General features: G+C 34.3%; 3 protein-coding genes across 3 annotated transcripts; 1 reads left to right on the forward strand and 2 right to left on the reverse strand.

Moving 5' to 3' along the window:
• Positions 1-17,174: 17,174 nt before the first annotated feature.
• Positions 17,175-17,642, reverse strand: LOC111366717 (arginine decarboxylase-like). Its single transcript, XM_022987420.1, has one exon. The coding sequence runs from the start codon at positions 17,640-17,642 to the stop codon at positions 17,175-17,177; it is 468 nt and encodes a 155-aa protein (XP_022843188.1).
• Positions 17,643-29,807: 12,165 nt separating this feature from the next.
• LOC111366719 (uncharacterized mitochondrial protein AtMg00810-like) lies at positions 29,808-30,272 on the forward strand. The gene is made up of 2 exons (XM_022987421.1): positions 29,808-29,933; positions 29,982-30,272. Exons 1-2 carry the CDS (start codon positions 29,808-29,810, stop codon positions 30,270-30,272), a joined length of 417 nt encoding a protein of 138 aa, XP_022843189.1.
• Positions 30,273-34,309: 4,037 nt separating this feature from the next.
• On the reverse strand, positions 34,310-34,810 carry LOC111366720. The gene has a single exon (XM_022987422.1). The coding sequence runs from the start codon at positions 34,808-34,810 to the stop codon at positions 34,310-34,312; it is 501 nt and encodes a 166-aa protein (XP_022843190.1).
• Positions 34,811-72,089: the final 37,279 nt, after the last annotated feature.

A 72,089-nucleotide genomic window follows, 5' to 3' on the forward strand; every position in this document is an offset into this window, starting at 1 on the left:
CCCAATCAACCTGTAAGCAATCAAAACCCAAAATTAATACTCACATAATCAATGTAACCAATAAAATTGGAATCATAGACCTTACCTCGTGTTTCGGACCCAAAGTACATACCATACCTACTTCATATACTTACCAGGGCTAAGGTTAAAAATTATCCAAGTAGGAACAAGTAATCACTGTAATCAGTCAAGAGCATATAAACATACAATGAAAATATAATATAGGATAACACAGATCTTTTCAAACATGTTCACACAGAGCAATAGACTAACACCAAGTTAATCAATCTAATGGCCAAATGCTTATGTAACAAATGCATAAATTGACCCCATGAAAAGATCTTACCATACTTATCTTATCCCATTCTATGTTGCTCACACATCAAGAACATATATCTCCTTCCATCGCCCACCATGAACACTAAATTGATTACTAAACTTATGTCAATTTGGTAAATCATAATAGATCCTAAGTCCACAGAATAATCCTCTATCACCACTCCACTGCTCCCAATCTAAGTGGATAAATAGTCTCCACCTAACATAAGCGATAGAAGTGTCTCTTTGACACTTTACCTGATCAAAGTTTTCACAAATAAAAGATTCCAACATTTAATTACATCTCCACTCGTGATCCACAAATCACACTCCTCATCTTCTGTACAAACAACCAATGCACGTCTTGGCATCTATAATCTACCTTACCAAAAGACACTGCTAACGCACCCAACCTACTATTCCTGCAATCACATTATACCAAATAATCAAATTGCTCTCAAATTCATGCAAATATATATATCAAACACATTGAGATGCAAAATATAACCATGCAACGGATTTAAGCAATCACACACATGTAGAAGGAATTACACATAGATGCACATGTAGTAACTAGGTTTATCTCAATAAATCTCGTTAGGGTCATCACTCGATCCAAAAGCAACATTCTCCTCACCTTTCGTCTTACTCTTATGCTTATCCTTCTTACTGGGACAGTCCCTCACAAAGTATATAGACTTACCACAGCTGTAAACAGCTTACCAACAAGCTCGTCCCAACCCTTACCCTTCTATCTCCATCACCACCTGAGTCACTACTCAAATCAGTATTGTTTCAAGCTATACCCAAACTTTTTTGCTTAAACTTCATTCTACTCCTCATTATATGTACCTTACCACTCCTCCTATTGTTTCTTTAAGCCTTAATCTCAATTTCTTTATTTATAAGAGAATCAATGATAATCTTAGGTGTTAGGGTGTCCATATCATACTTAATCTCATTCTTAACCTCCCTAAACAAGTTGGGCATACAATTCAACAAAATAATAGCACTATATGTTTTAGATACGTTTTCATCACAATTAACAATGTCTTAAACAAGTTTGTTTAAAATATCCAATTTATCGTCAAGATCCTTTGAATGATCCATTTTAAAACTGAAAAAATCTTTCAAACAAGTACAACTTATTAGAAGTAAACTTAAGCAGATGTAAGTCCAACTTTTTTTAAACTTCTTTAGTAGAATCAAAATTTCCAACTTTTCTCAAAATAGTATATGACGGATGTAAAATAGTTGAAGTGTAAGCAAATTCGTCATTTTTTTTTTCTTTTTGTGCTTTTGTCAAATTAGCTTAAAAAAATTACCATCTTCAGCTTTTGAAACTTTTTGTTGAATTAAAATTCCCTCAACCTTTTATTGCCAAATTGAAAAAATTCCCTTTCTATTGAAAATTTCAACTTCGAAATGTGAATTCATTTTGAAAATATAGGACAACCAAAGTGCACAAATATGTCACACAAAGTGATCTTAAAGCTGCAATATATACCATTCTCTATTCTTAGGGTTTCATTAGATTCTAGATCTCAGCATTAAGGGAGTGACCAAATGGGTCAAGTCCAGTGTTCTAATAGAATAATCAATATAACACAAATGTATGTCAACAAAAATTTAATTTTTCACATAATGCAGTCTCACACAGTGAAATTAAAACACAAAAGCAATTATAAATTTGCAATTAAATCCGACAATTTAAATATGGCGCATAAATCTTAATTTTCTAGCACAAGGAATGATTAACACACACAGTAATCCTAATCCTAATGCCACCCACATGATGATTCGCTAATACTGAAATTTAAATGAAATAAGTCAATATACCATAACAGACCAATCTGTAGTCCATAAATAATGAGATGAAAATTTTACTACTTTACAACCAACACTATTCGCTAATCTCCAATAACCACGCCAACCAATTGAGAAAAAAGAATCCTAAGTGCACAAGGGGCAAAATTGTCCAGAATCTCAATTTTTGCCTAAAATAGAAATCAAACACCACAAGGTCCATCTCATCATGTGGAACAATCTATTGGAAGATAACGTCATTGGAATCACCTCTACGCGTTCTTACATGCATTTAGTGGAGTTCCACGCCCTATCTGACCACTTCATGCGCCGATCATGGAGCTGTGCCTCCACCTAAACGTGATTGCCAGCGGTTTTCATTTCACCAACCAGTCATTGGATTGGCTCGAAACACAGAAATATGTTTTGTAGCCTTGAAGAAACTGGACAAATCTGGTTTCTATTTCGATTCTACAAATTTTCTAGTATGTTGTTAGTCAAAATTTTGAGCCACCTTGAAGCTCTAACCAATTGTTGCAAAAGCTCGCTCCAATATCTTCAAAATTGTTATTTTTTAGCCCAGTCTCATATTATCTTTCTCCAGTTCAAATGGCACTAACTCACAATCAATCCATTTACCACGGTTAGTTCTCAATCTCACCCATACAAGATAAATAATGGTGTTGATTTGCAAGCCATGAAGACACGAGAAAAAAATGAATAAGGCACAAAGATGAGACCAAAACGAAGGAAGAAGTCATCGATTTTTCACTCTTCATTGCACATGTTTTTCTTCAACAATAAGCCGGCATTTTTTTCTCTCTTTACTCTCAAATCACACACTAAAAAATGGCTAGGGCAATACACCATATATAGTGATATAGGTTACGCTTTAGTTGAACCAAGAAAGGGGATAAATGGGCCAAGATCCAAGAGCTGTCCAATAGGTAAATATATGAGTCGTAAATAGCATTAATTTCTTAAGCTACTTCCAATGGTCCTTGTTGTTTTCGAGTTGAGCCACTATACTTGGATATAGGTAATCAATTCACCATTGGTCGAGGTATGTGAAAATACATTCTGACGTTTTATATCATTGTCCGAGATTTATTGAGTAGTCAAAATCCAGCATCGTTGAAAGATAATGAGAAATAGGTAAAGGAGAGAACTCAACAAATTGCAGAACCAATAGGTTTTAATACTTAATTGTTGTACTCAAACGGTGTAGGATGTTTTATAGTGCTTAAAGAGATTCACCAGCAAATGATTTGTAGAATAAACAAGTATTTAAAAAAATTAAGTACGTGTGTTTTCTTCCAAGACTTGATGAACATTAAAAACATTGAATATGTATAAAAATGGGAGAAAGAAACACTTAAGTGGAGTTTAAGAATTGATATATTATGGTTATAATTGAAAACACTTATTATAGTTTTCCTAAAACAGTACACAGATTAGTGCATAACTTTTTTGAAAAGTTGTTAATTTTCATGAAAGCTACCAGGATATCAAAATTGAAAACTAGACTAATGACTAGTTCTTGTAACCATGCATACGCATTGTTTAAGAAATACATGGCACAAAGAACATGGGTTTAAAGTTGCCCACCCTCCAATTTCTTCCCATTTTGATATCATATTGATTTTTCTTTTTCAATGGTAATTAATTTTTCAATTCTCCCTTCCAATATAATTTTTGAACAAAATATAACAATCCTCCAGTTGTTCAAAATTATATGGATCACAAATATAAATTATCAACATTTACACATAAGGTTTAGACATCTTTCAATTTGAATCTTACTTTAGTGTAATTCCCACAAAGTATAATCAAAATTTCAGGTAGCATAATAGCTTTGAAACAATTATTACTTGTGATGAAATCGATAAAAATATATGCATAAGTGTCATGTGTTTCATAGTTCCTCAAACTCGCTTAGAGCTAATATGAACTTATGTTTATCCTATTCGTTGAGCTTTTAAGAGAGAAACTCTAATTCTCTATTGAGTTGCCTCAAAATTTATTTAGATGAAGTTATTTTGTTGCTTTGTTACTTTTAGAGTTACTTGTACTTTGTATTGAATTTCATTAAGAGCTTAAAGCTCAACCCTCCTTTAAGTATAACCAACATTATTACATTTTAGGATAGAGTTCTCGCGAATATAATAATGCTGAAAATATTCACTTATTGAATTACTTATTTTTACCCTTTCAGCCCATAGTTATTATTTTGAAATGACAAATAAGATTACCTTCATTGGTGGATCTTTTAATTTAGGAGTTTTAACCCCATCCTACTCAATGTAGATATTACTAAATCTTTATTAAGAGGTTTAGTAAAATGATCTACTAAATTCTCATTTAAATTAATGTAATTTAGGGAAAGTATTCCATCTCTGATCAATTTTCTTATGTAGTCATGTTTTAGACTTGTATATCTAAACTTTCCATTGTATACCTCATTGTATGCTTTTATTAATGTGCCGTGACTAACACACAAAATAAATATGGAAAAATATATTCATTATTCCCAAAGAAATCTCATATATATCTTTTCTTAAGCAACATAACCCCTATGTAGGTGTCGGTTAATCCCACTAATTTAGATTCCACGGTTGAATGTGTTATACATGTTTGTTTCTTAAACTTTCAAGAAATTACACCATTTCTAAGAATAGAAACCCAACTCGAAGTAGATTTATTTTTATCAGTGCTAGATATCCAACTAACATCAATAAATCCTTTTAATACAGTAAAATATTTAGAATATTGTAGATCTATATTTTTGGTTTCCTTTAAATAACAAATAACTCTCCCGATGACCTCCAATGTTCCTTCTTTGGATTACTAGTAAACCTACAAAGTTTACTAATTGCGAATGTTATATCCGATCTTATGTATTAAGCTACATAATAAGGCTGTCTATAGCCCTTGCATACTCTAGTTGAACAATTGCACTTCCAACATTTTTTTTATAAGTTTAGAGTTTGTATCAAGAGGGGTACTAAACTCTTTTGTGTTCAAGTGATTACACTTATTAATTACAATCTCTATATAATGTAATTGACTTAAAATTAGCCCTCACTAGTTTTTGTAACTTTAGTACCTAATATGGTGTGAACTTGTCCAAAATCCTTTATCTTCAATGTGAAAAATAGAAACTTGTTGTTTCTTTTATTTCATTTATGTAATTACTCAAACTCTACACATCGTCAACATAAAAGGCAAACAAACACAACAAATTCATCATACACTTTGAAATATAAACACTTAACTACACTATTATGTATGAAACCAAACTTTTCATGCCATTTCTTTGGTGCTTGTTTTAAACAATATAATGATTTTACTAACTTGCACATTTTATGTTCATTACTAGAGCGACCAAAGCCTTTCGGTTGTTCTATATCAATCTCCTCTTCCATATCCCTAGTTAGGTTTTTATATCCATTTGATTTGATGAACATTCAAGTTATATATGGAAGCTAATGTAAATAATATTCTAATTGATGTATTCTAGGTACCGATGCATATTTATCAAAATAACCAATTCTTTCTTTTTGTCAATAATCTTTAGCTACTAATCTTACTTTAACGGTATTAAGAGTACCATCTACATTGTATTTCTCCTAAACACCCATTTACATCAATATGTTTAAATTCAAGTGGCAAATCGACAAGTTCCTACATATTGTTTGACATAAGTGAATCCATTTTGTCTTTTGTGGCATCTTTACAAAATATAATATCATAAGAAGCCATATTTTCTTTACAAGTCTTAGAATCGGTCTCTACTTGTGGAATAAAAGGCACTGTCCTAATAAAATTTTTATTATTTTTCTCTACCATGTAAAGTGAAATGAGTTCAGAATCTATCTCATTCTGTCCGAAGGTTTTTTTTATTTCCGAGTTCTTTTGCTTCTTTTAAACTCAATAGATTTATCAACATCTTTAGAAGATGTTTCCTCTTGTTTTCCACTTTACACTAGGAATCTTTTCTTGAGTTTCCTTAAGTCATTATCCAAAGATAATAAATTCTCAAAGAACTCAACATCATTTGATTCGATTATTACATTTGGTCTCCAAATTTAACAATACATAGGATTTGCTATTACTAGCATATCAAACAAAGGCAATTTTGATGCCTCTTGGTCCCAATTTGGTCTTTTCCAAGTCTATGTTCTTATAATAATCGAGACACTCTCACACTTTAGAATATTCAATGTTTTGGTATTCTTCCTTTCCACAATTCGTAAGAAGAAATTTTTTTGAATTTTAAAGGAATTCTATTTAAGAATCTATACGCATATAACAAAACTTAACCCCACAAGTTAAATAGCAACTTAACATATGTTAATATGGCATTTATCATTTCAAAAAACTTCCTATTTTTTTTCTTTCCCTCGAAATGTTATGCCCCTCACATAGGCACTGAGGCATCTTCACGTGCCGAAACGTGTAAGGAGGAGGTGCTCCTAAAATACGATATCGTCTGAGGTGTCTTCAAGTGCCACGACATTGCTTCCAAAATGTGAGGGCCGAGCCGCATTGACTGAGGCACTATGTCTAAGGTGCTATGTCGCGGAGAAAAGGAAAAGCACCTTTCCTTCGCAAATTTCAGAGATCTTCTGGCCAAGATCTGCTCTGTATCTTTAGAAATGATTGATGTGATGTCTCTGCCGTGTGTCAACTTAGAATCAGTAGAATTAATTGCCCACCCTTCTAGGAAGCGATTGGTGGAGGCCTACGAGCGACGCCTCGCACTGTTGGATGATTTCACATGTCACGCATCTAGCGGTGCTCTTTGCCTATAAATACCACACGTTTGACCAAGAATAAAGTAACCATTCCACAACAAAGCAATTATATTTCTTCCTTCCCCTATTTAGCTGGCACATTCCAATACCGTCACTACCACCGTCGATTGACTTGATCAACGGAGTATATGTGGCTGCCATCGTCACCACGGGGATCGGACATATATGCCTGACCATTTGTTGTTGTACACAGGGAGGAACACGTGGAATAGCTCTCAATTGGCCACATTGGAGGTTCAATTCATGGGGTCAACATGAACCATTTTTGTCGAATATTTTGGGTACAGAACGTTGATGTATTATATCTCGTTGTTCATAAAATGAATTAAAAATTACTTGAAAAGTATTTACCACCTCTATCACTTCTTAATTTATTTATTTTTAATTTTCCGTTTAAGTGATTTTCAACTTCATTTTTTTAAAGTTCTAAACATATCAAATGATTCGTGTTTATGTTTCATCAAATAAATATAAGTATATCTTGAATAATCATCTATGAAGGTGATAAAATACATATTTCTCCCATGTATAACGTGTCATTTAATTCACATATTTTCAAATGAACAATTTCTAAATATGTGAAGTCCTATTCACACAATGATAAAGTTTCTTAGTCATTTTCGATTCCACAAAATTTCTATATTTATGTGTATATTTTATATTGTAAGATTTATATTGTAAGATATCATATCATAGTTTAACATAAGAAAGAAAAATTTGATCACAAGAACTTAATGTTAGGCCTATTACTTTAGTACAAATATACCTAAACTGAATTGAGAACGTTGGAGTGCGAGTGAATGCTAAGTTCCTATTCATGTTGGAAACATGTAATACATTTATAAGGGTAATTGTTTTTCCAAAAGTGAAGACAATATCAACATTTCATTTACCAACCACTTTGAAGTAGCCTTCATTACCCATTTGCATCTCTTGCTCACCATTCGATTCGTGACAAGTCTTGAAAAATGACTTATCATATGATACATGAATGTTGTTGCACACGTATCATACTTCCAATCAGGAATATTTTATTTGATAGCATTGATTTCACTCACAGTAGACGCAATGTTATCTTCAACAAATGATTTTATTTTGCTCTCATTCTTGTTTTGTTTTCGATGCCAACAATTTTTCACATAAATTTCGGGTTTTCTTCCCAAAAAAAAATCTCTCTTGGACTTTTTGTGATCCTTATTAAAAGAATTCCTTTCGTGTATGTTAACCTATGGTTGATTGTAACCTTAAGCTTTTGATTTATATCAAACAAGTTAATTTCGTTTACTCATAAATTGAATTCAAGTGATTATAGTTTTTCAAAGCATACAATGAAAAATTGATCAATGATGATTGAAAGATCAAAAGCTATTATCATAATCGGACTTCTAAAGGAGGTCAAGATTGAAGTCACACACTCAAGAGCTTAAGAGCCAAACTTTGAAGCAGATCAATGACTAGATTTCTTAGATAAAGTTCAAAGATATTGGTACTTTGATATTTAGCAACGAACATTTAGGCTCCAAATCCTTCTCTATATTAAAAATAATTTTATGCATTAAAAGTTATTTGTGATATAACTTTTGATCAAATATAAAAATGACTTTTAAAATGGTATTTTAACGGGAAAAATATCTTTTATCTTGAAACGATAGTTAAAAATATTTTGCAAAAGTCAAACACTTTTCAAAACCTTCAAATTGGATCAAATAGGGCCAAAACTTAAAAATACCGAAATTGTCAAACAGTTGACCAGCTAGAAGAAGCGATCAATCAAAATTTTTCAACGGTCCAAAATTTGACCGTTTTGACCTCTATATTTTACTATACAAAACGCTATATTTATCATCCAAACAAGACACTATCGACCGGACATGTCATCCGAACATACAATTTTGACGTTTTGAACTATATAAATACCTCCATTTCTTCATTCATTACTGCAATCTTGGAGAGCATTAAAAGTGAAAAATTACTAAGTATATCTCTTGAGCTTACATCTCATTTATTCTATCAAACAATTACTTAGAAAATCTTTAATTTATTCAACTTTTTTAAAATCATCTTTTTATCAAACTTTTTTTTATCTAATACTTGAGCTTCATTTATTGCTATTCAACTGAAGTGTTGAATTCATCCTTTTTTTTTTTTACTTTCCATTCACTCGGATTTCTGGCTTTGGTTTTTTCATAAAAGTGCAGCCGTAGTATTCAGAAAATAGAGATCTTTTTTAGTGTTTTTCCAAGAAATCTCTAGCCTACCCAACGCGTTTCGAACTATTTAAAATCAAAATATCTTAATTTTCGATTCCATTGGACTCCTATTTCTCTTTTAGTACTTAATTTATTTATATTATTTATTAAGAGAGAAGTTTCAAATTGTAAAATCATTTCTTATCAAATTTGTGGATCTTATTGAAGTCCTATAAAGCTCAATATTAGATAAAGAACAGAGCTGCTTGTTTGTAAGCCATCGAAAGTATTGTAAGGATTTGGATTTTACCATAAGTTAATCAAATATAGTGAATTGGTCTTGCTCGTAACTGAGAGCTTGGTAACGTATGATATAGATCATCATTTTGGATCAAATCTGTACATTTATATAATTTGCATTCTCTCTTCTATTTTATTTATTGCTTTTGTATTTGTGCATTTTGTTTGATTGATTTATTCATTCCCAACTTACTTGAATTTGAATCAATTTTTCGAAAACATTTTGAAAACCAATTCACTCCTCTCTTGGGCTATCAATTTGATTTGTTGGACAATTCATTCTTTTTCATGTCATTGGCTTTTAACATGACTTCACAAGAGTTTTCATTCTTATCTCTTGCCCTCAATTCTTCTTCATTTTGGAGATGTTTTTGAATTTGGAGTAAAGAAAATGAAACGATGAGGGTTCAATTTATATATTCAATGCATCTATCTTAATAGTTACACCTTTCTACAAAAATCCATTTTGACCATTAAATCATACATTTTTTATTGGAACATGGCCTGATGGTCTATATCGCACACTTTATAAAGGTAATGACTCTTCACTATGCACCAATAACATATGAAGAGTCATACCTAATCATCACAACTATTGGAGACTTATTCCAATTCGTATATTAATCATTAAATAACCCGATAATTCCAACAATCGCAAAATGAACAAAATAAGTGACTCACCACAAGCAAAAATAAGAAAAATTCTATCTGCGAGATAATGAATCAATATAGGTAACTTTTCCTTTGAACCTCCCTTAGTAAGAAAATTCATCAGACTTGCTTCGGTAATAAGTGAAACAACATTTCAAACTATCAACCATTATCACAAGTTTAAACAATAGAGCAAACACATTATTTCTTATATTAGACCTGATTCTTTATTATATTCATGAATTTGACCCTAAACTCTCTTGAGTTCTAAGTACTCTGGAGAATTCGCCTAAGTAAAATTTTTCATATTTTATGTTCATTGAGATAGTTAATGATTCATTTAGTGTAAATTGAGTTCTTTGACTTCAATTGGTCAACATTCAAAGTAATTACCAAGCAAGTTAAACTAACAAATTATCTATATTCCCTTTTGTGTTTGAGACTTAGTTTGCACTTTCCTTATCCTCAACAATATTTGTAGACATCACTTATTTACGTTATAGAAATAGGGAGAAGTTAAACTCCTAAGTGCTTCTTGTCAAGTCATTCATAGTTAGTTTAACTATTAAATCCAGTGTTCTAAGACGTGACAAAAACTCCACACTTAAGACCTATGTGCTAATTTTTTGGTCAAGGGAAGCATTGAACGCTTTAAGGCGTTATTTTTTAATTAAATTTTTGAACAATTTTTAAAAAGCTCGTTTGTCCTACCCTACATAAAGATTTCAACTTTTAGGCCAATTGGATTGAAAGACCCAAAAATAAATAATTATAAAATTTTCAACTTTTAGGCCAATAGATTGAAAGATCTAAAAAGTTGCTCACTTATTAGTCCACTAATTTATAGAGGGCATCTCCAACGATTTTGTTACAAACTTTCGATGTGGGATAAAAATTCCTTCATTTTGGCTACAGTGCATTATATCTTTGATTTGGTTGTAATGTATTGTACCTTCAATTTTGACAAATTTAAAATAATATTAATGTAAGAAAATGCTTTTTTAACGCCTAAGACTCGCCTAGGTGCGCATCATTCGAAGTTTGACCTTCACATATCGTCACGCATGACTTTTTTGGAACACTGATTAAAACTAGTTCGTAAGATCTATAGTAGTTAGGTTAGGTTTTTTAAGATATCTCTTTAAGTTTTAAACTCATTTCCCTCGATGTACAATCTATTCGCTCTCTAGATAATCCTTTTTATAAATTAATTGCTAGGTTTTCTCTTGATTTATTGGCCTTTGTGTGAACTTCGATCAAATATCCAAATTCAATCCGATAGTCAAATTATAAATATAAATAAACTAATTCGTTCCACTCGTCGAGTAGATCTTCTTGATATATTTGAATCTAAAAATCAATTTCGGATGAATAAGAAATTGCGGTCTAAATTTGGAAGAAAATAGAAAAACTGTCCTGGAAATTTGCCTAATATCATCGCTCGCCTAACATTTGAGCGAGTCTGGTGAAAAGTTTCTGTTGAAAATATGTCACTGATTTTTTGAGTGACAGGCTAGACACAAGCTAAGAACAGCAAGGATGCTTCCCTTCGTGAAGGTTGATAAGTTCGGAATGTGACACTTCACTCACAACCTCATCTTCTATAAATAGGACTCTTTGGACGACCATTATGCATCCCATATCATTTTGCATTGAGCATTATATAAAAAATACTTGCAAAAACTCTCCAAAAATCTTTCTAAAAATTATTTTCTTGCAGAGTGAAGAATTTCATTTGAGTTTGTTGTTGCTTGTAGTTTAAAGTGCTTCTACCACAAGTCTAATTCGTTGTATCTTGGGAGACAAATGCAATTATTTATTAGCACCGTTGTGGGCAATTTTGTCTTTAAAAAAAGTATTAATCATTTGCCTCGGATTTCTTTTCCTTACTTTCTTTTTATTCTTCTTCTTTTTTTTCGTTTCTAATCTTCATAGAGTTTAATTATACTCCTGCGACTTAAACTTAATCATTTTTTTTTTTGTGTTGATAAACAACCATTTCCCTACACATCTCAACAAAAATTTTAAGACAAATTTTTTGTGGTTGTTTGTTGAAAAAAAAAATTAGAAAAATTAAAAAATTAAAAAACCCACTCTTCATCTTTGGAATAAACCCATCACATGCTTTTCCTTTCATTCGTTCTATGTGTTGAACTTCTATTTATGTAACATAAATGAATACTCTTAAGACTACTTAGAGTCAAGCAACAAATAATATGAACCATGTGGTTCTGTCTCTGGCTATCTCAATATCAAACTCTCATATCTCACATGGGGAAAATCGAAAAAGTTTAGAGGTGTGGATTTCAAAAGATGGCAACAAAACATGTTGTTTGATCTTACTACTTTGAATTTAACAAAATTCTTAAAAGATAACTTTCCTATTGTAGAAAAAAAGAAGAAAATAATCATGAGTCAATTATTGAATTGGATACATGGAAGCACTCAGGTTTCCTTCGAAAGGATTACATCCTAAATGGATTGGACAATACATTTTATGAAGTGTATAGTTCGAAGGACTCCGCCAAGGATCTATGGGATTTATTAGAGAAGAAGTACAAAGCTGAGGATGCCGAAACAAAAAAGTTTATTGTCGACAAGTTTTTGGAGTACAAAATGGTAGACCCCCAAACTGTAAGAAGTCAAGTGCAGAACTTCAAGTTCCACTTCATGACATACACAAAGAAAAGATAGAATTGAGTGAATCCTTCCAACTTGCAGCCATCATTGAGAAATTCCTCCTTTATGGAGAGATTTTAAGAACTATCTTAAGCACAAATACAAGGAGATGAACTTGGAGGAATTGATAGTTCATTTGAGAATTGAGGAAGCCAATAGAAAAATCGAAAGAAAGTCAATTGTTCAACTTGGAGCAAACTTTGTTGAAAATGGCCTGAAGGGCACCAAGAAGAGACAACTCCAAGAGTACAAAAAAATATAAAGGCAACTCTTACGATTGTGGAAAAGTCGGACATCGTTCAAATGAGTGTCGAAAGTCGAAAAAGACTACACAAGCATATATTGTTGAAAGAGACACCCTCTCTAAAGGAATTCAAAGATGAGTCTATCTACTGTTATTTCTATATGCAATATGGTTAGTAATTCAAAGGATTTGTGGGTCGATAATGGTGCTACCGATTATATTTGTGCAGATAAAGCCATGTTCTCAAACTATTATGAATCAAAAGGACAACAATTGTTCATGAGGAACTCTACGAGTTCGAGCGTTGAAGAACTTGGAAAGATCACATTGAAAATGACATCCAGGAAAGAACTAATCCTCAATAATGTCCATGTACTAGACATTTGCAAGAACTGGTTTCGGAGTCTTTACTTAGCAAGAATGACTTTAAATTTGTATATGTATCGGACAAATTTGTACGTACCAAAAGCAATATGTATATTGGTAAAGGTTATCTTTGTGAAGGAATGTTCATGAACATCCCAACAATTTTACGAAAAAGCATTATAAATAAAAATTCTAATTATGTTTATATGCTTGAATTGTCTTGTTTATGGCATAGTCGATTAGAACACATCAATTACAAATCTATGTTCAAACTTATGAATGAAAGTTTAGTTTCGATGCTTAAGATTGATCTTAATCATAAGTGTGAAGTATATGTTGAAACAAAGTTGACCAAAACACCTTTTCACTCAAGTCAAAGAGTGATTAAAGTATTATTTTCATGAGGACCAAATATCCAATTCGATTTTTAATTAACATATAACTATCTAAATGCAATGCTAAGAAACTAGTACGAAGCATTTATGAACTCGATTAACAACAATCAATAGGACTTCGAATCTCTCTTTATATTATGTTTTAACAACCATCGAAGATATTGACAACATGTTTAAACTTGATGATTAATGTACTTATTGCGTTTAGTAATCTTTCTCGATTAATACTAAATATATTCTCACATGTGAACCTACAGTATGTCTATGAAAATTGTGAACGCGTGACAATGCATTTAATCACTATATAATAAAATCATGCAAGATATATGGTATGGGTATATATCTCTATCACATATCGAACCCTACAAAGATTATTATCATGTGCATAATCCTTATTCTTTCTATCAAACATAATAAAGATCATTAATCTGTTCAACTAATGATCAATTAATTGAAGCATTAAACATGTAACATACTATTCAAGCTAAATAAGAATTAATAGTTAGAGTCTCGAAATTAAAATTAAAACATTATCCTAGTGACTAGGAATTTAGTCAAGCATCATAAAGTTACAAAAACAAATGCTTGCATATTTAGCCATGTCTCTTATTTTAATTGTAGAAAAAAAAAGGAAAATGTCTTGAACTCATGAGTTTCTTCAACTCTTAAATAATATCCGTGTACGAAGAAGCCAAAATCTAAATTATAATCTTCAATTTTGGTAGATGATTGTGTGTTCTTGTATCAAGCTTCTTGATTTCTCTCTAACGAATGGTCCTCCAAGGTAAGGTTTTATTCCATGTAGAAGTTGAGTCAAATTAGGAAACGAAATTTTTGTTGTCAGACACTACCATGCAATCGTACAGTGTCAAGTTTTCACTTGCTAGAATTCATGTACCTTGTGATAGCATGTAAGGACCCTTGCGGTCATAATGCCTTACTTTTCATTCTTGGTTAATTTTGGTTTCTGAATTCCTTCTTCGGCTCAACTTGATTCATCTTCTATTTTCTCCATAAGTTCAACTTTCAGTTCTTCTCACTTTAACAAATGTTATCCACTATTACCCATTCTTGGTCTGTCTCAAGTTTTGGAGATTTACAATTTAGTCCCCAAACTTTTACAATTGTTCTTCTTTTGTACTCTTCAACTGACTTTCACTTCTTTTTTAATCTACAATCCAATATCAAAACTTTTACATAACAATCAATATTTAACTAAAATTAAGTGGAAATTCAATTGAAGTGACTCCCAAACATCCACTTTTAAAAGCTTGGATAAGTGTTCAAAATACTCTTATCAATAACAAAAATTATTGGTTTGAGAATTTTAAAATTTCGGGAGTTTTATAGATTGTCTTTCCTGATTCTAACTTAGTATATACTTAAACTCATTAATTTAATTCTAACAATTAATTATATATAAAATGTTGAGGAACATATATTGAACAACACCAGTACTTAAAAAATAAATGAAAATCTTATATATCATAGAGTTTAGTAATCTCCGACGTTTGATTTCATTTGCAGACATCCCATAAATACATGACTCGGTCCAACACCCTAACTTAAAGTATAGGTATGGAATTTTCGACCACTAACATAATTTTTTGGGTGTCTTGTTGATCAGTTATACAGCTTTTCCACATTATGAAATTTGTGGGACAGTGTTTTTAGGTTGATTGATGGTAGTTACATATAAACAATAGGGCCAAGGGGAACCTTAAAAGGCACTAGGGCCTAGGGGAATCTTAAAAGGCAAAAGCTTTTATATAAAAGTCTCGTCGAGGGTAGTTGAATGGCTTATTATAATTAAAAAACTAGATTATGATTGGAGAATTTGAACCTTAAATGCAAGTTCTCGATTATTTCTGACTTTTGAATTATTTTCATATTTTTTTTTGCGAGTCAAGTGCCCGAGTTTCGTCCGACTAATTTTGAGGAGTAGTTCCTCCCGGTTCGGTTCACCGCCCGAGTAATTTTGAATGCGGTTACAATTAATGCACACTTAGACCGGACATTCGGGATGCAGTTTTCACGTGCAGACAGGACTCTTGGAGGGATGACTAAGCACATCATAACTTTGCCTTTACAAGACATCTGCCTTCCAACATAACTATTGCCTTCCAGCTGCCGCATGGATTCGAACTTCCGATACTCCGTAGAGAACTCTTCTTTTTTACCACTAAACCATGCTCGGGGGGCTAATTACTTTCATTTTAGATATGGAATAGACAGGTGTAATTAACTATCATGGGTCCATTGAGAGCTGGGATATTTTTTGAGTACGAGAGAGACAGAGTCAACCTGTATTATGTTTCAATATCTTATTGACTCATCCAATTGCTTTTCAAATATAGAATTTCTTCTTTAAAGGCATTTCTGTCACAAAATCTCCACTATGACAAGTATAACTTGGCCTTTAAGTGTGAAAGCATGATATTATTATAAAATTTTACAAAATGAGAGCAAGAGTGCAAGACTAAAACTATCCAAGATCAAAGATGATATATGTGATGGATTTTTCATCACAATTTTGTCTAAAATTTTAAAACTTATAAACTAGAAAATTATAATATAATATAGTAATTGAGGTGCAATAATTGTGGGATGTCGTTAATGAAATTGAATAAGATTACGGAGATCGTCGAAGATTACGCCTTGACGTCTATTTTATCATTATAATTGTATTATATATAGATAGATTATTTTTACCATATTTATATTATAGGATAATATTAATTAATATTGTAATAGATTGCTACCATATTTAATGGTGATTTTGCTCCAATATAATGAGAGAACCTCTCACATTTAGAGGTATCGAGTCTTACTGAGTATATTTGACATGGTATTAGAGCGTGTTTAATTTTATTTAGGTTAAACTTACAAACTTCTGTTCTCCGGCAAGCGGCATTGTGCCGCTCCTCCAGTCAAATTTTCTTGTTTTTGTTTTACATTTTTAGACCTTCCATGTCATGTGAGAGGTATGGAGTCTTATTGAGTATATTTGACATGATAGCAGAGCGTGTTTAATTTTATTTAGGTTAAACTTACAAACTTCTGTTCTCCGGCGAGCGGCATTGTGCCACTCCTCCAGTCAAATTTTCTTGTTTTTGTTTTACTTTTTTAGACCTTCCATGTTGATGTATTATTGAGCATCACCAAGCATGCAAATATATAGCTTGGACTGAGGGATATGAAACCCTTGTCCTTAGGATCATACTTTTTTTTTATCAACCCAATATAGAGCTCAATTGTCTAGTCAAGTTTTAGTTGGAGTTATTTTGGAGAAGATTTTGTGTTCTTTTGACTGACCAATTCGAGTAATACCCAATTTCAGGTGACGTGATTAATGGCGATGTTGGGTTCGGCTATCGAAGGTTCAAGTTACAGATTTAGGAGTTTGGCATTATCGACGCCAGATTGTGGTCGAAATGGCACTGCTTTTGGAAATAGCTTGGAACACCAAAACAGAGTGGTGAGACACAATGGCACGGTCGCTTTCACTGCAAATCACGGGATGCTTCACAGCAGTACGTTCACACACGAATTTTACAGCTCGAGCAACAACATAAGCATAATCTTCAACACTGTAACCAACAAAAATTTCAGAGTTCCGGGATTTTGAGCCGTCATAATCAATTCCAAGACCACTGCCATTGTCAATGACTTTCATACAAGTACCGAGGTAGATTAATTCACAGTAGATTGGGGATGCTTCACGTACTCCTTCAGATGTTGTTGAACTCGTCGTGGATCTGCACTCGCTGAGAATGGAACGGTGGAGATGGAGGCTAGCATCATGGATGGTTCTGGCAAGAGATGTGGCGTCGTTTTTTGTATCACCACCGTGAAGAACCCTATTTCCCTTGCCCATCTCATCATGGAAAAATCTCCCTATTCTTATCTTGCATTCTCTAGAGCCGAAGAATATGCTAAACAACAGGATTGTGGTGTAGAAGAGAGGTTTCGATGGAGAACAGAGGCATTGATGCAGATCTGTTTAAGGACTTGGGCTAATTCTAGTGGGCTTCTATTATCTTGGGTTAGCTTTGCAATTAAATCTTTTGGGCTGTATGTTATTTAAGGGTGTTTATTTGAAGTGGGCTTATTTTTTTATTTTTTTGTTGTGTGGGCTGATTTTGGAGTGGGTTGAATTTAGGTGGGAATTTGGTTGGCTTGGATCTGATTCTATTGGGACTTCACGTGGATTGTGTCTATTGATTTTAAGCTTAGTGGGTTTACATATAAATTATAGATTGTTGGGCGTCATAGTTTTATAGGGCCTACTATCATTTGGGGTTATTGGGTTGTAAACTGTGGAAGCATGGGAACATAAGGAGCTGATGTCTGCTAGTTTTGAATTGTGTGGAAAATTCTCTAATATGTATCTCATGGTTTTTGCAAAGGCGCTGCTAAACAACAAGGATTTTCATTTTTTGGTTGAAGAGACAGAGACATGGGAGTGCAGACTATTGAGTTCTTTAGTTGCTCGGATAATGAGCTAAAGCTTTGGATTCTCGGTGGAGGATTATCTTTGAAGTTTTTAGTATTGGCTATTTTGTGGAATTTCTTTGAACTACAGTACCTTGGCTAGCAATATATTGCTGAAATTTTGGCCAGTGTATTGGCGTTAGAACTTTTGTTGGAACACAAATTTTGTGTTCAATCTAGTTTTCCCAACAAATAGAGCTCATTGTGTATCGGCACACTTCATGAATTTCTTTTGGAAATTTTTCTTAGGGTATGAGCTTTCTGAAGTGGTTTTGGAGTAGTTTTTAATTGTTTCTACACAATTTGTTATTCTTGGTTTCTAGTCGTTACTAATTTTCGTAGATGGTTGCTCTGATTTGGGTTTCTTCTTTGTGAGCACAAGTATTGTCGTTGTCGTCAGTTCATGATTGCAAAATGATACTTTTACCAACATCAATTTGAGGGTGATGTCAATAAGATTGAATAAGATTATAGAGATTGTCGAAGATTACGACTTGAAGTCTATTTTATCATTATAATTATATTATATATAGATAGATTATTTTTACCATATTTAAATTATAAGTTACTATTATTTAATATTGTGATAGATTGCTAAAATATTTAGTGGTGACTTTGATCCTTTATAATGAGAGAATCTCACTTTGAGAGGCATCGAGTCTTATTGTCTGACATCTCCTATGTTCATACATTTATCTTTTGCTATTCAATAAATTATGCCACCTTGCGTGGATTTAATTTTTAAGAAAAATAAAAGCTAAGCCCTACTGATACGATTTCGGCACAATATTGGTGATTCTTCTATGAAAACAATATTTTGAAACTTTTTGAATATATTTATTTTATGTCTTGTAAAGTAACTATGAGTTTTTGTCTCTTTCAAGAAAATAGTGGTGGTGTTTCAAAGAAGGAAATAATTTTATCTTTTTATTTACTTAAAAAATGATAATAATTTTTTTAGACCAATATAGAGATTTCTAAGTATTGTAATTCCTTAACATTTTTTTAAGATTACTAAGGTTGAATGTGAATTTCAAATGTTGATGAAATCTTGAAATATAGAATTTACGATTGATTTGGTCGAAGTTGGGGTTGTTTTATATATATATATATATATATATATATATATATATATATATATAACTAAAATTTTCAATTTAAGTCTCTCTATTGCTTATTTATAAAATTTGTTCGTGTATAAGATCTTCAATGAACTATAAATTTACTTGCACATTGGTGGTGGATAATCTACTTTTGTGGTTGTTGGATAAGTAAAGCTACTATTTTTTACCACAAAAGGATAAGTTTGCAATTTCTTAATTGTTAAGTTAAGCACATGCATGCATGCATAGAATGGAGGTTGGCAAATTCAAGTTTTTTTCTCCTGCAAGTGGTAGTCGAAATGCTTGAAAAATTCCAGCCACTTGACAGGCCGAATGTGTAGAGAATTCCAACAAATGAAGGTGTTAGAACTTTGACTCTTTGAAGCAATTAAAGGTGGTAAAACTTCCAGCAATATCCAGCCCATTTACAGCCAAGTTTAGCCATTATTCTTGACAATTGAAGGTGGTGGAAATCCTACAAATGACAAGCAAAGTTGTAGATAATTTTCTTGAATTTTTCAAGCAATTATGGCGGCCAAAAATCTCTATAAATATGGGCAAGAGTTTGAGAGAAAAGTATGCCGTATGTAGAAGAAAAATTGAGAGAAATTAAAAGTAGAGAGTAGAGAGAAAATTGTGGGTGGAAAGATAAAATTATAGAGAGAAAATTCATTATTTTTCTCCTAAGTATTTCCTACTTGTATTTTCCTATTACAAAAGAGACTAATTGTTGTTATCTCCTTGTATTTAGAGAGTGTGTTATAATTCTCCGACTATAGTGAAATCCTCCTATACTTGCTCGTGGACGTAACCTAAATGGGGTAAACCACGTAAATACTTGTATCCATTTTTAGCTTCGTTTTCTTAATTCCATTTTTTGTCAGCCAAACTCGACCCACGTTTTTCCTAATAGTGGTATCAGAGCTAGGTTCTATGCAGGGTCTTTGTTCACTACTTACTATTTTTAATTATAGTATTCGTGAGCAAAATGGCGACAAAGTATGAGATTGAAAAGTTCAATGGGAACAATTTCTCATTAGAAAAAATGAGAACAAAAGCAGTTTTGCGAAAAGATAACTGCTTGTCAAGTGTGTGTTGCTAATCTGCATCTAGCACCAGCTGATGGAGTATTGTCAAGTGTGGTGGAGAAAAAGATAGCGAAAGAAATATGGGATACGCTGACAAAGTTGTACGAGACCAAATCATTACACAACAAAATCTTCTTGAAGAGAAAGCTTTACACCTTTCGGATGATGGAGTCAACTACGGTGACCAACCACATCAACACCTTCAACACTCTATTTTCACAAATTACATCAATGGAGCATAATATGGAGGCAGGTGAGCGTGCTGAGATCTTACTTCAAAGTCTACCAGATTCGTATGATGAACTCATCATCAACTTAACCAACACCCTTAAAACTCTAGTCTTTGATGATGTTGCAGCTGCTATTCTTGAAGAAGAAAGTCGACGCAAGAATAAGGAGGGCAAATTGACAATTTCACATCAGACGGAAGCTTTAACGATAATGAAAGGGAGATCAACGGAACGTGGCTCCAGTGGGAGTCAAATCAGAATAGATCAAAATCCAGGAGTAAGAAAAATGTCCAGTGTCATTATTGTGGCAAGAATGGGCACTTAAAAAGAGATTGTTGGAGTCTCAAGAAGAATGAAGAAGCCAAAAGAAAAGGTCCTGAGATGTCAAAAGCTCAGGGTTGTGTAGCAAGCACCTCAGATGACAGGGAAATTTTATACAGTGAGGCAACAACAATTGTTGAAGGCAAGTAATTTTTTAATGTCTGGCTTATGGACTCAGGAGCTATATGGCACATGACAACAAGGAGGGAAAGGTTCTATCAATATGAACCTATCCTAGGAAGATCCATGCTTATGGAAAATGATCATGCCTTGGAAATCCCTGGTATTGGTACAGTCAAATTGAAAATATATGATGGTATAGTTCACATTATCCAGGAAGTACGACACGTAAAAGGCCCGAAGAAAAATCTATTATCTCTAGGACAACTGGACAGCATTGGATGCAAACCCATATACAAGATGATATCACGAAAATTATCAAAAGTGCACTTGTGGTGATAAAAGTGAAAAAGATAGCTGCAAATTTGTACATGCTTAAAGGAGAGACACTACAAGAAGGAGAAGCATATGTCACATCTACATGTTCAGTAGAATAATTAACGATGATGTAAGCTTGGCCACGTGTCAGAACGTGGTTTGAAAATTCTCTCAGAACAAAAGCTTCTTCCAGTGCTAAAAAATGTTTCATTACCCTTTTGTGAGCAATGTGTTACTAGTGAGCAGCACAAATTGAAATTCAGCAGTTCCACTGCTAGAAGTAAATTTATCTTGGAGCTGGTCCATTCTGATATTTGGCAAGCACCAGTTATATCCCTAGGAGGTACAAGATACTTTGTATCTTTTATTGATGATTACTCCAAGAGATGTTGAGTGTATCCAATAAGAGCAAGGCAGACGTGTTCACAATCTTCAAAATGTTCAAAACGCGTGCGGAGGTTGAATCTGAAAAGAAGATCAAGTGTCTGAGGACTAACAATAGAGGAGAATATACTAGTGATGAATTTGATAACTTTTGTCAACAAGAAGGTATCAAGAGATAGTTCATGATGGCATACACTCCCCAGCACAATGGAATGGCAGAGCGGATGAACAGAACATTGTTAAAAAGAATAAGGGCAATGTTGAAAACTGCGGGGCTAGCCAAGTCGTTCTGGGTAGAAGCAATCAAAATTGCTTGTTATGTGATCAATTAGTCGCCATCAACCGCAATTGATCTGAAAATGCCTATAGAAATGTAGACTGTAAACCACCTGATTATTCTCGTTTACATATATTTGGAAGTCCTGTGTACGCTATGTACAGCAGCAAGAAACGTCAAAACTGGATCTAGAATCCAGAAAATGTATTTTCTTAGGATATACTGATGGAGTCAAGGGGTACTGCCTGTGAGATCCCACTATCCACAAGGTGATAATCAGCAGAGATGTGATATTTTACAGAAGGCAAGGTACATGAAAAAGAAAATGATAGCACTTCAAAAGAAAAATAAAAAACTACTACAGTCGAAGTTGGAGAAGAACGAGAAGTTATAGATTCTTTTGAAACAAAACTAGAGCACGAAGAATAAGAACAGGCTGAATCTAGTGCTCTGATACTCGACGATCAACACAGGAAAAAAGAGAGCCGGCTTGGCACTCAGATTACATTATAGAGGGCAATGTTGCGTACTACTTACTGACAGAAGATGGAGAGCCATTAACTTTCCATGAGGCTATAAATGGCCAAGAAATTTCTCTGTGGACAGCAGCAATGCAAGAAGAAATTGAAGATTTTCATAAGAACCAGGCATGGGATCTTGTTCCACTACCACAAGAAAGGAGGGCCATTGGGAATAAATGGGTTTACAAGATCAAGCGAGATGGTAATGAACAAGTGGAGCAGTATCGTGTGAGACTGGTGGTGAAGGGATATGCTCAGAAATAAGGCATTAACTTTAATGAAATATTTTCTCCTGTGGTTTGACTCACAACAGTTCGAGCAGTCTTCGTAATGTGTGCTACATTTGACTACACCTGGAGCAATTAGATGTGAAAACTACATTTCTTCATGGAAAACTTGAAGAAGAGATTTATATGCTCCAATCAGAAGGTTTTGAAGAAAAATGAAAAGAGAACTTGGTTTGTAGGTTGAACAAATCTCAATATAGTCTGAAACAGGCACCGAGATGTTGGTATAAGAGATTTGATTCCTTCATCATGAGCCTTGGATACAACAGACTCAATTCAGATTCATGTGCATACTACATGATATTTGGAGATAATGATTTCATTACTCTGCTATGTTGACGACATGTTGGTAGCAGACCTTAACAAAGATCGTATTGAAGACTTGAAGGCACGGTTGGTTAGGGAGTTTGAAATGAAGGACTTGGGACCGGCAAACAAGATTCTAGGGACGCAAATTTACCGAGATAGAAATAATAGAAAGATTTGGCTTAGTCAGAAGAATTACTTCAAAAAATCTTGCATCGCTTCAATATGCAAGATTGTAAGCCAATTTCTACCCTTCTTACTACTACTTTCAAGTTATCCTCAAGTATGAGTCCTAGCAATGAAGCAGAGATGATGGATATCTCTCGAGTATCGTATGCATCAGCAGTTGTTAGCTTGATGTTTGCTATGATCTGTACAAGACCAGACATTGCACAAGCAGTGGGAGTGGTCGGTTGATACATGACAAATCTTGGTAAAGAGCATTGAAGTACTGTAAAGAAGATCTTGAGATATGTCAAAGGTACCTCAAATGCTACATTATGTTATAGATGATCAAATTTTATTGTCAGAGGCTATGTTGATTCAGATTATGCAAGTGATCTTGATAAAAGCAAGTCCACCACAAGATATATATTTACTCTTGCTGGAGCATTTGTAAGCTGGGATTCGAAACTGCAGTTTGTAGTGGCTACTTCTACAATGGAGGCAGAATACGTAGCTGCTACACAAGCTAGCAAAGAGGCAATCTGGTTGCAAATGTTAATGGAAGAGCTCGAACATAAACAAGAGAAGATTGATCTATTTTGTGATAGTCAGAATGCTTTGCACTTGGTAAAGAATCCAGCATTTCATCAGAAAACAAAATCTATTCGAGTTCAATATCACTTTGTTCTAGAAAAGGATGAGGAAGGGAGTGTATATATACAGAAGATCCATACAATAGACAACCTAGCTGATATGTTAACAAAGCTGATCAATATTGACAAGGTTATATGGTGTCGATCCTCCATCGGCCTAGCAGAAATGTAGCATGGAAATGACAAGTATGGGAAGAATTGAAGTGGTCAACAAAAGTGACTTTAGGAGGGAGATGATATGTTAAAAAAGCTGATCAATATTGACAAGTTTATATGGTGTCGATCCTCCATCGGCCTAGCAAAAATGTAAGTAGCATGGAAATGACAAGTATGGGAAGGATTGAAGTGGTCAACAAAAGTGACTTTAGGAGAGAGAAATGTTGGATAAGTAAAGCCACTATTTTTTACCACAAAAGGTTAAGTTTACAATTTCTTAATTGTTAAGCTAAGTATATGCATGCATGCATGCAAAGGAACTTGGCAAATTCAAGTTTTCTTTCTCCAACAAATGGCAACCGAAATGCTTGAAAAATTCCAACCACTTGACAGGCCAAATGTGTAGAGAATTCCAGCAAATGAAGGTGGTAGAACTTTAACTCTTTGAAGCAATTAAAGGTGGTAAAACTTCCAGCAATATCGAGCCCATTTACAGCCAAGTTTAGCAATTATTCTTGACAATTGAAGGCGGTGGAAATCCTACAAATGACGAGCCAAGTTGCAAATAATTTTCTTGAATTTTCAAGCAATTATGGTGACCAAAAATTTCTATAAATATGGGCAAGAGTTATAGAGAAAAGTATGCCGTATGGAAAAGAAAATTTGAGAGGAATTAAAAGTAGAGTAGAGAGAAAATTGTTAGTGGAAAGATAAAATTATAGAGAAAAAATTGTGAGTTTTTCTCTTAAGTATTTTCTACTTGTTTTCTCTTATTACAAGAGAGATTAATTGTTGTTATTGTGTTGTAATTCTCCTACTATAATGAAATCTTCATATACTTGCATGTAGACATAGTCTAAATTAGATGTACCACGTAAATACTTGTGTTCATTTTAGCTGCATTTTCTCAATTCCATTATTTGTTAGCCAAACTCAACCCATGTTTTTCCTAATAGTGGGTAAAAAGGTTTCCATTGTATTGACTTTTATAATGGCTTAATAGCACAAAACATCACTACGTTTGATTTGCAGTGTGCAAAATGTCCCCACATTTCAATTTTTTACATTTTCACCCCAATTTTCACGTTTCATTGTGAAAAATGTCATTTTTACCAATTTTTAATGTAAAATGACCAATATACCCTCCTATTTAAATAAAACAAAAATAAAAGAAAATTAAAGATCAAATTGCAACTATAGGCCCAAATTTTTCAAAAGGCTCAATAGCACAAAATATCCTTACTTTTTTCCCACACCCCATCCCACCCCATGCCAACCCAACCCAACCCAACCCAATTCACTCATTATTTTGAAGATTCAAGGAACTGTCGGCCTCCATCTCATCAACTTCCACCTAACCGCCACCTAAAATACTAGAGCTCATACTACAAATAGCTGTCATCAACACCCAAACACTTTCTTATAAACAAATTGAACAAACAACAAATTTATAAGGTCAAAATCAACAAAAAATGTAACTATCGCATGAGCAACATGTTGCCTTTTTCCGTCAATTTCGACACAGGTAATGCTTCTCACCATCGCAGACCACCCATTTCAACTTCACCACATCATGCCACACTGCTACAATAATAGGTTTCCATCAATTTCATCTATTATTCCCCAGAATATGTGGCCATTTATTGCCCAATAAGAAATTGAAAGATGTTGCTATAGATTTTGATTTTGTGCACCTGTTCAAGTTTTAAGTCTATGAAGAGAGGTGCTCCAATGAATATAGTTGATTTATAAGTTGGGAATGCAATGGGTCTTGTCGGAACAGAAAAAGAAAAGAAGAGAAAAAAGAATTTTTTTTTCCAAAATTTTTTATTTGGACTCATTTATACTTTTTAAAAAGTTTAGGAGTAAGATTGCAATTTGTTCTTTATTTTTCGTTTCTTCTCTTTTTGGTTTTATTTAAATAAGAGGGTATATTGGTCATTTACATTAAAAATTGGTGAAAATGATGTTCCGCAACGAAACGTTAAAATAAGTGTGAAATGCAAAAATTTGAAACATATGGACGTTTTGCACACTACAAGCCAAACATAAGGAAGCTTTGTGCTATAAAACCTTTAATAATTTCTTTATGACTTTGGTAGAGGGTCTAGAGGTGTAATTGGTCTAGCCTTCAGTCTGTTCACATTTAAAATCAAACGACAAAATCAGACATCATAGGCCTACAAATATAGATAAATCACACCTTTGGTCTTGAACCATTTTTCGAATCTTGAACAAAATTTACAAGCACCAAAATATCCATTTATGCTGCACCAAAATCAAGTCAAGGAAGAATCTATTTTGCAAATCTATAAACATAATTTTTCACTACACATGCCAACGAGTTGGTCAAGTTTTTTTCTTCTTGATCTTGCTATTAAATTAAAAATTTGTCGGAGTCATCTAGTGGGATTAAGCTCTTGTTTGACAACCTTTAAAGCAAACGCTTTTTTTCTTAAACTAAATTTTTAAAATAAAATATTCGGTACATAAATCTAAATTTTTTCCTACTTTTGTTTATATATTCCTCAAAAAATCACTATTCAAAACCTTGCTTTCTCCAAAATACTCATTTTAATGATTGTTAAACAGAGGCTAATATTGCGACACCAGAGGCTAATATTGCGACACTAATGAAAGGTTGAGGAAATATTTGCTCCTATTCATAGGCTGGTGACTAACATGCAACTAACACAATAGATTGGGGCTGCTAACTTACAACTTTCACAATAGGTTGGAAAGGAAGGTAGAAATTTTTGAATTTTTCCACAAGTATATATAGGACGCAAGTCACTCATATTTTATTAGAATTAATTGTAGGCATTGTATGTAATTGCACTGTAGCTTAGTTTTATTTCAATTCATTAGTTGGCCAGCTGTGTTTTTTTCCTTTCATTTTTGGCGCCAAGCTCCATTGCTATTTATGTATCTCTGAACATTCATTCAATTGATTGAATGATCAATAGAGTTTCAATTCATTTTCTCTCTATAAATCGAAGATGGTATCAGAGCAAAATCATTTCCACGCTCTTCTCTCCTCATCACAGATTTAATCTGTTGCTGGATCTCCTCTTCATATTTCTTTTTTTACTTTCACAAATTCAATTAATCTGTTGTTCGATCTAATCTCCACATAGAGTTATTACAGTCCGGAAATTGGTTTGATTCAAGGTCATCAATGAACAAATCAAGTCCTTACTTCTTACTTCATTCAATGAGTAATTTCCAGATCTCCAGATCTGCACCGAATGAAGATAAAATGCATAATTCACAACAACCTGGGATTGGAAATTTAATTTAGAGCTTGAATCCTGCTCAATATCAACAATTGATGTCGACATTGTCCACTCATCTGGCATCAAACTCACACACAGCAGCTTCTGATTATCAGGACAACAAAATTACATTATATAATGCAGGTATATGCCATTTCATATCTGTTAATCCAGTCTTGTATTCCAAAGAAATTTGGATAGTGGATTCGGGAGCCACTAAGCATGTGTGTTCTATTGCTGCTTCATTCATGAACATGAGGATTATTGATGGTTCAAATGTGACTTTAACCAATCGCACACAAATTCCAGTTAGATTGTGTGGGAATATCAGGCTGAGTCCAAATATTGTGCTGCATGATGTGTTATTTGTACCACAAGTTTCATTAAGTTTCTCTCATGATAACTTCATTATTCAAGATGCCAAAACCAAGATGATGATTGGTAGGGGTGGTCAAATGCAAAATTTGTATGTTCTAGATACCAGAATTCCGAATTCCGTTTCTAATGCATTTGTTAATACTGTGTCTATCCATGTATGGCACAACAGACTTGGGCATCTTTCATTCAAAAGGCTAGACTGGTTGAAGGAACAATTATTGTGTGATGTTAAAAAATTTAAGAGGCATATGCCTTGTTATGTTTGTCTACTTGCTAAACAGCGGAAATTGCCTTTTGAATTGAATAATAGACCGTTAAATGATCCCTTTGATCTCATACATTGTGATGTATGGGGACCTTACCATGTTACTTCACACTCGGGATACAATTATTTCTTGATATTGGTGGATGATTGTTCAAGGTTTACATAGGTCTATTTGTTAAATCACAAATCAGATGCCAAGATTGTTATTCCCAGATTTTTCAACATGATTGATACCCAATTCAATGCCAAAATAAAGACATTCAGATTTGACAATGCTTGTAAATTAACCTTTATAGATTATTTTACTAAAAAGGAAGTAATGCATCAGTTTAGTTATGTGGAAAAACCACAACAAAACTCCGTCGTTGAGCGCAAACATCAGCATTTGTTAAATGTGGCTAGGTCTCTGTACTTCTAATCACGAATCCCCATCAGTTTCTAGTTTAAATGTGTTTTGATAGCCACATTCTTGATAAATAGAACTCCATCTTCTGTGTTGAAGCACAAAATGCCATATGAAGTTCTATATGGAAGACCTACAGATTATTCCTCACTTAGAGTTTTTGGATGTCCAGCTTTTGCATCTACTCTAACTACACAAAGAAACAAATTCTAGCCACGAGCTAGGCTATGTGTGTTCTTGGGATATCCATCTGAAGTTAAAGGTTACAAACTCTATGATGTTGAGTCAAAACATTTCTTTGTATCACGTGATGTTGCGTTTCACGAAAAAATCTTTCCTTTTCATACAGTTATGGCAAATGATCAACTGATAGATCCGTTCCCTGACTTAGTCTTACCAAATCATTTTTTACATCTTCATCAAGATTCACATGCATCCTCAACTCAGTATAACTTACCTCATATTTCTTCCTCTGAAAGTCATAATTTGCATCAAGAGTTATTCCCTACATCACCATCCCTTGATACAATGTCTGCACCTGACAGTCCTGATAAAAATGGCACTCCACATACTGACATTAGTCACACATGTCAACCTACTACTATCACTAATTTGAGACGTTCACAAAGAGCTGCTAGACCCCTACAATGCCTTAGAGATTTTCATTACAACTCTTTTCTCAACAAGATAACTCCCATCTTCATTCACTCCATCATGTTAGCCAATTTATTTTCTATAATCATTTATCCCAAAACCACCGGCAATTTGTATTGAACGTGTCCTCTCAATTTGAGCCTCAATTTTTTCACCAGGCGGTTAAATATCCACAATGGCGTGAAGCCATGAAAGCTGAATTGGAGGCTATGGAAGCCAATCACACTTGGTCAGTAGTTCCTTTACCAGTTGGTAAACATATTGTTGGATGAGGGTGGATCTTCAAGGTAAAACATAATTTTGATGGGTCTATTGAAAGGCACAAAGCACGTCTTATAGCTAAAGGTCATACACAACAAGAGGGCCTTAAGTACTTTGACACTTTTTCCCCACTAGCAAAGATTGTCACTGTTAAAGTATTGTTAGCTCTTACAGCCTCTCAACGGTGGCACTTGTTCCAAATGGATGTAAATAACGCCTTCTTGAATAGTGATAAGTTCGATGAAGTTTACATGGATCTCCCGCCTGGTTATGAGGTTCCCAATGCTGTCAAACAAGTGAAGAAATTGGTTTGCAAGTTGCAAAAGTCAATTTATGGCCTCAAGCAAACGTTAAGGTAGTAGAATTCTAAATTCACCCAAGCAATGGTCCATTGTGGTTTCAATCAATCAAAGGCCGATTATTCCCTATTCACTAAAGGTTCTGGGAATGAATTTGTGGCATTGCTTGTGTATATAGATGACATTGTCATCACTGGACCAAACATTCAAGTTATTGATTCTTTAAAGAAGTTCTTAAACTCTCAGTTCAAACTTTAGGATTTAGGGAAGTTGAAGTACTTCTTGGGCATAGAAGTGGCTCGTTCTAACTCTAAGATTGTCATATCACAAAGACATTACGCCCTACAGTTGCTTGCGGATTCAGGTTACCTGGACTGCAAATTAACAAATACTCCTATGGATCCAAAGGTTACCTTAAATATTCATGATGGAGACCTTCTGCCAGATGCATCTTCTTATCACAGGTTGATTGGAAAATTGATTTACCTGACAATATCACGACCAGATATTACTTTTGCTATCTACAAGCTGAGCCAATTTTTGTCATAGCCTCCACTACCTCATCTCAAGGTAGCTCACCATCTTCTTCGGTATTTAAAGGGTAGTCAAGGTCAGGGACTATTCTTTCTGTTCAAGAAATATTTTCTTTCGATTTAAATCACCGCAAGTGTATGGTTCGTTAACAAGTAATAAAATGGATCAATTGAGTCCAAATATTGTCCCATAGAGATTGACTAGTTTAATTTTACTTAACTTGGCCTTAACTGAAACCGATTTGTCAAACGTGAATTGTAGTGCCTTAAATTAACCTTACTTGGACTAAATATGCAAATATGTATGATTTGAATGAATTAAAATGCAAAGTGAATGTGTTAATTGCAAGTTGGTGTACTAAATCAATGAATATAAAAGCGCACTAGGACCACGAATCCCCAAGCAATGCTCAATTTAACCTTAATTTCACACTTTGACAACATGATGACATTGTAAGAATCAATACTCCTAAATCTATCCAACACTCTCTCTCGAGATGAATTGAATCTATTCTCATACACCACCAACCTATATCTCTATGACGGATACAAATATATGAGAATGCATGTAATTTTATGAGTACTTAGAGATTCACCAAAGCATAGGGGTCTAGTCCTATCCTCTATCGGACTCTATGATGATTTATACCTTGTCGAATTTATTCCTCTTCTTTCGAATAGATGAAACAAACCACCAAAACTCACACAATTACGGGCCCATAATCATGAAAGCAATTAAATGAATATAAATCATTCAAAACAATTAATACGTGCTTTAATGTCAAAATACAGAACAAAGAATTAAATATCAAATTACAAAGTTCATCGATCTCCTAGTATAGATTTTTCTAGCCTAACATGATGGGAAGAAGAACATAATAACAAGAATCTAGAAAAGACATCACTCTATCGCCCTTTAATTTGAAATCTTGAATCTTGGAATGAATCCTCTCATTCTTGCCTTTTTCTTGCTCTTCAAATCCTCCCAAAATAATGTATAATGCATGTTGTCTGTTTTTGGACATCCCTAGAACTTTAAAAGACTCTCAAGATTTATTTCCATAAGAGTTTTAATCAAAAAAATCAGAAAATTTTTGTCCGCTATTGGCCTGGGCTATCACTCAGGCCAACATTTTCTTCTCAGTAATAAGAAAAACATATGGGGTGATCGCCCAGTTTTTATAGCTGAGTTGTCATCCATGCAAAATTTCTTCCATATGTTGTATTTTAGCCCCCGAAGTCAATTTTTGATTTTTTCAAGCCCTTTCTCTTGTAATTTCAACTCTTTGACTTTCATTTGCTTCCAATTGAACTCGCAACATCTTTAATCTTCATTTTGTGATCCTAACAACTATTGAAATATTTGAATTTAGTCCTCATACTTTTGATTTTCTTCCTTTTTGGCTCTTTTTCTTTTCTTTTCTCTTGAAGTCCACCACATTTATCAATATAGTCCTACAAAACATAATTATATAGAATTAAGTCATAATTCAAACTCTTTGACCATAATTAAGTCATGTTTGTGAACTAAGTGTGTAAAAACACACTTATCAAACCCTCAAACTTGAACTATTGTTTGTCTTCAAACAAGATAGTGACTCAATACTAAACAAACATGTCTTAATAACCTGTCGTGTCTCGAGATTGGACTAAGTATTTGACTTAAATAAATTTTGATTAGTGTAAGAATGAAATCAACAGTTACCTGTTGATTGCATACCCGACGTGCATGTATGAAATCATGCTAACATAATTAGTTCATGATGGAGTTAGTCCTGACCCAAAGTGGTCAAATATGTCCTTACTTCGCTCGAGAGGTACACAAAACCCCAAACTATTTCTTTTCACTCAGTTAACCCGGGGTTGTGTTTTGAAGTTAGGATTTTAGGCAACTGCAGTCCTTACCCTCTCTTAATTTGGATAGATCTCACTATCACAAGTTCACATGTCAACAAATGAAGGCTCTCCTAGATTTGTTTGCTTCAACACCTAAGATTAAACTAAGTTATTAGGCTCGCATCAAAGGTATATTTTCTTCAACCAAATGTCCAAGGACCTCTTGATGTTATCGTGTCTTTTCTCACTTATTTTCTGATAATTTTTTTTTGTCATCTTCTCATTTGCTTTCTGTATAACTCCTATAGCGAGCTTTAAATCGATGACTCCCAAACCAATTGGCTTTAGGATATCAAGTTTTAAACCCTTGCCGGCTTATTCACTCGATTTATAAAGGCTCGATCAGATGACTTTTTATTCACCTCTTCTCCTATTGCTTTCTATATGACTCATGTAACAAGCTTTAAGCTGATAACTCCTAAACCAGTTGGTTTTGGGGCACCAGATTTTGAAATATGCTTATAAGCTTACTTACTCGAATCATAAAGGCATGGACAAAAGTGTCCTATTTTCACAAGTTAGATTTATGCCCTTTATTATTTTTCTAGACATTTGGCTTCCAAGACCAACCCCCAATTTAAAATTTTCATCTAATTTTTATTTCACTGGTCTAGGCAATCCACACAATAAAATTCATGCACGGAGCCCCCACTTATCTCGATGTTTTCCTATGATTGCTCAACCATCTCCAAACCGTCTTAAGGTGGTTTATTATTTGATTTAGTAGAGGGTTATAACTCTTCTCCTACTTTATGTTCAAAACCCCAATCACTAGCCTGACATGTGAGCATGAGTGGCGTGCATAAATAATGTTAAGTATTACATCAATAAGTATTGGCTAATTTATTCAGCACCATATCCACAGTTTATAATTTATACCAGTCCAATATTCACATCATAGCCGACAAGACAATCAAGCCCACACAAGCATGCAAAAAATGAAAATACAGCAAACTAAATAAAATACAAAGAATTATCTTTTTAACACTCATCAAGCACATAATATGCACTCATGAAATATAGATATTGATGACCATAGGCAAAATGATGAAAAGATGTTCTTGTCCAAGATTATGTCACCCACCCTCAAACTTAGATAATACATTGTCCTCAATGTGAAGATGAAATAAAAGTGTAAGCAGACATAATTGAAGGAAAATAATAAACTAAAAGCACAAGATGGGATACGAGTACTCCCCTGATCTATATGGAGATGGTGAATGAAAACTAGGACCCGCTGTGTTTTTCCTTTCCATGTGACATTCTTTTTGGTGGCATCCTGTAAAAGTGCAAAGTATGCGTATTAGTTCACATGTTGTAAACAGATGCAATTAAGGCAAGAAATAACCTACGTAGTGCACAAATTTTCCAAAATTGCTTCAAGGTGCATGTGTACATTGTTGGTGTACATAATGCATAATTTATGTCTCAACATAGGGTTTATATCACAAAAATGTGAATCACCAATGAAACTTCACTCAAAACATGTACTTTGTTCAGTTTGACACATGACTGACTAAAATAGGACTTCAACCTCATGACTCGTGCTCAGTGCATTGGGACTTGTGTAGACCATGCCTAGACTCCATGTGATAGGGATGTATGATTGATGATCGAAAACTACTAATAATGCTAAAAATGAAAAGTTCCTAAACTATAGCAAAACGAAGTAAATGAAATGATAGAAACGTTATGTTGCCTCCCAACCAGCGCTATTTTATAGTCAATAGCTCGACTTTTGGCATAGGTGTGTTATAGCACTTTAAATATGGCTTGGAAAGTCCTACGTAGTTTGTTCAATATGGTCTTGTTCCGCATTGCAGTTATCCTCCACACTTCAAAACTGTCCTTTTCCAAGTGGTGTGACTCTCCCTCATCATCCATTTGAGACTCCACGGTGCATATCTCGATCTCCTTTGAGTCAGTGAGAGTGGATTGAGGGTACATCATATCAACCTATTGAATGTCTAGCGGTTTCTTCAACTGGTAATTGTAGAGGATTTCTATGTCAATCACATCAATCTGGAAACAGGTGTTTGGCTTCGTGGGATATTTCATTGATTTGAAAACATTAAAAGAGGTCTGCTCCTCTCCCAGTCTCAGAGTTAATTGTCCTTGTTGCACATCTATGAGAGCTCTTACAATTGCCAAAAATTGTCACCCCAATATGATAGGCACGTCCTTGTCTTCTTCCATGTCCAGAATTAAGAAATCTGCTGGGAATATAAGTTTATCCACTTTGATTAATACATCTTCAATAATCCATCGTGGATGTATAAGTGATTGATCAGCCAGCTGTAGAGTTACTGTAGTTGCTTTAAGTTCTCCCAATCCTAGTTTCCTGAAAATAGAGAGTGGCATCAAGTTAATACTCGCACTAAGATCACACAATGCTTTATTAAAATATAAATCACCAATTGTGCAAGGGACAGTAAAACTCCATGGATCTTTCAATTTTGGTGGGAGCTTTTTCTGGATCCTGGCACTGCTCTCTTCAGTTAACATCACTGTTTCATGTTCCTTTAGCTTGCGTTTATTTGTTAAGATGTCCTTCAGGAACTTGGCATAGCTGGGCATTTGGAGTAGTATATCGGTGAATGGGATGTTGATGTGGAGCTTTTTAAAGGTTTCAAGGAACTTCTTATATTGTTGCTCCATCTTATGCTTCCTTAACCTCTAGAGAAATGGAATGGGTAACTCATAGGGGTTAACTGAAATGGTGGCCTTACCCCGTGATGTCTTTGAACTCTCCTTTGGTGTGGATTCATGTGTCTGCTCGTTTTACTGTACAATCTCAGAGTGTTGTTTCATTGTTTACACTCGACCTCTTAACGTGTCTTTCAGGTAGTTGCATCCCATTTCGAGTTGTGATCGCTTGAACATGCTCTCTGGGATTCAACTCAGTATTGCTTGGTAAAGTATTTGGTGCCCTTTTTGTCATAGCAAGTATCATCTGCTCCATCTACGTCTCCAAGTTCTTAATTGCAGTACCCTGATTTTGGAGAGTAGTTTCAGTTTTCCTTATGAACTGGTTATTTGCTTCCATATATTTCTCAGTCTTTTCCATGAACTTTGCAAATATTTCATCCAATTGAAGTGTCTTCTCCTATTGAAATTGCCTCTGGGATCTATTCTGATTCTGGGTACCCCATGAGATATTTGTATGTTCTTTCCAACTGAGATCGTAAGTGTCTGAATTTTGATAGTTCTGTTGATGTTGACCCCATTGTGAGTACTTTATTTGTTCCATTTCTTGTGACAGAATTGGGCATTCTGTTGTACTATGATTCGCTCCACATTCTTCACAATTTGGTTTTCACACATACGTTGCATTCGCTGACTGTGATATGTTTTCTACCTTATGAAATAGTAAGTCAATCTTTGCTGATAAGGCAGAATATGCATCTACCTCATAAACACGCAGAGGCTCTTTTTGAATCACTTGCTCAGAGGACCACATGGCTGAAATGGTAGCCATTCTCTCAAACAATTCCAATGCTCCGTTGATTGTTCGTGTGGAAATTAAGCCGTCTGATGATGAGTCCACCATGCTTTTGAAGTACGGGAGTAACCCTATATAGAATAATCGAATTTGGGTCTTTTTGTTGAACCCATGTTGAGGGCACCTCTAGAGCATATTCTTGAATCTGTTCCAGGCTTCATCAAATGATTCGGATTCTCCCTAGCTAAAAATGGATATTTCGTGTCTCATTTTAGCTATTTTGGCTGGTGAGAAGTACTTCGTGCAGAATTTTTGAGCCAGGTCGTTCCAAGTAGTGATGCTTACAATAGGAAATGAATCCAACCAGTCAAGTGCCTTATCCCGTAGTGTATGTGGAAACAACCTTAGCCTAATAGCATTATCCGAAATTCCTTGATACCTGAAGTGTTGTCACATATCCAAGAATCGAGATATGTGTGTATGTGGATTTTCTTTGGCTTTGCCATAAAATTGGTGTCCATTCTGGAACAGTTGTATCACATTAGTCTTCAATTGAATATAAGGCTGCCCAAACGATGGATACACTATGCTAGACTAGCTTTGAATTTCTTGAGGAATCAAGAAATCTCCCAAAATCTCATTTCCTTCATTAGTTGGGATAACATCGTTGTTAGGTTCATTAGCCATTTGCAACTGTGCTTCTCTAGTATCTCTTTTTAGTCGATGAAAAGTTCGCTCAATTTCAAGATCAGTTGGAATAATTCTCCTCCAATCGATCTTAGGATGCAATTCGACAAGAAAACCAGTAGTAGCACTCAGATTCAAACAATCTGAAAAACTATAATAAAAATAAAAATAAAAATAAAATAACCTAAACGAAAATTAATAAAAATAGAAATTTCAAGTTCGAGTTAGTGTCTAGAAAAATAAAATCAAACTAATGCTCAATCCCTAGTAACGACGCTAAAAACTTGTTCACGAAATATTTTCTTTCGATTTAAATCATCACAAGTATACAGTTCGTTAATAAGTAATAAAGTAGATCAATTGAGTCCGACTATCGGCCCACAGAGATTGATTAGTTTAATTTTACCTAACTTGGCCTTAATCGAAACTGATTTGTCAAACGTGAATTGTAGTGACTTAAATTAACCTTACTTGGACTAAATATGTAAATATGTATGATTTGAATGAACTAAAATGCAAAGTGAATGTGTTGATTGCAAGTTGGTGTACTCAATCAATGAATATAAAAGCGCATTAGGATCACGAATCCCCAAGCAATGCTCAATTTAACCTTAATTTCATACTTTGACAACACGATGGCATTTTGAAGAATCAATACTCCTAAATCTATCCAATACTCTCTCTCGAGATGAATTGAACATATTCTCATTCATCACTAGCCTATATCTCTATGATGGATGCAAATATATGAGAATGCATGTAGTTTTGTGAGTACTTAGAGATTCACGCAAAGCATAGGGGTGTATTTCTATCCACTATCGGACCCTACGATAATTTATACCTTGTCGAATTTATTCCTCTTCTTTCAAATAGATGAAACAAATCATCAAAACTCACACAATTACGGGCCCATAATCATGGAAGCAATTAAATGCATATAAATCATTCAAAACAATCAATACGTATTTTAGTGTCAAAATACGAAACAAAGAATTAAATATCACATTACAAGGTTCACCGATCTCCTAGTATAAATTTTTCTAGCCGAACATGATGGGAAGAAGAACTTAACAACAAGAATCAAGAAAAGACATCACACAATCGTCCTTTGATTTGAAATCTTGAATCTTGGAATGAATCCTCTCGTTCTTACCTTCTTCTTGCTCTTCAAATCCTCCCAAAAGTAATGTATAATAGGTGATATCTATTTTTGGATGTCCCTAGGGCTTTAAAAGACTCCCAAGATTTGTTTCCAAAAGAGTTTCAATCAGAAAAGGAAACAAGAAAATTTTCGCCGCGATTGGCCTGGGCTGTCGCTTAGGCCAACATTTTCTTCTCGGTAATAAGAAAAACATATGGAGTGATTGCCCCATTTTTATAACTGGGCTATCGCCCGGGCAAAATTTCTTCCATAAATTGCATTTTAGCCCTCGAAGTCGATTTTTTATTATTTCAAGCCATTTTTCTTGTAATTTCAATTCTTTGACTTTCATTTGCATCAAATTGAATCCACAACATCTTTTATCTTCATTTTGTGATCCGAATCAACTATTGAAATGTTGCAATTTAGTCCTCATACTTTAAATTTTCTTCCTTTTTGGCTCCTTTTCGTTTCTTTTCTCTTGAATTCCACCACATTCATCAATATAGTCATACAAAACATAATTACATAGAACTAAGTCATAATTAAAATTTTTTGATCATAATTAAGTCATGTTTGTGAACTAAATAAGTGTGTAAAAACACACTTATCTCTTTTCCTTCATCATTTGACCCACATTCACTTCTCAAGCTTTGGGCCTTTTCAGATGCAGACTAGGGAGCTTGTCTTGATGCAAGAAAATTAGCTACTAGTTTTTTGCATTTTCCTTGGAGACCCTTTAATATATTGGAAAGCTAAGCGACAGTCCACTGTTTCTTGATCTTCAACTGAATCAGAATATAGGGCTCTAGCTACCACCATTAGTGAAGTCATCTGGATTAGCCAATTGCTCAAGGATTTTCAGACGCTATCTCCCCAGGTGCCTTATTTTGTGATAACCAAACTGCCATTCAAATAGCCACAAATCCAGTTTTTCATGAACGAACGAAACACATCGAAATCGATTACCACTTCATTCAGGATAAAGTTGCAGCTACAATTATTAAGCTCCTTCCAATCTGATCTCAACATCAACTAGCTGACGCATTTACTAAGCCACTTTCTGCATCTGTCCTTCTCCCTTTAACGTCCAAGATGTCTGTAAAGAATATTTATCATACATCTTGAGGGGGAGTATTAGAATTAATTGTAGCTATTGTATGTAATTGCACTCAGCTTAGTTTCTTTTCACTTCGTTAGTTGGCCAGCTGTGTTTTCTTTCTTTCATTTTTGGCACCAAGCTCCAATGTTATTTATGTATCTCTGTACATTCATTTTCAATTGATTGAACGATCAATAGAGTTTCAATTAATTTTCTCTCTATAAATCTAATATATTTTCTACATTGAATCATAAATTTCACTAAAGAAATTGTCTTCTATATCCACCATCTACAGTCAAGCCAAGGATGACGGTATGTACACACACACACATAGTTGACATGCAAGAAATGGAAATCTAAAAAAGCCCAAGGACCTTCTTATATGTATATTTGCTCTCTCAATATTGTTCCTTATCAGAAAAAGGTAGTCATTGAGATCCCTCCAAATGGCCAAAACTCTATTGGTCAAGGAGGCATCATTTAGAATAAAGGCCAAGAAGATCACGATGAGCATCTCGGGTAAGTTAAATCTTTATATGACTAATATAAACCGTTTCTTTGGTATTGTGTACTGTACATCAGTATGTCTAGGATACGAAACAAGATTTTAGTTCTTTATTTTCCTTTCTTCAATACTTTCTAGAATAATGCTATCTATTTATGACTACTAGTGAATGTGATGCATTTTCACTCACAAATTGGATTGTATGGCAAACAATTTCACTGATATTAGGATCTATTAAGACTTAAAGTTGCATATTAAAAGGTCAAACTTGGTAAGAGAGGTAACCCAAGTCTTTATATGTTGGTCTATATGTCATCAATTTTTGATGTGTAATTTATTCCTTAACATATATCCGCACGAAGGTGGTTTGTTTGAGCAAACCAATCTGAAAATTCATGTACTCTTTTATGGGTCTTTATCAAATCAAATTGCTCCTTGGGGTTTAATAACCTTTGATATCATATTAGAATTTAGGGTTCTATCTTAAAATGTCGACTTTGGTTAGAAGAGTGGCTCAAGTTTTTAAATGTTGGCCTATATTTCTACAATTATTCGATGTGGATAAGGATCTTGAAGCTGCAAAAAACATTTTATATTTATCATTCTTCTCATCTTCGATGGACATTGGATTTACCATTAAAATCTTCCCTACTCTCATGAACGTTATTTGTAGAAGTTGAGTCGGTGGCAATGGAGGGAAGCGGGAACATTCTAACAGTGATTGGTAAAGAAATCGACTCGGTGAGTCTTGTCCAATGCCTATGGAAGAAGGTGTGTTTTGCTAAGGTAGTGAGCGTACCAAACTGAGAGGTGTTAGGTAATTTGTTGTCAAACGACCCCCCGGGCTATAATGTAACCCCATATTTATTTATTATAAATTGGCTTTGGCTATATGATTGATTTATATGTCGACACTTTTATCGAAACAACCCAACCCACATCTCTGTGGACCGTTAGAAGCAACCTATTTTTAATAGTGTTGCTCATGGTTCGTCCCACTTCCTTGGAGGGCTATGGTTTTAATTTGGAGCCCATTACTTTGATTTGAGCCTTGTTTGGTCCACTAAATAAACCTAACCTAACTTACTATTTTGGTCACTCATTTGGCTTATATTCTCGGCTTCTCTTCACCTCCACTATGAAGAAATCTCTATCTCTCTCTGTGACTTTGATTCTCGGTTTTTTCTCTTCATATAACCTTTATGGTTTCTTGTGGCAACCTATTGTTCTTCATCTTGGCCAACTCTTTGTGAGTATATTGTAACAACCAGAGGTGGGAACAAAGGCGGTGGTTTTGGGTGTTGTCTCAACCGGCGGTGTTGTCGATATATGGTGGAAACTGAGCCCAGTTTACCTTGGTAATTGCTGGAATTTGACCCTACAACTGGTATTAGAACAGCCGGTCATCTCGTCCGGCCAAAAATCCACCAAAATGGCGGCGGGTCTCACGATTTCTCAAAGGGACCGAATCTGCAATTGTCAATTCTGACCAAACGTGACCTCTATTGGACGAACGGAGGCCGGACCCATAACCAGCAGGTGGAGGCACCTCCGGTGGTGAGGCGCGTGGGACAGCGACCGGCGGCGGGCGAGGGCGCGTGGAGGACTTCATGCGTAGTTTTTTTGTGCCATTTCACTCATTTTGATTTCTAGAACGTATTAATGTGTTTAGTTTAGTGTTTCAGGTTATGCAGAAAAGATTGGATGATTTTACCCCTACCTTCAATCTGCATTTGTTGCTTATCAGAATTGCTATATTTGCTTAATCTTTAAGGCGAATAGTGGTGGCCCTAAAGCAGCAAATTCGCATCTCTCCATGTTACGGACTCAGACAGGTTTGCTCTGGTAAATTGATTGAAACCTTTATATTTCTGCATTAGCAGATCATCATGTGAGGTGATCATTAGGTTTGGGAGTTGCCAATGCTTGGCAGCCATTGTTTGTGCAAGAATTAGGGTTACGTGATCTTAATTATTTTGATTGAGTATTTATTTTTGGGTTAAAATTAGTTTGTAATTCTTAGTGATCGAATTACTGTGAAACTAGTTATCTACTAAACGTATCATTTTGCATTGTTACTTCTGCTGCTTACTTATTTCGTTGGAAATATCGTGACCTTACCCGTTCGAACATTCCTTTGATCTAAGACCACGAGACTTACAAAACTCTGGGAATCTAGAATGGTGTATACTGTCTGTGACCCTATGACTAGTTTGTGTAGTTTGATTGTGGTTTGTACATTCTTTGACTGTTGTGTAAAGATGATGACTCACAACTTTGATTTGGGAGTTTTTAATGGAAAGGGTGACTTTGCTATTTGGCAACAAAAAATGAAGGACATTTTAGTCCAACAAAAAGTTTCAAAGCCATTGAAGGCAATTTTTCAACTGATTTTTCATAAGAACAAAGAGAAGAAGCCGATGAGCTTGCTTATACCTCAATCATTTTACACTTGTCTGACGTCATTTTAAGAAATGTGGGTAAACTAAAAACCATTAAAGAACTTTGGAAAAAATTAGAAAACTTATATTGCTCAAGTCTGCATCGAATAAACTTTACTTGCTCGAACGTTTTTTTAGTTATAAAATGGATCCTTCAAAAGATCTTGATGACAATTTAGATGTATTTAACAAATTGGTGCAAGATATAGTTAATTGTGATGATACTATGTTCAAAACTTATAAGGCTATAATTTTGCTCAATGCAATTCCTGATTCCTATAAGGAAGTTAAGAACGCCATTAAGTATGGTAGAGACACGTTGACACCTAAAATTGTCATAGATTCCCTTAGAAGTAAAGAAATGGAAATTAGGGCTGAAAAATACGATAAGAGGAACGGTAAGGTACATATGATGCGGGGTAGAACTCAATTTAGGCAAAATAGTCATGATGGATATCAAACTAGTGGCGACTCAAGTGGTAATGGATGGAAAAAGAAGAGCAACTGTAGGTCTAGATCAAAATCTAGGACTAAGGTGAGAAAATGCTATGGTTGTGGAAACACAAGGCATTTTATAAAGGATTTCCATAAGGAGAAGGGTAAGCTAAAAGTTAAGGAGAGAGATGAGGTCAATGTGTTAGCATCTACTTCCAACATAAATGGTGGTGAGGTCTATATGATTACAAGTCCCGTTGCATATACTGCTGAATTAAATCTAACTACTAATTCCCACATGCATGAGTGGATACTTGACTCTGGTGCATCTTTTCATGTGACGTCTAAAAAGAATTGGTTTTATAAGTTGCATAAATCTAATGTTGGGTATGTTATGTTGTGTGATAACTTCGCCTATACTATTGCTGGAATTGGTGACATAAATGTAAAATTTGACACAGGTTTTGTGTATACGTTAAAGAATGTTAGATATATTCCTGAGTTGTCTAGGAATCTGATTTCAGTAGAGAGACTTGAAAAGGATGACTTTACTTGTAAAATTGAAAATTGTATGCTAAAAATGATCAAGGGTACTTTAATTTCCATTAAGGAAATTAAGAAAAATGATATATATATATTACTACTGGGGAAGTGATTAGAGGTGTGAACCCCTCTATCTCCTCTGCCAAGATTGATCACACACACACATGGTATAATAGACTTGCTCACGTAGGGGTCAAGAGACTTAAGCTACTTAACGAAAAAGGTGCTTTTGGTAATGACTATGTGTCAAATTTTTCATTTTGTGATCATTGTGTGCTTGGTAAGCATCATAAAACTTCTTTCTCCACGAGTGTTAATAGAGCTAAAAGCATGCTCGAATAAGTGCACTCTGATCTGTAGGGTCCTGCTAGTAATCCCACATCGGGTGGAAATAGGTATTTCTTGTCTATTATCGATGACTACACTAGGAAAGTGTGGGTCTATCCTTTGAATGATAAATCTGAGACCTTTAATAGTTTTAACAGTTGGAAGAGATAAGTGGAAAACCAAACTGGCAAGAGAATCAAAATTTTAAGGACAGATAACGGCCTAGAATTCTACAATAAGGAATTTGATAGTATGTCTAAAGAAAGAGACATAACTAGACATAAGACCGTTCCTTACACTCCTCAGCAAAATGGGGTAGCAGAAAGGATGAATAGGACTATACTTGATAAAGTATGTTGCATGATGATAAGTTCTGGTGTTCCCAAGTCATTTTGGGGTGAGGCTGTTATTACTGCTTGTTATTTGATTAACCTGACTCCTTCTACTGCATTGAATGGTGACATTTCGTATGAGAGATGGTCGGGTAAACTGAGTGATTACTCGATGCTTAGAACTTTTAGCTGTACAACTTTTTCCATCAAAGTGAGGGTAAGCTGGAACCTAGAGCTAGGAAGTGTGTCTTTCTAGGATACCCCAAGGGTGTTAAAGGTTATAGGTTATGTGATAGAAGCCAAAAAGGAATTAAGATTATCATAAGTAGGGATGTCACGTTTAACGAGAATGAGATGCCGTGTTTTAAAGGGAAAACTGAACTTGAGAGTAAAATTGAACCAGGTGAAGAGAGAGGCCTGTTTAAGATGGAGTTAGGAAAGCTCAGTACACCTATCCCTACTGCTCCTAATGAGATGGAGATTCAAGGTCAGGAACCTGAGGTGGAGAATAGTAACGAAGTAATGATAGAAGAGCACTATGAGGAAGAAAATCATTTAGCTAACTACAACTTAGTTAGGGATAGAGAGAGGAGACAAACGAGAAAACCTAGAAGGTTCGGATTTGAATCTGAATTAGCTTTCGCCCAGGCTAGTTATGAAGAACTAGCTGATAAAGAGCCAAAGACTTTTGAAGAGACAATAGGCAGTGATCAATCAATGAATGGCTTAAGGAAATGAAAGAAGAGATGAGTTCTCTAGAAAAGAATCATACTTGGGAGCTAGTACCTAGGCCTAAGAACAAATTGATTGTTGATTGCAAATGGGTTTTTAAGGTTAAGGAAGGTACTAGTAACTCGGAACCCCTAAGGTTTAAAGCAAGGTTAGTAGCTAAAGGCTACATATAGAAGGAGGGCGTTGATTATAATGAAATTTTCTCACCAGTTGTTAAGTATACCACTATTAGGGTCATGCTCGCATTAGTTGCACACTTTGACTGGGAACTTGAACAACTTGATGTAAAAACTGCTTTTTTACATGGTGAGCTTGATGAACAAATCTTCATGAATCAACCAAAATGTTTTAAGGATAAGTCAAAACATGATTATGTGTGTCTTCTGAGAAGATCCTAGAATGGGTTAAAGCAATCTCTTTGACAGTGGTACAAGAGGTTTGATTCCTTTGTACTCACTATAGGGTTCCAAAAAAGTAAATTTGATCACTGTTTGTATTTTCAACACAATGAGACTGATGATAATTATCTATTTTTGTGCTCTATGTGGACGACGTGCTTTTGATTGGATCATTTTCTAAGTGGATAAATTACATAAAAGCAAAACTAAGTGGTGAATTTGATATGAAAGACCTAGGTAAGGCTAAGAGAATCTTAGGTATGAAAATCGAAAGAGATAGGTCAAATTCCTTTTTGTTTTTGCATCAATCTCCATACATATCAAAGTATTGAAGAAATTTAATATGAGTGATTGCAAACCTGTCACGTTGCCTCTTGCTAATCATTTTGTTTTATCGAAGGAACAATCCCCTTGCAATGAGCGTGAAGTAGAGTACATGAATAGAGTGCCTTACTCTAATGTGATTGGTTCCATAATGTATTTGATGGTTTGCACTAGACCGGATTTAGGTTTTGCTGTTAGTACTCTAAGCAGATACATGGCTAATTCGGGACCTGAACATTGGGAAGCGCTAAAGTGGCTATTAAAGTACTTGAAGGGTACAAATGATGTTGGTTTAAAGTTTAGTGCTAATAAAGAAGGTATAAAATTAAAGGGTTTTATAGATGCAGATTACACGGGAGATAGGGATGGTAGGAAATCCACTTCGTCTTACGTGTTTACCTTATCTAATTCATGTGTTAGTTGGAAATCACGGTTACAATATATTGTTGCACTATCCACTACAAAATCAGAATATATTACTACCACTGAAGCTATTAAAGAAGCTTATGACTTAGAGGCCTTCTTCATGAACTATGTGTTTTGAATGATTATGTGGTAGTGTATTCTGATAGTCAGTCATCTATACATTTATGCAAGAACCCCATTTTTTACAAGCGCACTAAACACATTGATGTTAGACTCCACTTCATTAGAGATATAGTATCTCAAAAGATGGTAAGACTTGAAAAGGTCCACACCCACTATAACCCTTCTGATATGGGGACGAAGGTACTGTCGCTGGCAAAGTTTAGAAGTTGCAAGGAACTTTTAAACATTGGTACAGGTAAATGATTTCCAATTTTAATGGTTTTTATTAGAGGTGTCACTAATGGGAGACATTTTCTTTTGCAGGTCCTTTGACACCAAGGTGGAGGTTGTTAGGCAATTTGTTGTCAAACGACCCCCCGGGCTATGATGTAACCCTGGATTTATTTACTATCAATCGGTCTTGATCATATGATTGATTTATATGTCGACACTATTATCGAGACAACCCAACCCACATCCCTATGGACCGTTAAAAACAACCTATTTTTAATAGTGTTACTCATGGTTTGTCCCACTTCCTTAGAGGGCTATGATTTTAATTTGGAGCCCATTACTTTGATTTGAGCCTTGTTTGGTCCACTAAATAAACCTAACCTAACTTACCATTTTTGGTTACTCATTTGGCTTATATTCCCGGACTCTCTTCGCCTCCACTATGAAGAAATCTCTATCTTTCTCTGTGACTTTGATTCTCGATTTTTTCTCTTCAAATAGCCTTTGTGGTTTCTTGTGGGCAACCTATTGTTCTTCATCTTGGCCAACTCTTTGTGAGTATATTGTAGCAACCAGAGGTAGGAACAAAGGCAGTGGTTTTAGGTGTTGTCTCAACCGGCGGTGGTGTCGATATATGGTGGAAATTGAGCCTGGTTTACCTTGGATTGCTGGAATTTGACCCTACAAGAGGGTTGAAACTAAGCAACTGAAACTTGAGAACACGAATCCGGCTACCTGTGTCTGTGCCTCACCGATGCTGTAATCACTCGCCTCACTGGAAAATATTGGAAATCAGGGAACCCACATCCTCCTGCTTCAACTTTTGAATGCTTCTTATGTTAAGTTGTCAAACAAGAAAAAATGAATTTTTGTTGTGAAGAAAATTAAGCAACATTAATTCACAATAGATTTTGTTGCAAATTCTGTTTGAGATAATGTTACAAGTGGAACATTGTAGAATAATTTCAAGAGATCAGAAGTATAAGTTGAGAGAAAACTTTGTTTTCATTTCTTGGATCGGATAGATAGCATCACTCTTATTGAATGGAGGTTTGCAAGAGTATATATTGTAATTTTAGCTTCCATGAAGAGCAGTAGAAAGCTCATTTTCTAGTTGTCAGATGTCTCCGGTGATTGAGTGTCATTGGACTGAATTGATAGATTCATGTTTAAACTGGACTCATTGAGTCTTATTTGATTTGTGTTTATGCATCGAAAAGACAAAAAATATTTTTTTATCTTTTTATACAGAATTTTTATACACAAATTGATTCCATAATCGTATCTCAAGAAAATGCGAGTTGCAAGTGTCATTATAATAAAAGGGCAAAATGGTCATTTAATCATGATTAATTATTCGATGTTCGATGGGGTAATAAATATTGATGATAAGTCAAAAGAATATAAATTAACTCCCTGCATATAGGGCTAGTTTCGGATTGGCTTGATTGGACGTAACTATTGTAGTTTCAATTATATTAGTCCGATCAGGCCCTTTTGATAGCTTTAGTAAAAGTTTTGAGCTTAATTACATTAATAATTCAAGTTCTTAGACCATGTGTAAAAAGTCCAAAATAGAACTTGCAGTTTAGTGAAATTGGGGAACAGGTTGTGATACATGTACAGGTACGGGTTGACCTGTACTGAACACTCACATACACTGGGTGGGTGAGTTTTTTTCTTCTTCTCTCTTTTTTTTTCTTTTTCAATGCAAGTGGGGCCCATTGTGTTGGTAGGGGTTCTGTTCCTGTACACCCAACACTTTCCTTGGGGACCAAGGTCCAAGCCTTATTAGTAGGCCTAAGTGGATGCCCTTGGCATAATTGAATGCCCTAGTCGTCCAATACACATAAAGAGATCATTTTTCTATTGTTTGATTCCTCAACTTGATTCTTGATTGGCTTTCAAGTTCCACTCATTAATTGCAGTTCATACTTTTGAAGAATACTAAAGAAGATATGAGGTTGAAAGCTTGAAGATTGAATATCAATATTAAAGAACAGAATTGGAGCATCTTCTAAGGAATTCAGAACTAGTCACACACTCACACTTCAAGGGTGATTCCAAAGTCCTTTATATGATTAATTCAACATGTTATAACCGAGTTTAATTATTTAGTTAATATTCTTGGGTTAAAACTTCTTAAGAAAAGAAATTATTATCCAACATTGCTGGACAGAGACTAAATTGGTTCTTTCATTTAGAAGGGGCTAATCTCATTTTTCACACGCATTGTGCTCGTTTTCCTTTCTTTAGACATTTTTTATGTGTTCTAAAGAATTCTGAGTGATTTCTTCAATCACTGTACTGAATTTGTTCTTGATTTTCATTCTAATATGAAAGCCATATCTACTTTGGTAGATTCTCAACGGACAAATAATGTAGCGCACATGAACATTTGGATCCATTAGTGAACAAAAATTCTTGTGTTTAAATTTCTTTAATTTTTTACACATTTATTTCAATCTTTTATGGTTAAAACATATATTTAGGACTAACAAGTGGCATCAGAGTCAGAACTTAATTTTGATATGGTTTCTGGCTTTAAAATGGAAACCTAGTTTGTTCTTTTTGAAAATTCTTTGTACTATACTAGCTCTTGATCTAGAATTTTTTGTGGAAACCAACTTATTTCCAAATCTTTGTGACTTGATGTATCTTCGATTCAACATTCGATGGCTCGTTTGCATTCCCTGTTGGGGTGTGATGACTTTACACAGTTTCTGGCGATTCTCGGTGACTCCTTATTCTTCTCAACTCATTCAATCTGTTACTGATTCTTGGTGTTTCAGTTGGCATTCTGGGATAAATTTTAGTAGAGCAGAGTTTAAATATAGAAATTAATTTGTTTTGTATTGAAGACACAAACTGAACATTAGACAATTTAGAAGTTCTAATGACATAGGAAAGGATGTTATAACTATTAGGTAGAGAAGAAAGTGGTGGATTGTGCTAGCTAGCCATGAATATGATGTATATAAAGAGCTTTGTGGTAAACATTGGCAAAGATTGTACCAGAGGTTGGTTTGGCTTTGAAGTGTTGGAGATTAGCCTCAAAGCTTATTTGTTTCTTATGGAGCTTCTCAAAGGTAATGGGATATCGCGTGCACCAACAACAGATGAGATGTCCTTATTGTTAGAATTTTGAGGTGACCCAAATTCTTTTGTCAAAATAATTGTAGAATTCTATTTGAAGTGCACATAAAAAGGAATTATAGTTGGAATGCTTTGAGAAATCCTATTTAAGTTTAATTGTCAAATTCTATTTAAAGTTCTATTTTGAAGCCCATTGAGAGTTGAAACTTGAGTTGGACTTGAAGAGTTCAAATAATGAAACTTTTAGGCATTTTATTTTATCTATAACTCTACTTCTAGATAATGATTTTTTTCTATAAATACGAGGCTCCTCTGTCAGTGTTGGAAGAAGCAATTTTGCTAAGTTGTATTTGTTTTCTCCATATTGTTCAGTAATAAATATCGTTACTCTGCATTTTACCCTTTTGGTTTTTCTTTACTTTAAATCTTGTTTTCGTAGTGTAATTTTGTTTACTTCAATATTATCATTAAATCTCATTCTTTACAATCCGGTTTGGGATCAACAAACGGTATCGGAGCTTTCGTGCCCAACACTTATGGTCACTGCGTAGGCCATCAAGAATTTTTAGAGTCAGGTCTTCATAGTGAATGGGAAAGTCCTTAATAGAAAGTTCAACAATCATGCTTTTCTAAGATTGTAGAAACTCGATAATGGTTAAAGATCCTATAGTAAGGTTGGGAAGTCGACTTTTTCATTGCATAATGCATCCTCCTGAGGGTTCGTCATTTATTTCAAAAATATTGTTCCCCACATTATGAGATCTTTGGTAAGAAGTGATGTATGGAATAATAGTGGAAGAACGGATCCAACAATTGCATTTAATAGTAGTTGTTTTTGTCCAATACCATAAGCAAATGATTGATTTAGTAAAGTATTGGCATTTTCTATAATATGTAGCTCATAGAGTGAAACACATGTATGCTAGAAAGCAGGCCGATGCCAACATGGAGCAAGGGGAGCACACCTAACGGAATGGTACAAGGATATTTTTGGATTTTTACAATATCTTGTACGAGCTAGGTTAGTATATATGTTGTGACTCAATTATTTCCACATTGTGAAAATTATAGTTGCCTCACTCTCGTAGATATAGGCTACTGTCAAACCATGTAAATCTCTCTCTCTCTTTCTCTTGAATTTGTACTATTCATCATATCATTATTGTCGCACATAACACAACACCATTGATATAAGCTGGTTGTAAACCCATGAGATCATACGTTATGAGAAGGGTATTAAATTGTAATTTCTATAAGGACTAATATCCTACGTGCAAGATACTCTAGCGTCCAAAGCTTCAGCCTTCTTCCTCCTGCTCAAGTGAGCTTTTCTTTTGTTTAAATGATCAATGACTACACTTCTACAATGTCATCTAGTCATCTTGTCCTACTCTCTCGCCTTCTCATTGATCCTGATCATGACCTAACTGCTTCCACCTCCACCTCACACGCTCAGTTCTCGCCCTATGAAAACCCTTGACGAAGATCATATTTCAAAACCAATTCCAAAACTAAATCTCAGCCCTTGATCTTGATTCCATTATTCTCACTCTTAGCCACAAGCCTTAAACGTCCACTTTGGTTCTAATCCATGTGTGAGGATTTTGATGGCCTATTACGTGATGCATTTAAAAGCTAGCCTCTCCGCTTCAATTCCAAATTATTTTCATTTTTAAATGGGCTTTTTGTGTTGAACGGAAACCTAATGTTTACATTTATCGTGCCCGACGAATGGTTTTCATCAACGCTCACAGTAGACTAAAATGAGAATTTTAGCCTAGTTGTCAATCCTACCACCATCCGTCTCATCCTTAATCTTGCATTGGTACGGTATTGGTCTCTACGTTGTTCGATGCCAGTAAAGCGTTTCCTCGGGATTCACTAATGAAAACTATTTACGCGTCTCATATTCAAGAATTTGACAATATAGAAACTTCCATTATGATTGTCCATTTCATGAAGGTATCTGTAATCTCAAACAAGCTTGTCGAGCGTAGTACAATGAATTACGAAACTTCTTGCTTGCCCGTGGGTTTACCAATTCCAAATCTAACTATATTCAATTGCAACTCCAACCAGTGTCGAATCTTAGTTTTGGTTTATGCTAATGACAAGGGCTGGCCCCGAAAATTTAGAGGCCCTAGCCGTCTAATTATTATGGGCCCCTCAACACAAAATTTACTTTTACAAAAGTATAACAATATGTAAATATTTAAATAATTAAAAAAGTCGGACCTTATATCAGCTTCAATATCTTCCATTACAGCCATCTTTATAATTTATATGCCAACTTTTATTTTCTGCCATCCACCCAAAACACCTTTTTAAAAATTCTAGGTTGTCAAGTTTTTGCCCTGAGCAAAAAGAAAGAACAAACAAACAAAAAATTGGGAAATATATATTTTACACAAAAATAAGTATATGTTTGCAAACTCTCTATGTGTGAAAGCGAGCTGAATTACTCTTTTTTTTCCCTCCAATTTACCCAAATGAGATGCGAATCATTTCAGCGGAGAAGTCTTGAAATTCTTGCAATTTTAATTCAGATGTTTCCAAGGTGTGATTGGGGAGGGGAGGCTCTCCAGGGTTAGAGTAAAAAAAGGGAGTCAGAATGGGAGAGAGAGGTGGGCGGCTAAAAGTTTCACAAAACATGGATAGGTTACACAAGCATAAGAAGAAGACGAAAAGGCCGAACTTGTTGTTGTGTAATCGGAGTTCTCCAGAATTTTTGCAACTTTGCTGGTACACTGGTAGTTTTTAGGGATTTTCGAATTGGGATTGTTCTCTACTTCTCTTAAAATTTATCGCGTACACGTTCTTGATAAAAAGGATGGAGATTTTTTTGGTGAAAATGATTGGAATGGAATGGAGAAGAATCATTGTCACGAGAGACTCTAGTTTTAATATCTTTGTTACTCATTTGGCACTATTTTCTCTAGAGATGTCAAAAATTCTAATCGAACACAATCCCCATAGGGACATATCCCAAATAGGACAAGAGTTTCTGGCTTTAATCGAGTTTGCATCCGTTTATATTTTAACAATATTAATAAAAATTTGCCCAATTTCTATTATAATTTTTTTTTTAAAAATGAATAAATAAATTTACGTATCATGCAATCCAATCTAACATCACATTCCATTCGAGAGAAAATGAAAAAATAGAAAATTGATTTAAAAAAAAAAAAAGCAAAATAAAATATAATGGCCCTGTAAAGTGGATCCCGCTCTATTGTCATCCCTAGATTTGGATACTTGTTTCTTGGGGATATAAGTTATTTTTCTCTCCTTTTTCTCTCACGACATTTGTTTGTGTCTCAGTAATCTTCTACGCAACATAATTTGCATGAGTACAAGTCAGTGTCTATTTCTATGTACATGACAACTACCTTCAGCTTGATAGATGTCACAACTCTTCTTGAAAACTACCTTCAGCTTCTAAATATAGGCAAAGTTCTTGGCAACTTGCAATATTCTTTACTCACTCGCCAGGGCATTGTTATTTAGTTAACCATCTGTATCAATATATCACTAATCCATTTCTAACCCCTGGATGGCTGTTAAACTTATGTTTCTTGACTTTTTTGGCACTTTGGGCTCTTTCTTCGTCGCCATTCTCCTATCGTGTCGTATGCCTTCTCTAAATCTGATTGAGAAGAAAATGGTAATGATCCCACATCCATCCTTGCCAATCTAGTGATTCTTGAACGGAACCTAATTGTTTCTCTTTTTTTTTTTTTTTTTATTGAAATCGACTATCATATGGCTTAAATATTTAGTAATTGAATTCAGCGAACCAATTTCCACCAATCGAGTAATCTAATTTCATACTATTAGCACCACATGCTTAATGACCTAACACTATTTCTCACCTGTAATGGAATACATTAAGATTCATGTGCACTTTGTTCATGACAAGATTTAGACCAGTGAACTCTGGATTTCTTGTGTTGTCTTGTCCAATCAATTTGTTAATGTTCAAACTAAACATTAATCATATGCGTTCGCATCTACTCCTATCTGATATATGTGTCACTAATAAGACCGCTTTCTTGTGCGGGGCATATTATAGATATTAAAGTAATTAGAGATAGCATAGTACGATAATTAGAGCTTCATCTTGTGAAATAATATTAAAGTAGTTATAGATAGTGTTACACAATAGTTAGAACTTGTCATTACTGAACGTGCATCATATATTTCTGTTACAGAATGTATACATATATATAGCACATACAAGGAGATATTTTAGACTATGCACTAATTTAGGCTATGATTGAGATTGACCCTCATTATATGTGGAGTCAGATGACAAACTATACTTCCCTATAATTATTGAATAATGTTATTTAATATTAGTAGAATTAGAGTGCTAGTCTAAGTTGACATACTTGATAAGTTCAATTAAATTAATCGTGTGGTATTGCATTTAAATGAATTTATTGCTTAGTGTCACGAAATTAGGGTGGCAACAGTTCGGTTCAGGGTCGGTTCGGCCAAAACCATCACCGAATCACCAAATTTTTTTGTCATACCATAACCACGTAAGTTGGTTCGGATCGGCTCAGTTAGGACGATTAATAACTACAAAAATAAATTATTTTTTATAAGTTCAGCTATCAAATTGGGAAAAAAAATTATGATAAAAAAAGTCAATGAAAACAAAAACACAATACCAAGTCAATTTAACAAACAATATCCCAATTTCCAAAGGCAAAACACAATACCAAGTCAATTTAACAAACAATATCCCAATTTCCAAAGGCAAAATCCGAATTTAACAAACAATATCCATAAATGTTTAATATTTGTGTAGTAGAGCGTAGGGTTATCGGGTTCAGTTAGTTGGACTTAACGGGTTTGTAATGGGCCAAAAATTTGAACTGAACAGAATCATAGAAAGACTAATGGAAAGCCTAATTGCCCAATTAGTTTTTTTTTAACGGGTAATCGGTTCGGAGTTGGACGACGGTGTAAATATCATACTCGTCCCGCTCCAAATCGGGGCATTAAAATCAAATACCATATCCACTCCATTGCGCCATTGGTTTGGTTAATCGCGATTTTCGATTTTGATAGTTCGAATTGCCATCCTTACATGAAATTGCATCTAAACTAAAGTTTAACACTAATGGTGCTAAAGTGCATTACTCATAGTTATTATATGAGTAATGCCATTTACCACTATTAGTTAAGCACCGTTTAGGTGGCATGCAATAATCATTAATTGAAAGATCGCCTTAAAAGTAGAAAAATGAGTCACATTTAAAATGTTCTATCACTTGCATGCCATCTAAGTTGGTGCTATGTAACATTATTCTTATTACTTTTCTTGATTGACAACTTGCACCAATAGTCATCTTGCAACTTATTGATATACTAAAATCAATGTGAGATAGAGTTTATGTATTTGAGTTGGAGTCGATCAAGTTTTTATAGAACCTAAATAATCTTCAAATGAATCATAGTTACTCAAGTTGTTTCTTACCGCTCTAAGCATCAATCCAAACACATTCTTATGTCAATCAATATGTCAATTTTTACATGAATCAATTCATCCTTTGTTGTTAGAGTTACTTTAGTTAGCTACTTTAGCAGAGATATCAAGTTATACAAAAGCTCATTAGAAACATCAAAGTTAGATATAAACTGTAAGGCTTAATTATAGTTTTGTGTACTGTTACAGAAACATTCAAAGTTTTTCGAGTAATATAGATCATTTCACTAATCCTTTTTATTTTTATTTTTTTTATATACCATTGTATGATTAAATAAAATTAGTATAAAACATCAATACTTCATCTACAATGTACATAGTTTAGCAACAATGTTAATAGCATTGAGTTTATATTTCATCATAATTCTCTAGACCAATTAGAAATATTAGGAAGTCTCTAGTATTTGATCTTGTCTTCCCATTTCTTTTAATCGATACATATAATTAATCAAGCAACCAAAATAAAATTTTTAACACCATAATACCAATATAAAAGTTACAAATCTAGAATAAATCACTATTACTCATAGGAGTTACTTTGTAGAGCCCATATAGAAAACCTTGAAGGCATGTCGATTAATACATGTACTATGCTGTTTCAATTATAAGTTAATGTAACTCATTTTCTTTCTTACACCATATAAATACTTTATCAACTAGGCCAACACTCATCATAATTTAGCAAATAAGACTTAGAAAATGCACCGTTTTTTATCCATAACTCTTCGACTTTAATCTATCATGATATCGTCATGCCATTACAGAAGCAAAGAGAATCTGGCATATATAATTATTAATAGGGTAAGGATGCTTTAGCAGATTTCGTCTAATCTGCAATTTAGGAAAAATTGCATCATACAACCATTTGTTAAGGGGATGCCCATGGCATAAGTGAATGCCCTAGTCGTCCAATACACATAAAGAGATCGCTTTTTATTGTTTGATTCCTCAACTTGATTCTTGATTTGGCTTTCAGGTTTCCACTCATTAATTGCTGTTCATACTTCTGGAGAATACCAAAGAAGATAGGGGTTGAAAGCTTGAAGATTGAATATCAATATTTGAAGAAAAGAATTGGAGCAGCTTCTAAAGAATTCAGATCTAATCACACTTCAAGTGTGACTCCACAATCCTTTATATGATTAATTCAACATGTTATAATACGAATTTAACTATATATTATTGGGTCAAAACTTATTAAGAACAAAATTTATTGCCTATGTTTTTACTTATTGTCTAACATTATTCTTATCTTTACTTTGGCTTTGTGAACATACATTTTCAGTTCAGTGGTTATGAGTTAACTTTGTATCTAATAACGCTAAAAGATAAGGTTCTTTAATACATTAACATTGTTCATGTACCATAAAAAGCCTCCTTGTGCATAAAGAAATATACAACTCTATTATGGGTCTTTCCTATATTTTATGTACTTTATATAATAAGTACTTAGAGTGGGAGAAGAAGATTGAGTTGATATTCGATTGTCACAATTACTCGGGAGAGAAAAAGGTGAAAATTGCGGTTCTTGAGTTTTTCGACTATGCAATAACTTGGTGGGATCAAGTAGTGACGACGAGGTGGAGGATTGGGGCACAACCTATAAATACTTGGGAGGAGTTGAAGATGTTAATGCGAAAATAGTTTGTACCTAATCACTATTACCGGAAGCTTCATCAACGGTTACAAAATCTATATCAAGACACTAGGAACGTAGAGGATTACCATAAGAAGATGGAGATGCTTATGATTAGGGCGAACGTGGAAGAGGATAGGGAAGCCACTATGGCTTGATTTTTGAGGGGGGGAATAAAGACATTGCCAATGTAGTGGAATTGCAACATTAGGTGGAGATTGAAGCATGCTACATGTGGCCATGAAGGTGGAAAAGCAATTGAAGTGAAAGGGAACAGCAAGGTATTAAGGTGGATCTTCGATTTCTAATCCTTCTTGGAAGCCGAGGTAGGAAAATAATAAAGGAGATGGAGCTAATACAAGAGCAAGACCGGAGCCACTGAGAGGAAAGGAGGAAGGAGCTAGCAAGACTACACCAAAGGTAGAATCCCAGCCGTCAAGGAATCGAGACATCAAGTGTTTTCGTTGCTTAGGAGTTGGACACATTGCTTCACAATGTCCAAATAAAAGAACCATGATTTTGCAAGACAGCGGGGAAGTGGAGACCGAGAGTGAAGGTGATTATGAAGACATGCCGGAGTTGGAGGACACTGAGGAGGAAAACACCACTGAGTATGCAGTTGGGGAGTTGTTGGTCACGAGGCGAGCACTTAGTGCTCAAATCAAGGTAGTTGACTTGGAGCAGCAGTGAGAAAATATATTCCACACACGGTGTCACATCAACCGGAAGGTATGCAGTGTAATAATTGATGGTGGAAGTTGTACAAATGTAGCTAGCACTAATGTAGTGGGAAAATTGGGATTAACACTATTAAAATATCCTAGATCCTATAGGGTGCAATGGTTAAATGAATGTGGGTAGGTTGATGTGACAAAAAAGGTGTTGATTAATTTTTCCATTGGGAAGTATTATGATGAGATATTATGTGATGTTGTACCTAAGCACGCGGGACATATTTTGTTGGGGCAACATTGGCAATATGATAGGAAAACAATGCATGATGAGTATAAAAATAAATATAGTTTTGTGAAAGAGGGAAAGTCTATCACTCTACACCATTAACACTGGTACAAGTGTATGACGACCAAATCAAATTGAAAAATGAGAAAGAAAAGAGAGTGAGAGAGTTAGAGAAAAAGAGAGAAAATAGTAAGATGGCCGGTGAGGAAGAAAAAAGAGTGGGGCCACATGAGAGAAAGAAAGAGAGTTTTCCGAGAGGAGAGAAAAGCCGAAAGTGAATTTCTTTGCAAAAGGGAGTGAAGTGAAAAAGGCGATAGTGGAGAGACAACCAATGATTCTTTTGGTATATAAGGAATCACTCCTCAATTTTGAGGAGTCTAACACATCCTTCCCTAATTTGGCTACTTCTTTATTGCAGGAACTTGTCGATGTGTTTCCGGAAGATGTGCCTAGTGGATTGCCACCCATTAGGGGGATGGAACATCAAATTAATTTCATACCTGGAGCTGTCATTCCAAACCGACCAGCTTATCGAAGTAATCCGGAGGAGACAAAGAAGCTTCAAAGGCAAGTGGAGGAGTTGATGAGCAAGTGTTATGTAAAGGAGAGCATGAGTCCATGTGCCGTACCCATATTGTTGGTGCCAAAGAAAGATGGAACTTGGAGGATGTGCGTGGATTGCCGAGCTATCAACAACATTATGGTAAAGTATGGTCACCCAATTCCTAGGTTAGATGACATGTTAGATGAATTATATGGTGCTTGCATCTTTTCTAAAATTGACCTTAAGAGCGGGTATCATGAAATTCGTATACGGGAGGGTGTTGAATGGAAAAAAACATTTAAAACGAAATATGGGTTGTATGAATGGCTAGTTATACCCTTTGGACTCATAAATGCACCAAGCATGTTTATGCGATTAATGAATCATGTTTTGCGTGCTTTCATTGAAAAATTTGTTGTAGTTTACTTTGATGACATTCTAATCTATAGCAAGGACCTAGTAGAGCATTTAGAACATCTTAAATTTGTGCTTAGGATTTTAAGAAATGAACGACTTTATGCGAATTTCAAGAAGTACACATTTTGCATGGATAGAATCATATTTCTAGGATTTGTGGTGAGTGCTAATGGGGTTGAAGTTGATGAAGAAAATGTAAAAGCTATTAAGGATTGGCCAACACCTAAAAACATAACCGAGGTTAGGAGTTTTCATGGGTTAGCTAGTTTTTATAGGCGATTTGTTAGGGATTTTAGCACACTTGCCACACCACTTACAAAAATTGTCAAAAAGAGTGTTGGGTTTCAATGGGGTGTAGAATAAGAACATGCATTTAACACCATCAAAGAATTTTTATGTAAAGCACCTGTTTTAGCACTTCCTAATTTTGACAAAACTTTCGAGATTGTGTGTGATGCATCAGGAATAGGTATTAGAGCAGTTTTGATACAGGAAAAGAGGTCGATAGCATACTTTAGTGAGAAACTAAGTGGGGCAGCTCTTAACTATCCTACTTATGGCAGGAGCTTTATTCTCTAGTTCGAGCCTTGGAGACATGGCAACACTACCTATGGCCAAAGGAGTTTGTTATTCACACCGACCATGAATCATTGAAACATTTGCGGGGTCAAGGTAAGTTGAACAAACGACATGCACGTTGGATGGAATTCATAGAGACTTTTCCATATGTCATTCGATACAAACAAGGTAAGAAAAACATAGTAGCCGATGCATTGTCGCGAAAGTATGTGCTTCTCACTTCTTTAAGTGCAAAATTACTTGGTTTTGAGTATGTTAAGGACATGTGTAAAAACGATATTGATTTTTCTAACATCTATAATTCATGTATTGAGAGGGCTATTGACAAGTTCTTTAAGTATGAGGGGTATTTGTTTTGAGAAAACAAATTATGTGTTCCTAATTGCTCAATGCGTGAATTGTTGGTTAGGGAGGCACATAGTGGGGGTTTAATGGGTCACTTTAGGGGTAGCAAAGAGTTTAGACATGTTAAATGAACACTTTTATTCGCCTAAAATGAAGATTGACGTAAAATGAATTTGTAGTCGTTGCATAACTTTTAAAAAGGCTAAATCAAAGGTTTTACCCCATGGACTTTATACACCTTTACCGGTACCTAGCGAACCTTGGGTTGACATTTCAATTGATTTTGTGTTAGTTTTGCCTAGGACTAAAAAGAGGCGTGATTCAATTTTTGTTTTTGGTGGATAGGTCTAGTAAAATGGCACACTTTATACCATGTCACAAAATTGATGATGTCACTAACATTGCGGGACATGTTTTTCAAAGAAGTAGTGTGTTTGCATGGTGTTCCCAAAAGTATTGTGTCCGATAGGGATATTAAGTTTCTTAGTCACTTTTGGCGGGTCTTGTGGAATAAGTTAGGCACGACAACTCGTCACCTACAAATCGATGGTCAAACTGAAGTAGTGAATAGAACAATAACACAACTATTGCGCACTGTGGTTAATAAAAATCTAAAGAATTGGGAAGAATGTTTGCCTTTCATTGAGTTTGCATATAATAGAGCCACGCATTCTACTACATCGTTTTCACCATTTGAAATTGTTTATGGTTTTAATCCTTAAACACCTATGGATTTAGTACCTTTGCGTGTGAATGAACGAGGTAGTTTGAATGGGAAAAAGAAAGCCTAATTGGTAAAGACACTCCGTGAAAAGGTAAGGGAGCAAATAGAGAGGAAGAACAATCAACGAACAACACAAGCAAACAAAGGCCGAAAATATGTCACTTTCGAACCGGGAGATTGGGTTTGGGTGCATTTCAGGAAAGAGCGATTCCCAGAGCAAAGAAAGTCAAAGTTATTGCCACGAGGAGATGGATCGTTCCAAGTAATTGAGAAGATCAACGACAACGCTTATAAGATAGATCTTCCAGGTGAGTATAGTATTTCTGCAACTTTCAATGTCTCTGACTTATCTCTTTTCAATGCAGGTACAGATTTGAGGTCGAATCCTTTCGAAGAGGGAGGGGATGATGCGATCCAGGAAGCACAAGTATCAAAGTCAAGTCCAGAGTCGAGCCCGAGGAAAGATCCGTTGATAGTCGAGAGGCCGATGACATGATCGAGGGCCAAGCGCATGAAAGAGGCGATGGGATTGCTTGTCAAAGTAACGGTTGATGAAACAATGTTCGGGATACAAAATGGAGCAAGTTTCATGTTGGGGACGAAGGCCGAAGAGTATTGGATCAACGTGTTTAAAGTTGAAGAAAATGGAGCTGGAGCATTAAATCATGCGGCCGCATAGGTCTAAAGTCCTGCAGTCGCATACACTCAGTAGAAGTTCCAAAGTCGCGGACCAATTACACTATGCGACCGCATGCTCTAAAGCTATGCGGCTGCATAGGCCAAGTCCGAGGCGAATTTTTTCAAATTTCGCATTTTTTCCTTATTTTAATAGAATTTCATTATTAGTAGATTTTTAGCTATTGTGGACGAATTTTGCATTATTCTTAGATATTTTTCCTAGTTTACTTAGGTTCTCTATAATAGTATAAATACTTTATTCATTATTGTAAAACATTACAACTCTCATATTATTGAATATTATTCGTGAGGCATTAATTGCTTTCTCTAGTTTTTCGTTGAACAGCTTGTGAACTTATCAAGATTAATCTTGTGGCGTTCAAATTAATCGGGTAAGATTCATTTAAATTTCGTAATCAAGAGGTCCACGTATTGTCGGCGATTCGAATTGCTTGGTTCCAGTTTATTGGGTTTAATAAAAAATCTTGTCTTTGGCTTTCTTGGGTTTGATTCTCAATTTGTTGTGAGTTTGGTAGTGATCGTGCTATGCGGGTTCGCATCAGATTTCTTCAAACATTTTACTGAATTTGTTCTTGATTTTCATTCTAAAATTAAAGTCATATCTACTTTGATAGATGCTCAACGGAAGAATAATGTTGGAGCACGTGAACATTCAGATCCATTAGTGGATGAAAATTCTTATGTTAGAATTTCTTTAATTTTTTACACATTTATTTCAATATTTTAGGGTTAAAACATATATTTGGGACTAACAAGTGGCATCAGAGTTGGAACCTTAATTTTTATATGGTTTCTGGCTTTAAAATGGAAATCTACTTTGTTCTTTTTGAAAAATCTTTGTACTATACCAGTTCTCGATCTACAATATTTTTATTTTTATTTTTATTTTTTGGAAACCAATTTATTTCCAAGTCTCTGTGACAAATATGTATCTTCGATTCAACATTTGGTTAAATTTTTTGATGAACTCGTTTTGGTTTCTAGCGATTCTTGATGGCTCGTTCGTATTCCTTGTTGGGGTGTGATGACTTTACGCAGTTTCTGGCAATTCTCGGTGACTCCTTATTATTTGTTGAGTTGAGGTGACTCATTCAATCTACTACTGATTCTTGGTGTTTCAGTTGGCATTCTGGGATAAATTTTATTAGAGCAGAGTTTAAATATAGAAATTAATTTGTTTTGTGATGAAGACACAAATTGAACATTAGACAATTTAAAAGTTCAATGACACAGGAAAGGATGTTAGGACTACTAGGTAGAGAAGAGGGTAGTGGATTGTGCTAGCCATGAATATGATGTATATTAAGAGCTTTGTGGGGGAACATTGGCAGAGATGGTACCAGAGGTTGGTTTGGCTTCGAAGTGTCGGAGCTTATTTGTTTCATATGGAGCTTATCGAAGGTAATGGGATATCGCGAGCACTAACAACAGATGAGATGTCCTTATGGGCACTACGTAGGCCTTCGAGAATTTTTAGAGTCAGATCTTCATGGTGGATGGGATAGTCCTTGATAGCAAGTTCGACAATCATGCTTTTCTAAGATTGTAGAAACTCGATAATAGTTATAGATCCTATAGTAAGGTTGGGAAGTCGACTTCTTCATTGTATAACGCATCCTCCTGAGGGTTCGTCATATATTGCAAAAATATTGTTCCACACATTATGAGATCTTTGAAAAGAAGCGATGCATGGAATAATAGTGGAAGAACGGATCCGAGAATTGCACTTAATAGTAGTTGGTTTTGTCCGATACCTTAAGCAAATGATCGATTTAGTAAATCATTGGCATTTTTTATAATATGTAGCTCATAGAGTAAAGCACATGTATGCTAGAAAGCAGGTTGATGCCGACGTGGAGCAAGGGGAGCACACCTAACAGAATGGTACTAGTATATTTTTGGATTTTTACAATATCTTGTGCGAGCTACGTTAGTATATACATTGTAACTCTATTATTTTCACATTGTGAAAATTATAGCTGCTTCACTCTCGTAGATGTAAGCTACTGTCAAACCACATAAATCTCTCTCTCTCTCTCTCTTGAATTTGTACTATTCATCATTATCATTATTGTCGTACATAACACAGCACTATTGATATAAGCTCGTCGTAAACCCATGAGATCATACCTTATGAGTAGGGTATTAAATTGTGATTTCTATAAGGACTAATTTCCTACGTGCAAGATACTCCAACATCCAGAGCTTCGGCCTTCTTCCTCCTGCTCGAGTGAGCCCTTCTTTCGTTTAAATGATCAATGGCGACACTTCTACAATGTCATCTAGTCATCTTGTCCTACTCTCTCACCTTCTCATTGATCCCGATCATGACCTAACTGCCTCTACCTCTACCTCACACGCTTAGTTCTCGCCCTATGAAAACCCATGACGAAGATCATATTCCAAAACCAATTCCAAAACTAAATCTCAGCCCTTGATCTTGATTCCATTATTCTACACTCTTTAGCCACAAGCCTTAAACATCCACTTTGGTTCTAATCCATGTGTGAGGATTTTGATGGCCTATTAGGTGATGCATTTAGAAGATAGCCTCTCCGTTCCAATTCCAAATTATTTTCATTTGTAAATGGGCTTTTTGTGTTAAACGGAAACCTAATGTTTACATTCATCGTGCCCGACCAATGGTTTTCATCAACGCTCACGGTAGACTAAAATGAGAATTTTAGCCTAGTTGTCAATCCCACCACCATCCATCTCATCCTTAATCTTACATTGGTAAGGCATTCGTCTCTACGTTGTTCGATGTTAGTAATGCATTTCCTCGGGATGCACTAATGAAAACTATTTACATGTCTCATCATCAGGAATTTGTCAATATAGAAACTTCCATTATGATTGTCCAATTGCCAGTGGGTTTACCAATTCCAAATCTAACATGTAAGTCTATATTCAATTGCAACTCCAACCAGTGTCGAATCTTAGTTCTGGTTTATGCTAACTACATCATTGTCACGAGAAACTCAAGTTTTAATATCTTTGTTACTCATTTGGCACCATTTTTTTCTAGAGATATCAAAAATCCTAACTGAACCAGTCCCCATAGGGACATATCCCAAAGAGAACGAGAATTTCTGGCTTTAATCGAGTTTGCATCCATTTATATTTTAACAATATTAATAAAAAATTGCCCACTTTTTATTATAAAAATTTTAAAAAATGAATAAATAAATTTACCTATATTAAAAAAAATGAATAAATAAAAATTGATTAAAATAAAATAGAACGGCACTGTAAAGTGGATCCCGCTTTATTGTCATCCCCAGATTTGGATACTTTATACTTGTTTCTTGGGGATTAAGTTATTTTTCTCTACAAGGCCTTTTTCTCTCACAACATTAGTTTGTATTTCAATAATCTTCTACACAACATAATTTGCATAAGTACGAGTCAGTGTCTATTTCTATGTACATGACAACTACCTTTAGCTTGATTTGATGTCACTACTCTTCATGATGCTTCTAAATATAGGCAAGTTCTTGGCAACTTGCAATATTCTTTACTCACTCGCCAAGACATTGTTATTCAGTTAACCATCTGTACCAATATATCACCGATCCATTTCTTACCCTTGGATGGCTGTTAAGCTTATGTTTCTCGACTTTTTTGGCACTCTGCACTTTGGGCTCTTTCTTCGTCGCCATTTTCTTGGCTTGTTGCATGCCTTCTCTAAATCTGATTGAGAAGAAAATGGTAATGATCCCACATCCATCCATGCCGATCTAGTGATTCTTGAATGGAACCTAATTGTTGGTTTTTTTTTCTTTTTTTTTTTTTAAATCGAGTATCATATGGCTTAAATATTTAGTACTTGAATTCAGCGAATCAATTTCCACCAATCGAGTAATCTAATTTCATACTATTAGCACCACATACTTGATGACCTAACACTATTTCTCAGCTTGAATGAAATAAATGAAGGCTATTTTGATTGGTTCAAATTCCATGGAAAATGGAATTCTAATTTCACTTTCTTCCAATTTTGTTTGTTTGATAGGTTTTGAATTCCATGGAATTTGGTTTCTTGATTTTCTTGGAACTTGAAATTTTCTTGATTTTCCTTAAAAACCAATTCTCACCAACATGGTGGGAACTAGCTTTCTAGTTCCTTGTTACGTATTTTTTTTTATTATATCTATATCTTTTAAGGTAATGGAAATAAATTCTAAGAAATATTGTACAAAAATATTTCATTTTAATTGGCAATTTCCATGTAAAACAAAGTCAAACGAACACCAAAAGATAGATGATTTTCTTGATCTTTTTATTTTTTTGTTGGCAATGGAAACAAACTTCATTCCCAAAACTAGTAAAATATATCATTTTAATTGAAAATTTTCATGTAAAATAAAGCCAAATGAACACCAAAAACACTTTTATTTTAATATTTTCCACGAGGAAAATTATACCAATCAAATACAATAATTTACAATTCTCATGAAAATAATTTATAGGCAATTCAATTATCTAGAATTCGTTTTCAATTTAATTCAATTCCATCTTTGCAATCTTGTGAAATAATATTAGAGTAGTTATAGATAGTGTTACACAATAGTTAGAACTTGTCATTACCGAACGTGTATCATATATTTCTGTTACAGAATGTATACATATATGGAAAATTCTATTTGTATATAATTATTGTACATAATAGTGTCCATAATGTGATGTGGCAATCATCCGCATGTTGATATGTAAGTGTGAGATTTGAATTAAAGGTTGAATCCAGTGCCATATGTAATTATGGACACTATTATGTAGACAATTATGTACATGTAGCACTTCCCTACATATATATAGCACATACAAGGAGATATTCTAGTCTATGCACTAATTTTATTCTATGATTGAGATTGACCCACAATATATGTGGAGTTAGATGACGAACTATAGTTCCTTATAATTATTAAATAATGCTGTTTAGCATTTGTGGAATTAGAGTACCAAATCAAAGTTGACATACTTGATAGGTTCAATTAAATTAATCATTTGACATTGCATTTAAGTGAATTTATCGTTTAATGTCATGAAATTGCATCTAATATGATGCTTAACACTTATGGTGCTAAAGTGTATTACACATAATTATTACATGAGTAATGCAATTCAGCACTATTAAGCACCATTTAGGTGGCATGCAAAGACCATCTTAAAAGGATGGAAATGAGCCACATTTAATTTCTTCTATCACATGCATGCCATCTAAGTTAGTGCTATGTAACATTATTCTTATTACATTTTATTTTTGACTGACAACTTGTACCCATGGTCATCTCTTAACTTATTGATATACTAAAATCAATGTGAGCTAGAGTTTATGAATTTGAGTTGGAGTCTATCAAGTTTTTATAGAACCTGAATAATCTTCAAATGAATCATAATAACTCAGGTTGTTTCTTACCGCTCTAAGCGTTGATCTAAGCACAATCTTATGTCAATCGATTAATCAATTTTTTACATGTATCAATTCATCCTTTGTAGTTAGAGATACCTTAGTTAGCTATGATGCCCGGTCATTGCATAAACTAAAACAAAGCATTAAAAGCCTAACATATTAAGAAGGAAATGAATTTTATAAAAAAATGAAAAAAAAAAATCCAACTATTCGATTTTCCCACTATAATATTACTTAGTCCTTGTGGGGGTGGTCCATCGTTTTTGTGGTGAAAATAAGGTCCAACATTTTAACTTTCCGTCGAAGTTAAATTTTAGACCAACTCAATAGAAATTTAGGAGTGATTGTTGGAATTGCCAGAATTTCAGAAAATTAAAGAATAATTTCACTAATTAAAGTTTGAAATGTTTTGGAGTGAATATAGTTAGTTCAGGAGAGAATTTGTTCCTATTCTAGACCAAAAGATCAAGCCACTTGCCCGCTCAACGTCATTTTAGTCAGAGTACTGACCTAAAGTTTGTGCCATCGTGTCCAAGATGTTGTACTCCTGATTGGTTGTTGAGATCGGCCATACAGGTCATCATGGCTCCTAGGTTGCAGCTGTGGCTTAGGCAATGATTACTTGATTTTAGTGATCATTGCTAGCTTATGATTAATTGAAAATAAGGTGCTAACGTCGCAGATGCCACATGTCTTTCTAGGAGAGGTGGATCGATAGGTGAAGACCGATTGTCAATAATTGTGAATCACAATGTTTCTTCAAATTACGATAGCCATTTCTCGAAATGTGCTCATACTTCGAGAATCTAACATATCAGCAGTATAGAAATCGTATTTTAACCTATTTTTTACTTTACGTGCAAAATATTTTATTGTGTGGATGTATGATCAAAAATGTGTATGAAAAATAAAGAGATTTAACACAAAGAGAGTCGAATAGGGGCTAAGATCTCAATCTCGCTTGCACGCAATATATGTATAAGCTAAAATATAGTCATAAAAAACGTTATTATACCTATATGTACTTGTTCTAAGTTATTTGTATGAATGTTAGAATTGAAATAAGAAAAATGTCCGTCTCATTACAATAATTTGTTCTATTAAATACTCTTACCGTTTCATAAAGATAAACTTTTTTTTCATTCTCGCACATGCTAAGAAAATATAATTTTCGCTTATTTTTTTCCGGAACAACCAATGTTTGAAAAATGGAACTTGTCCAATCAGTTCAACTGGGAATCAGGATCGAAATCGGTCCAATTAGGCTTATAAAACCCCCAATTAAAAACCCGTCCCAAAGTCAAGTAAATCGTTTAATTTTTAGAAAAATCGTGGCCCTTTGTCTATTTAACCGATTCAATCTATGTAAATATATATTTTTTGAAATTTTTAAATGTATGTGTGCATACAAGTTTCGTAAAATGTATATTTTTAAGTCTAAAAAATCACGGTTAGATCTCGGATCAACTTTTTGACCTCGGTTAGATCTCGGTTCCACTTAAAAATCCTTTTCTTGTCCGAGTCGATGATCGGGTCATTTTTTAAAAACAATGGATACAACCCCATGTTAATAATCATTTAAATAGGAATAGTTCATATTCATTAATAACAAATTATATAAAATCATGGTATATAAAAAAAAATTAAAAATCAACTATACTCTGAACAAAGAAAATAACCTATAATTTGGAACATACGAAAAAGGAAAGCTAAGATACTTTTCAAGAAATAGAGAGATCAAACTTGCCCTTATTTAAAGCAAATTCTCAATAAATTTTACTTTTTAATCACACATTCTCTACAAAATTATTATTACAAAACAATATTTTTTACAAATATGGAATCAAACAGATCCTAACATCAACAGTTCTATATGTACAGGCTCAGTAATATAAATACTTTTGCAAACAACACGGGGCGACATTTGATTGGAAGTTGCCAAAAAAAAAAAGATCATATAGTGTAGCACCTATAAAAGATGTGCATTATTCTCTCGATTGTGTTACATGTACATAATTGATTTACATAATGATTTCCATAGACATAACGTAATGAGATATGATTATGTCAGAATTTAATTATTTTTTAATTACATATTCTCTTAATAAAATAATTTTATAAGTAAATATAAAATATTTTCTTACCTTTTAATCACATTTTTCAAAAAAATCACTATCACAAAATATCTTTTTTTTTTTTTTTCAAAAAATGGGGCTCAAATATAGTTCACCATCATCTTTTATGTTAGTTGCATATTAACATAACTTACATTCATATTTTGTAACATGATTAAATTGTAAAAGCTTTTCCAAAGGGCAAGCTAAAATTCAGAGAAAAAAAATGCGCACACAAAAAGGGAAAAAAAAATACCAATAAAGCGTATCTTCGGTACTCCAAGATCTCAATTTTGATCGAGACTTGAACAATTCAGAAAATTTCAATACATTCTTTAATTTTGTAGAACACTATTCAGTATTTGGTGTTGTTAAAAATTATATTTTTAATAGATTTTGATAAAAAATTAATGAAATATATAATTGAATTTATCATTAATTGTTGAATTTAATTTAAATTTTTTTTTATCAACTTTTAAAGGTGAATACTGAAAAGAAATTATAAATAACAGTGCACAAAATTTTGTCCTTTAAATGGCCCCCTTAACATATATTTTCACCATTTGCATGATCAGTCAGTCAGAAGTTCAATTATTCTTCACTTGTTCGAGTCTCTGAGTTCTGACCACTTCACAATGAGAAAACGATACAAAAGACAGAACCCATTACCTCAATTATTATTTCACTTGTTATTTGCAAATCGGCAACGGAAGAAAGGCCAGAGACTGAACTAATATCAATACCTGCCACCCCACGTGCGTCGACGCCGGAGATACAGACGCCGTCCTGTCAAAGGTCGCCGAGGAAGGAATCCAGCACAGCCAAGTCATGGACTCCAACTTCGTTCATTTCGCCGAGGTTTTTGAGCCCCATTGGGACACCCATGAAGAGGTTTTTGACTAATATGAAGGGGTATTTGGAGGAGGTGGGGCATTTGACGAAGCTGAATCCTCAAGATGCTTGGCTTCCCATTACAGAATCACGAAATGGGAATGCCAATTATGCAGCTTTTCATAATCTGAATGCTGGTGTGGGATTCCAGGGAGAACGTTGGTGGGAAATGCAGCTTTTATTTTATTTTTTTTTTTTTTTTAAATATCAAATTGGTATGAACGTTGGTGGAAATATCAGCTAGACGTGAAGAAGAGAATAACTTACACCATTCGGACACAGGGAGAAACACGTGTCAAAAAAAAAAAAAAAATAAATTTTATGTGACATACCCATACTTCTTATATTCATATGTCGAGTAAAGTATACATCTTTCCATCTTATAGTCCCTTTCAAACACATTGCATGAAGGAAATTGAGTAAATTTACTATGATACGTAATTTCAAAGAATTTTTAGCTTTCAATAATCCCTACTTTACTTGGTCCTCATCCAAATACAAAAGGTGTCAAACTTGGGTTTTTCCAAGTTCCCCTCATCATTATCTTACGGCCAACTTTTCATCACCATTGGAATATTATTTTCATGTGTTAGGAGAACACAAATTTAAATAAACGCACTCCGTAACTGAATTAGCCTTGCATTGTACATAATGACAGAATTATGATATATTTAACATCGCGCACCCAGACACACACATGAACTGCCGGTAAGTATTATAAAGCATGCAATAGTACGATCATTTAGCTTAGACAAAAGAAAATTGTATTATAATTAAGGAGGGTATCATGACGAAATTAAGTTCGATTTGATACAATTTCTTTAAAACTTAATTTTAACCATATTCTCTCAATAAAATAATTTTGTATATAAACTCATAAATTTTAATCTACTTTTTAATTATACATTCTTCAAAAATATTATTTTTGAAAAAGTTATTCTCAAAAAATCTAAACTTGAAGAATGTTTAATTTAAAATAAAGAAGTAATTGTACTTGATCCCCAACCTATTCTTTGTGAAGCAAGTTGGTACTCATTCTTTGAGAACGAGACTTTGTCCTCGTCCTTCCATTCAATTGCACATAATAATAAAATTTATATATATATATATATATATATGTTAAACTAGCCTATCAAGAATAATTTGGCTCCTTCCAATCCGGAGGGAGAAAATAATAATTATGTGTTTCTCGTAAAAGGAGTGCTACTTGGACAGGGAATTGTCCAAGAAGAAAAATTCTTCTCATATACGAAGTTACTGGAAATGGACCACTGGGAAAATGACAAGTGTCATCCAGCTGGCTCAGATTGCGAAAACCATCGTTTATATTCAAAATGGCATAATAATAATTGAAAATGGGTCCATGATTATGAGCATACCACGTATGTGTTAGTTGCCATACTGTTTATATACAGAAATTTTAATTTAAATCAAAGTTAACAATTCATTTCAATCACATATTTCATGAAATTCACAATTTTTCAATCACATATTTCATCAGTTTCTATCAAAATCAACTAAAAGTAGATTTTAATTTCGATACGTGGGGCCCATAACACTATCCAATCTGGAGACATGGAAATCTTATGATATCGGACGTGCTGAGCTGTATAGCACCGCCGGATTCTTGTGGGGCATTCCTTACTTATTCCACGCACCAATACATTTTTGACCAATAACAAATTGGAAAACCACACGGACAACCACCTAAGCTTAAAAATATGAAATTTCACTTTTTTATTTTTAAGTAAATAAATTTAATATTTTCAAAAGTAAATTTTTTACTTTGTAATTCATACAAGTAAACTTTTTTTTTTTAATTACTTTGTTATTCACACAAGTAAATTATTATTTTCATTTCATAAATATTTCAGAACTTATTTATTATAACATAAGTTTTTTAAGGGTAAATTAGGGCTGAGCTTCCCATCCTTTTATGTGGTGAGATTACGTATCTTCAACCTTTAAAATTGAGATTTTGGGTTTTCAACTTATTTGAATTTGTGAATTTTTTAGCCTAACTTGATGAAAATTGTTTTTTAGATGATTTGAATTGAATTGAATATAAATATTAAGTTGTTTGATGATTTTTTCCTCCATTCGTGAGTCATATAAATTTCACATGTAATTTTAAACATTACGTTGATGGTTTCGATCAATTGAAGATCCAAATAAATAAATTTAAATGGATTGAGGATTCATAGCCTCAGTTTTGAGGGTTGGAGGATTTATAACCTCATTCAGTAAATGGTTGGCAATTCTAATCCTAACTTAACCCTTTCTAAGCCTAGCCAAAGTAATGTCTACTAGATTCATAAGCCACATGTTCGAGTGTCAAAAATAATTAAGAAGTTTATTTGTGTACATCATGGTTGCCTCGCTGTGCGATGACCTACGGTCGACTGATTTGGTGTAACACATCAAGTTATTATAAAAAAGATGTACTTTTTTGTAAGTTATGAGCAATTTATATTTACTTGATTGATGAGCAAGTCTCGAAATACTATTATGTCAACATTATCAAAAGAGAAAAGAAAAATAAAAGATTAAATTTGTTGGGTTAATTGGTCGAACCGAATTTATTTACTGTAGCCAATGCTTCAGGAAGATAAACGATGGATTTGAATTTATATTGTAACAATAATCAAGATAGACAAATAATATTTTTATTCTCAATTTATAGTTAGTGCATACAAAAATGTGATAATCATATCATTGATTTAATTGTAAGTGCAAGTTAATATGTTCAAATATTGAATATTGGTATAAAAACAAGAGAAACCTGTTAGATTGAAACATCATCAAATTTTTATTCCGTCCATTTTCTCATTACCAAATGACCCACGTGCACAAAATTGAGTCAAAGTTTTAACATAGTGGAAGGTACTGGTTTTTTCTTGACAATGAATCAAGAATTCAGTGACATTTCTCTGATTACATGCCCTCATTATGAGCAAGACAAAGATTGAGTAATAAATCGATTAACAAGAAAACTCTCGAAAAGTTCAATTGCTTATATTAGATCAACGACTAAATTTTCAGTGGGACAGGCATACTATCCACGTTGTGCACCTCAGCATTGGATGGTGTGCCCGCCCAATGCTGAGACACTACCTTGATGGGTGGCCCACACACTTGGGGGTGTGTGGTGGGCCACCCGCCGAGGTGACGCACAGGACCGCCCCGTTGAAGTTTCACTCTAGATGAAACACTAGTACAATCAAGAAACTTTGTAAATCTTCTTGGCAATAAAGAATCATGTAAACATATATATGTGTGTAAACTTATGTGATGTGGATCCTGTTATGCAAGAAAATTATGTATTTGTTTTTCAGGGAAAATGGAAATTAATTTTTTTTTTGGAATGTTATACCTTATATAGAAACTGTTTTCATCTAGTCTAAATTATACGTAAAATGCTATGATAAATTAAAAATGATAGGAACACTATGTCAGTAGAAGCAATGATTTTGAAAACAAAAAGGAGATATGAGATAGACAAATGAATAATTCGCATGATTCAATTTCTTAATCGAGTTATTCACGTCTTTCTCAACATACCAATTTTCTTTATTGAACATATTACTAAATTTTGTAAGGTAACAAATGTAGATGAAATAAATGAATGGTCAAGTTAGCGATGTAAATCCAATACGGGTTGGGCAGGTGTGGGCAAATTCATGAGCTATTTTTTTCAATTCTTTTCATAAAAAGAAATGTGTTCGGGGTCTTGTGGAAAAATGAGAACTGTGTAAGGATAAAGTCACTCTTAGAGAAATTGAACACTTCCCACATAACGCCTACAACGTAGTAACATGAAGGGTCTTCATTAAAGGTTTTACAAACTTAAA

The sequence above is a fragment of the Olea europaea genome, chromosome 18 (genome assembly GCF_002742605.1).
Source record: "Olea europaea var. sylvestris chromosome 18, O_europaea_v1, whole genome shotgun sequence".
Taxonomy (NCBI): Eukaryota; Viridiplantae; Streptophyta; class Magnoliopsida; order Lamiales; family Oleaceae; genus Olea; species Olea europaea.

Excerpts from the sequence above, each read along its gene's own strand:
- LOC111366717 (XM_022987420.1), bottom strand. The coding sequence starts at position 17,642 with ATGGGCAAGGGAAATAGGGTTCTTCACGGTGGTGATACAAAAAACGAC.
- LOC111366719 (XM_022987421.1), top strand. The coding sequence starts at position 29,808 with ATGGTCCATTGTGGTTTCAATCAATCAAAGGCCGATTATTCCCTATTC. Across the intron at positions 29,934-29,981 it reads TCACTGGACCAAACATTCAA|GATTTAGGGAAGTTGAAGTA; the intron begins GTTATTGATTCT and ends TTCAAACTTTAG.
- LOC111366720 (XM_022987422.1), bottom strand. The coding sequence starts at position 34,810 with ATGGAGCAACAATATAAGAAGTTCCTTGAAACCTTTAAAAAGCTCCAC.